This window comes from Mytilus edulis, chromosome 2 (genome assembly GCF_963676685.1).
Source record: "Mytilus edulis chromosome 2, xbMytEdul2.2, whole genome shotgun sequence".
In the NCBI taxonomy this organism is placed as follows: Eukaryota; Metazoa; Mollusca; class Bivalvia; order Mytilida; family Mytilidae; genus Mytilus; species Mytilus edulis.
Window position 1 is genome coordinate 53,138,285 of NC_092345.1, and position 72,089 is coordinate 53,210,373.

Below are 72,089 nucleotides of genomic sequence, written 5' to 3' on the forward strand. Positions count from 1 at the left end.
AGGATGTTTTTCGTTCATTTTTTTTTTATAAATAAGGCCGTTAGTTTTCTCGTTTGAATTGTTTAACATTGTATGTTCGGTGCCTTTTATAGCTGACTATGTTGTATGGGCTTTGCTGATTGTTGAAGGCCGTACGGTGACCTATAGTTGTTAATGTCTGTGTTATTTTGATCTCTTGTGGACATTTGTCTCATTGGCAATCATACCACATCTTTTTTATAATTCTATTTGAAGTGATGATGCAATGACGAAATTCAAATGCGGTTGCAAATACGTTTACCGACCTATTAGATTCTAATATACTGGTCACACTGCTATAGCCTATCCACCTTGGTAATATCGAAATAGACAAAAAAATATCATTACTTAAAAGAAACATTCATTCAAACAATCCAATCCAATACAGATCCAAATTACAATGAATATTCAAATGGTAGAACAAATAATCCAAACAAATTAAAATGTACAAATGCTGATGTCCTGAACTTTGAAGATACCAACTGAGTAGCCTCAGACTATAAATTGGACAACTTTAGATACAACGAAAATAAAAAATCTTGTCAAGCAGAAAATGTATTTATTATTAACATAGAAAAAAATATTGAGAAGGAAAACAGTTCTTTTTGGATATCAGAGACTTTTCCCGTTGGTAAACCGATATCTTTATTAACATAATCAGCTCGCCGCGTGGACGCTCTTTTACATCGCAATGACAGTGAGGGCATTCCGATGTATTGTTGCCACAGATATTTGACTTCCGTTTTTTACTAGTAACCGATCGTATAAATACGCGAACATTTCTTTGTGCAAAATAACAAACCGTATCGCTTGTTATAAATTCATTTCTTCAATGAGTACTAAAAAAATGTTTAGAACACAAATAAATAAGATGTAAATATCTTTGACGTTAGAAATGTGTATATATCTTTTCTATATTTATAAATTTAGATCGTTGAGTTTGAGGACTGGAATGCAGTTATTTTTAAGGGCAAATTTTAAAGATTTATAGATATAAGGAGATGATGCATGAGTTCGAATGAGACAACTTTCCATCAAAGTAATCATTTGTTTAAAGTAAACCATTATAGATCATAAAGTAGGGCCTTAAACACGGAGCCTTGGCTCACAGCGAACAACATGCTATATAGGTACAAAAACATTACTAGTGTTAAACCATTCAAACAGGAAAACCAACGGTCTAATTTGTATAAAAAAAGGAGATTCAAAAGTACAGGTCAGATTTTGTCGAATCAATCTGAACGAGGACAGTATGATTCATCTTTGTCACAAGTTAGTTTCATTGTTATCAATAAAGAAAGTCTTCCATGTGTGCGTTGCGAGCATATCGGATATATATTATTTCGGTGCATTCATTATGAAATTTGCTAAATGTTATATATGTGAACAATCATTTTGATACTTAGCTATTTATATACAATACTACTAAGAAGTAAAATCACAAAAATACTGAACTCTGAGCAAAATTCAAAACAGAAAGTCCCTTATCAAATGGTAAAATCAAATGATAAAACACACGAAACGAATGGATAACAACTGTCATATTTCTGACTCGGTACTGGCATTTTCAAATTTTAAAAATAGGGATTGAACCTGGTTTTATAGCGCTAAACCTCTCACGTGAATGACAGTCTCATCAAATTCTGTCATATTTACAACGATGCGTGATCAAAACAGACATAATAGGTAAAATTGTCAAAATATGGGTACAGCAGTCTAATATTAATACTAATAAGTACTAATATTGATACAACAAAAGTACCGCTATGATATTTTAAAAGTATCGCATTGATATTAGAAATAATAGCATTTGTATATTTATGTATATAAGAAAAACATAGCACTTCGAATTTTACACGGACATAAACGTTTGCTTCAAACTAACTTCTGACAGTATATTTAGACTCCATTGTTGTTCATATTTGAACAATAAGTTTTAAAGTTAGTATTTTACATTTTCCGCATGGAATGTCTGCATATTTACAATTGATATTAGACAATATCGCTATGTGATATAAGAAAAGTTTTTATCGATACGCTTCTTCCATAGACTGCTATAGTATCTTTCAGAAACAGTTAACAATTTCATTACTTGTTGATATTCACCACCTAAACGTGTTGAATGATACATGAAAAACTCGAATTGTTGACACTCTTTAAATTTACCTATGGACTTATTGCATGTCTTATTTGTACTCTCAATTACGTGGTTGACGAGTTTATTAACGCCAAGTCAAACGGAAATGAGTCCTTCCTAAATCGTGCATCGGAGTCCTTATTTCAATCAGTCGTTAGGCCACACCAATTTAATTTCTTGTTCTACGGATTGTTCGACTCCAAAATTTGGGGCGAGCGAGCGATTTGAAAATTTTAATAAAAAAATATTTAATTTGCAAATTTTTGAGGCGAAGCTTGAAAAGTTAAGGCGAGCGATTAATTTTTTTTTGTAAACATAAAATAGTAGGTTTTGACATTTATTAAAACTTGATTTATCACTTGTACTTTGACATTTCTTTAATTTATGAAGTAATTTTTCCCTGTTCACCAAGAAATAACTGAATAATTAAATGTGTGACTGACAATGAGACAATTCTCTATCTAAGTCATAATCAGTTTGGGAACAACCCCTTAATTTTATAAATATCCCTTTTATGAGGGGTCAATATAAGCAGGGACTTTCTATACTAAGTACAATGTAAGTAAGTATAGAAAGTCCTTGATATAACACTTTTTAGTACAAAAGGGCTCATATTTTCCCAAAGAACTAAGAATTCTAGTCAAATCGGCACTTGGTTAAATCGGCACCTGGTCAATTCGGCACCCGGTATAGTCAAATCGGCATCTAGTCAAATTGGCACCTGGTTAAATCGGCACTTGATATAGTCAATTCGGCACCCATGTTTGATTTGCTTAATATATATTTTTAACAGTATTTTAAGCAAAAACAGTAAAATAAGAAATGGGTTGTCCAAAAATTTTACAGTATTTACCCAAGAAGAGGTAGATAAGGAAGGGGTTGGCCAGAAATATTAAGCTAATCTAGTATATATCTATCTAGTATCAAATGGTCAAAACATGTCCAAGAATTTTGTAATATTCCAAGACTTTTGCCATGTTAACATATTTACTTTAACAGTTCAATATTATTCAAAATAAGTGGACCCTCTTTTAGAAAAGTGGTTTAAAATGTGATGTATTTCTCCTCTTTTTGAGTAAAAAATTCTAAGTTTTCAAAGGTTTTTTAGTAGCACTATACAAATTCTTGGTATTTCTATGTTCATTTCTACATCAGTAAAATGACCCCTTGTCTGAGGGAGGGTTGCTCCCAACCTGATAATAACAAACAGAGGTCAAAGTACGGCCTTTTACACAGGGAAACCAACGATCTAATTTATATATCCAAACCAGCAAACGGGAAAATACCAATGAACCGCATCAACAAACGACAACTGCTGAACGACAGGCCCCTGAATCAATCAGGACAGGTACATAAACATGCAGCGGCTATGGATAGTTTTGTTTCGCCAGCATACAATATAATTGCAGTTGAAGGCAAATCCTTCAGGAGTTCTTTGTACTTTATTCTAACAACGAACATTTTTTGATAGGGAATATGAGTAAGGGGGAAAGAAACCAACGTTTTGTTCTTTACAGGTATTTCCGCTGTTATATATTTATTTCGGAGCACTCCCACTTTGGATAAATTGGTTTCATGCTGAAACAAATATTCTCACAGATATTTACAGTGTGGTGGGGTGCTTATAGGTTTAAAATCGTTATATACAGGTTTACAAATGTTGATATCTTATATCATTTACAAAAAAAAAAAAACGGTAAGGGGGAATGGACATGATTACATTTCCGGATGCGGGAAGCGGGAATAAAAAAAAATTAAAAAATTCTGTTTTGAAAAAAATGTGTGCGGGCGGGTCCGTCGAACAAGGAATTAAATTAGTGTGGCCTATACTGCGAATCTAAAAATCCCGCACCTTTAATTAAGGCAACAGTAGTTTTCAAAGTTGAAATCTCATGTAAAACAAGAAAAATTTTGTCCTGCATTTTTTGTTAGTTGTAATCTCTGTCGTGCCTTTTTTCACTCTGTTCGGTCCTGCCTTTTTTTTTCTTAGTTTAGCCTGACTTTTTTACATAAATTGTCATCCTGCCTTTTTTTTTGCCAAGTTGCTCATCCTGCCTTTTTTTTTATTCAAAACTCCTGTCCTGCCTTTTTTCAAATTTCATCCTAAGGATTTTCTTATTCCAGGCATAGATTACTGAGCCGTATTTGACACAACTTTTTGGAATTTTGGATCCTCTATGCTCTTCAACTTCGTATTTGTTTGGCTTTAATAAATAGTTTGATATGAGCGTCACTGATGAGTATTATGTAGACGAAACGCACGTCTGACGTACTAAAGTATAATCCTAGTACAAAAAAAAAATGTACTTTGATAACTATTATTATTTAATTTAAATATTGGAAAACTCTCCCTTTTATAAAAAAAGGCCTCATATTATGCAGGCGGAGAAATATACAACACAATGCAGTGTACATTACCTATTGAAACCCACAATCTATGGTGAACGAACTTGTTTGAGAATGAACTAAAATATCAACAATAGGCATAAAACATAATGATTTATAATTTCAATATAAAGCATTATGTTTTATGCCTATTGTTGATATTTTGAAAAAAAAATGAGAAATTGTAAAAGAAATAAGTTTGAGTCGTTGTTTACATTTGAAACAAGAACCGGTTGAATAGGTCATATGAATAATTAATTATAATTTCGGCACTTTCTATTTAAATATTCATGAGGAAAATTGATATTAGGTCAGTGACTGTAATTAGACATAAAAATATACGGTCAACGCATTTTGACTGCTCAAATAGTACGAGTGCAGTATAAAAATTATCTTTCGCCAGTTTCTCGTTTCATTTGACTTTTAGTTTAACATGAAATCTACTGCGTGTCAAGTGTGAAATAAACAGAAGTGTTGTAACCAGTGACTGTTCATGATACGGACATTGATAGCGAGTAAACACCAAAGGAAAAATGTACAAATTACCGATAAATATTTATCAACGCGTTGCTTAAAATATGAACGTGATATAAATATTTCTCTCTACACTGGAATCTTTTGGAAAGAAAAAACTTTAAAGTCTATCAAAGCAAAAAAGGTGTGAGCACAAACCCAGTTTTGCCTAATCTCAATATAACAGACATAAGTTTTAACCTTCGTGAAAATGTGTAAAGATAATCTCATAACTATTTTTTTAAAATTTAAGTCAATTATTTAAGAAACTATTTTTTTTAAACTTAAGTCAATTATTTAAGATGTTTTTAGACTTTTGTTATTTCTGAAATTCATAAAGCGAGTTTTTGACAAATCGATTAGTATTTTCATCAGTACATTGAAAAACAATTCTGAATAATTTAGAAAAAAAAATGTTCTTTAAAATTAAGAGTAAATCTTGTCTCAAATAAACTCATAGATACCAGGATTAATTTTCAATTCCAAACTGCAACTCATTTCAACATCTTATTACAGATATTTAATTAAAGTCTGGACTATAATTGCAATTCGCCATTTGAGAATCTTCTACATTGTGGGTGAAACGTACACCAAAATATTTTGGTTGGTTTATGTATAATATAACGTAAAGTTGTTGGCCAATAATCCATTGATTGTACTCGAAAATATCAAAAATAAATATTTTGTCCATAGACCTTTAATTTTTGAAACGGCGAATTTATAAACACAACTACTTAATTTCATTTTTTTTTTTGGTGTGTATTGGGTAGTTGCCATTTGCAAGTTACACAAGTTGAGAGATAAAAAGTTTATGGATGTCTTTTTACACAATGTTTTAGGTTGAGATTATGTTATAGAAGAGGGACGAAAGATACCAGAGGGACATTCAAACTCCTGTATTGAAAATAAACCGACACCGCCATGGCTAAAAATAAAAAGACAAACAGACAAATAATAGTACAAACGAAAAAAACATAGAAAACTATAGACTATATATATCAAAACCTAGACAACTCCATTACCTTTTACGACTACAATGTTTAACATGATTGATACATGCAGTATTTTTCTAATATAGGATTTCGCTTATATTTTTTTTATAAATGAACTTTATCATATACTTTAAAGAAAAATGAAATAAAAAAAATGGGATCATCGTTCATTTAATCTGCCTCAGGAAGAAGCATACATTTTTGTTAATGTCTTTTTTTTTCTGGTGAACTAATAGGATAAATAGCGGTAATATCGAAATAAAAAAATAATCTAATTACAGAAATCGCTTAAATTTTACAATTATTTAGTTTGTGTACAGCTTATTTAAAAGCAATAATAAAAAATATAGGTCACCCATGAGTCAAAAAAAGATATTTTAAATTTAATGCCAAATATTGGCATTTTTGCTCCAAAGGGAGATAATTTGGAAGATTTTTCGATAATATATACATTTTAAAAGTCATCTGGGGCCAAACCGAATCGATTTTTAAGGTTGATTTTTGTACCATATCATAAAGTAATAACTAATAGTGTAATATATACAATTTTTTATGAAAAAATAAAGGTTTAATTTTTTGCTGATTTTTTTTGTACCCAGGAGCCACCTAAAGAGAATAGAAGTAATGGTCTGAGGGTAAATTAAATTGAATGTATATAATATAAGTACTAGCTAATTATATCGTGCCACAAATATCGCATAAGGCTTAAAATATTCCGCTATCGAAAAACACAAAAGTGCAAAAAGAAAAAAAAACACTATTGCAACATACATAGAAACGAACTATTTGATTACAACTGCAAAATTCTTGACTTGGTACTTAAGAAAAATGGTGGGGTCAACCTAGTTTTATGGCTATCCAAACATCCCGCTTCTATTGCAATGTCAAAACACCGCACAAATAACATGATTAAGTGACAGAAATGCAGCACAAACAAACGCAAGAACGCCCACAAATGAATAATATAGTAGTAGTCTTTACAACATGTAAAACGTAGAATAACAATGAACATCTTCCATTCACGAAAACATAGACTCCACAAACACTGACAGTATTTGAGCAACGAATATATTACCATGTGATTCATACAAATATTTTCACAAAATTTGTCCAAACAATTATTAAGGTTATGACGTTATTGACGGTATTTAAAGGCTATTTGAAATAAAACCTGTGACAACGTCATAATTATTTGGACTAAAACAATAGATGGAAATTAATACGACTATACTGGAAAATAGGACAAATTCAAAATGTACCGAACACACAGAATTCAAACCACAGACGATAAGACATAACACAGTATCCCACCGAAACCACAACAGACTTCATAAATAAACACATGAACGTTGGATGCACAAATAACGAGACAAGTCGTACAGAAAAACAAAATCACATTCGTCATTTTTTGTTAGTTGTAATCTCTGTCCTGCCTTTTTTCACTCTTTTCGGTCCTGCCTTTTTTTTTCTTAGTTTAGCCTGACTTTTTTACATAAATTGTCATCCTGCCTTTTTTTTTGCCAAGTTGCTCATCCTGCCTTTTTTTTTAACTCAAAACTCCTGTCCTGCCTTTTTTTCAAATTTTATCCTAAGGATTTTATTATTCCAGGCATAGATTACTGAGCCGTATTTGGCACAACTTTTTGGAATTTTGGATCCTCAATGCTCTTCAACTTCGTATTTGTTTGGCTTTATAAATAGTTTGATATGAGCGTCACTGATGAGTATTATGTAGACGAAACGCACGTCTGACATACTAAATTATAATCCTAGTACTTTGTTAAACTATTATTATTTAATTTAAATATTGGAAAACTCTCCCTTTTATAAAAAGGCTTCATATTATGCAGGCGGAGAAATATACAACACAATACAATGTACATTACCTATTGAAACCTACAATCTATGGTGAACGAACTTGTTTGAGAATGAACTAAAATATCAACAATAGGCATAAAACATAATGATCTATAATTTCAATATAAAGCATTATGTTTTATGCCTATTGTTGATATTTTGAAAAAAAATAATGAAAAATTGCAAAAGAAATAAGTTTGAGTCGTTGTTTATATTTGAAACAAGAACAGGTTGAATAGGTCATATGAATAATTAATTATAATTTCGACACTTTCTATTTAAATATTCATGAGGAAAAGTGATATTAGGTCAGTGACTGTATATGACATAAAAATATACGGTCAACGCATTTTGACTGCTCAAATAGTACGAGTGCAGTATAAACATTATCTTTCGCCAGTTTCTCGTTTCATTTGACTTTTAGTTTAACATGAAATCTACTGCGTGTCAAGTGTGAAATTAACAGAATTGTTGTAACCAGTGACTTTTCATGATATGGACATTGATAGCGAGTAAACACCAAAGGAAAAATGTACAAGTTACCGATAAATATTTATCAACGCGTTGCTTAAAATATGAACGTCATATAAATATTTCTCTCTACACTGGAATCTTTTGGAAAGAAAAAACTTTAAAGTCTATCAAAGCAAAAAAGGTGTGAGCACAAACCCAGTTTTGCCTAATCTCAATATAACAGACATAAGTTTTAACCTTCGTGAAAATGTGTAAAGATAATCTCATAACTATTTTTTTTTTTAAATTTAAGTCAATTATTTAAGAAACTATTTTTTTTAAACTTAAGTCAATTATTTAAGATGTTTTTAGAGTTTTGTTATTTCTGAAATGCATAAAGCGAGTTTTTGACAAATCGATTAGTATTTTCATCAGTACATTGAAAAACAATTCTGAATAATTTAGAAAAAAAAATGTTCTTTAACAGGCGCGTAGCTACGTTTACGTCAAAACGCCCGGGCGTACACTTGAATTTTGGTAAAAAGAATATTTTTATCTTAATACAATAAGAAGAACTGGTTAAAGTCAAATTATAAGCCTTGCATATCTTTCTTCAGTGGCTTGTATAATTGCAAATAAAAGTGACGAAATTTACTTTTCAATCAAAAGGTATCGTATTATTCATTTGTTCATTTTCTGTCAAAGTCTGAATCTACTGTGAATTCTATTTACTTTCCCTTTGTTTAAAGCTATTCATTACCTGTTGAGATTTGCATTTTTGTCGAGTCTGCAACTTTTTAGTGTAGAAAGCGAGACATAGCAATCCTAAATTCCGTCGGCAGCGTCAACATCTTGGTTCAGCATGTTGTGAAAAGTTTTTTTAGATATCAATGACTGTCAACTATTTATGAAATTTTCAGACAGTTGGATATATATTTAATTTTACCGTATTTACTGATGAAAGGAATTTCTTTTTGCAGTTAACAAGTAGATACAGTCTAGGGTTTTTTGCTACACATCAATTACATTGTCTAACCTTCATCGAATTTTATGAAACTTAATAGAAGCTTTTTTATGATTAATGTCTGAACCAAAATTTTAAAAGTGTTTTTGTTTTAATTTTTCAGTTTACGGACTTATCTTTTCGCAACTAACAAACGATCTGTTTAATACTTTAAATGATAATTTTTTAAACCTTCATAGATTGCCATGAAACTTTGGCAGAAGAAGATCATGAAAAAATATCTAAAGAAAATGTTTAATATTCTTAAATCCTGGAATAGACTGATAAATGGATTATTTTTTGCGGAAGCAATCATAAGCTTAGGCGAGATCTAGGGTTCAACGGAAACCTTTACGAATTTTCATAAGACACCCGAAAACTATCAAAATTAATTAGCTCATGTCCATTAACGAAATTTGCACATGAAAAGGGGTCTTGATTGAGTGATTGCTTTACCCCATGGCTCCTTTTAAACATATTTAGAGTAACTGGTTTGGACATTTTCTCTAAAACCAAATCAACACAATGAATGAATTAAACATAAAAGATAAACAAAATAGACATCGTTTAGGTTAGAAACAAATTTAATTCGCACTTGTTTCTGTCAATGTGGGGTTTACTATCCATACCAGTACAAAAAAAAAACACAAGGTAGCTAACGGAAATTTTCAATGTGTTCGCTTCAACCAATATTTTTTTTAATTTCCCTTGATTTTTTCACTAATAAAAGTACACCAGTCTGTCGGTAATTGATTTATCTTTACAATGAAACAACTTTCACGTACCTTGAGAATACCCCTCAAACAGAATAACACACTTCAGATGAGAATTATTGACCTTTTTCCAGACCATTGAATTTGTAAGGACTTAACTTCCGGTAAACGTAGGAAGTTAATATAACTGTGCAATCCCATTGGTTTAATTCATCTGGTTACCTGTTTATTTATACTAGTTACCAGTAACCAGAAAAATGTGACCAATGGGATTACACAGTTATATTAACTTCCTAAGTTAACCGGAAGTTAAGTCCTTACAAATTCAACGTGAAAGTTGTTTCATTGTAAAGATAAATCAATTACCGACAGACTGGTGTACTTTTATTTGTGAAAAAATCAAGGGAAATTAAAAAAATATTGGTTGAAGCGAACAAATTGAAAATTTCCGTTAGCTACCTTGTGTTTTTTTTGTACTGGTATGGATAGTAAACCCCACATTGACAGAAACAAGTGCCTGTGTTGAGATTATGTTATAGAAGAGGGACGAAAGATACCAGAGGGACATTCAAACTCCTGTATTGAAAATAAACCGACACCACCATGGCTAAAAATAAAAAGACAAACATATAAATAATAGTACAAACGAAAAAAACATAGAAAACTATAGACTATATATATCAAAACCTAGACAACTCCATTACCTTTTACGACTACAATGTTTAACATGATTGATACATGCAGTATTTTTCTAATATAGGATTTCGCTTATATTTTTTTTATAAATGAACTTTATCATATACTTTAAAGAAAAATGAAATAAAAAAATGGGATCATCGTTCATTTAAGCTCACAATCTGCCTCAGGAAGAAGCATACATTTTTGTTAATGTCTTTTTTTTTCTGGTGAATTAATAGGATAAATAGCGGTAATATCGAAATAAAAAAATAACCTAATTACAGAAATCGCTTAAATTTTACAATTATTTAGTTTATGTACAGCTTATTTGAAAACAATAATAAAAAATATAGGTCACCCATGAGTCAAAAAAAGATATTTTAAATTTAATGCCAAATATTGGCATTTTTGCTCCAAAGGGAGATAATTTGGAAGATTTTTCGATAATATATACATTTTAAAAGCCATCTGGGGCCAAACCGAATCGATTTTTAAGGTTGATTTTTGTACCATATCATAAAGTAATAACTAATAGTGTAATATATACAATTTTTTATGAAAAAATAAAGGTTTAATTTTTTGCTGAAATTTTTGTACCCAGGAGCCACCTAAAGAGAATAGAAGTAATGGTCTGAGGGTAAATTAAATTGAATGTATATAATATAAGTATAAGGCTTAAAATATTCCGCTATCGAAAAACACAAAAGTGCAAAAAGAAAAAAAAAACACTATTGCAACATACATAGAAACGAACTATTTGATTACAACTGCAAAATTCTTGACTTGGTACTTAAGAAAAATGGTGGGGTCAACCTAGTTTTATGGCTATCCAAACATCCCGCTTTTATTGCAATGTCAAAACACCGCACAAATAACATGATTAAGTGACAGAAATGCAGCACAAACAAACGCAAGAACGCCCACAAATGAATAATATAGTAGTAGTCTTTACAACATGTAAAACGTAGAATAACAATGAACATCTTCCATTCACGAAAACATAGACTCCACAAACACTGACAGTATTTGAGCAACGAATATATTACCATGTGATTCATACAAATATTTTCACAAAATTTGTCCAAACAATTATTAAGGTTATGACGTTATTGACGGTATTTAAAGGCTATTTGAAATAAAACCTGTGACAACGTCATAATTATTTGGACTAAAACAATAGATGGAAATTAATACGACTATACTGGAAAATAGGACAAATTCAAAATGTACCGAACACACAGAATTCAAACCACAGACGATAAGACATAACACAGTATCCCACCGAAACCACAACAGACTTCATAAATAAACACATGAACGTTGGATGCACAAATAACGAGACAAGTCGTATAGAAAAACAAAATCACATTCGTCAAAACAGTCATATTCGGTAAAATATCACGTTCGGCTCTTAGAGATATATGACGTGGTAAAAATGTCACGTGCAAGCTCAGACACAGACACATTGTGTGGATCAACCAATTCGTAATGGTATCCATAAAATGTACGTAGTGTCATTTTTGTTCACTCCTCATCATTACTCTGTTGGGTCAGTTTCTGTGTAACGAGTACACTCCTGTATATAAAGTCCGTATAGTGTAAACATGCACGAGAATAACGTATCAATTGAGATATGTAAACACCATACGGAGGATCAGAGGGTATGTTACTGTTGAGAAATGGGAAATTGATTATTAGGACGTTGAAATCATCCCGTTTATCATAGATTTAGTGTGAAGTCGTCCATGTGTATCAATACTGAGAAAGAGATCAAGTTATGAAGCAGTCTTCCTATTACAGTGTATTATATGTAGTATCCTTAATGTCAAGTGCACTTGGATAAATGAGATGGCTGAACTTTGGGTTATTCATTGATAGGACATCATCGATATAAATTATCTGAAAGTAAAGATTGAAGAATTTTGCAAGGTGCCTTTTCTTTTTGACTTTAACCCTTTAAAGATTAAGAAGGTTATGAATTACTTCTGCTTCATACGACAACAAAAACAAGTCGGTCAGAAGAGCTGTACTATTAAACCGATTTGAATACCAAATGTCTGTTGACACATTAATCCTCCAAACTCAACGAATATTTTGTCGATTCTAACATTACGTTCTTCAAACGCTTTGAGTACACACCCGTGGTAAAATATGAATATATTGTTTAGGCTGTTCCAATAGTATTCCCGCTTTTTTTTATCAATGAGCTACCAGACGCCATAGAACGATGACGTAAGAATATAAGCATTTTTCGGGAAAATACTCGCTTGTGAAACCGAAAATCATCACGAGGAAACATAAACAAACGATGCTTAAATGTGTTACAAGCCACTTTTTTTTATACATACAAGACATATAAGTAAAACCATATTTTGAATGCATCCAAAACTATCTAAATTCGTTATTGTAAACAGTTTAAGCATGTCACAAATTCAGTTTGATCCGTTCTATTGCCTCAATTCAATTGTGTGTTTATTTATGTGAACGGCAAATATTTGCCTTCACCTAGAGCGCTTCGATACAAATGAATTGCTGTTTTTGTCCCATTTGAATCGAAATAATTCATGGGGGCTTGAATATATCCCTTTATGCCGATATTTTACCCTCTCTATCGCTCAGGGTAATATATTCTAGCCCCCATGCATTATTTCTTAATTAAATAGTCCAGCAATTTGATAATATTATCTTCAGTGTATTTTCTGATAGAATCAGTGTGGTTCTTCTCAAAATGAGAATTATTATAACCCTAAACAAGAAATGTTTATCTACGAATAGATATAGAAAAAGCTCTGTTTAATGAGATGGTGGAGTTGATCTTTCAATAGAGCATTGGGAATAGTAGTGTAAAGCGTAGAACAAATCAAGGGTCTTAATGTTGCTGCAAAATTACAGAGATTGTGATTTAAGATTTAGCAGTCCATCTTTAAAATGTTTGAGAATCCACATGTACATCTGATGAACACCATTTGTAGAATATATCTCATTACAAGATTTTTGAAACCCATATGTTACTGTAGATAAAATAGACTAGTAGTCAGCACTGTTGAGCTGTCCTTCCGGCGATCATCCCATTTTTTTTGTGGGGTTCGTGTTGCTTAGTCTTTAGTCTTCTATGTTATATCTTATTTGTCTGTTTGTCTTTTTCTTTTTTAGCCATAGCGTTGTCAGCTTATTTTCTATGAGTTTGAATGTCCCCTGGTATTTTGTGCCCCTCTTTTAGATGTTTAGTCATGCAAACATCTTCATGATCCAGCTATGTATCTTTCTTAAAACTGAATTTTTTTAAAAATTTTTGTATCAATATTAGAAAAAAGATGTGGTATGATTGCCAATGAGAAAACTCTCCACAAGAGACCAAATGACACCGAAATTAACAATTATAGGTCACCATAGGGCCTTCAACAATGAGCAAAAGCCCATACCGCATAGTCAACTATTAAAGGCCCCGAAATGGCAATGTAAAACGATTCAAACGAGAAAACTAACGGCCTCGGTTATGTACACAAAATGAACGAAAACAAATATGTTGCACATAAACAAACGACAACCACTGCATTACAGACTCCTGACTTGGGATAGGCACATACATACAGAATGTGGCGGGGTTAAACAATTTAGCCTGATTCCAATCATCCCCCTAACATGTGACAGTGTTGTAACCGTACAACAACGTTAACAGAACAAACTATAAAAATCAGTTGGAAAAGTTTTAACTCATCAGATGGACACAAATACTACAAATATAAAAGTGACGTGGCCGGGTACTTGTACATCTCAACAACAAAATGACACTAAATACAGATCTTAGAGTACTTGCAGTTACTTACAGCTAGTTCAAAGTTCAGTGACGCTAGTTTTTCTTCGTTTCTTTGCATGTTATTACAAAAAAGAAAGGACAGATTTGTGAATTGTAGAATTTCATCCTTAGTAAATGGTGTTAAAGAATGTATAGGATTTTTAGTAGTGCTGTTTATTCCAAGCTCTTTTGTAGGACATTGCAAATAACGGTGTTCACACGCGAAGACAATACTATTTAAGGCTTTATTAGCTGGACCAACGACATATGTGTCATGCAAAGAGGAAAAAATCATCCACAACCTTTCGTTTTTATTGAATGGATTAGATACCCTTGTGCTGATAGTACATAGTAGTTTCTGAATGCGCTACGCCAAAGTAGTTTTCCTATTGACTTAAAAAAAAAAAGAAAATTTTTCCGATTCATTTGGAATTATAAGACTCGTTGGAAATTATTTTAACAAAACATGAAAATATTATTTTCGTTAATAATAGATTCAAAGGAAAGGTTTTTATTGTGATGTCCTAATACATTAAACTTTTTTGAAAACAAAGAGCAGCCAATCCATTACTTTAAGCAGAACGTATGTCCTCCTTAGGGAAAGTGGTTTATATTTGTCTTCGAGGCATGTATAAAAAATGGGTTATCTGACCGCAATAACACTTGGATTGGATTGATTTCTAAAAAAGTATAAAAATTCTATATTATATAAATGTGATTGTCGCATCGGCAGTAACATCTTATTCCCGATTGTTTGCAAATTATCTACAAGATATACAAAAGAAAAGGTAAGAATCAAATCTAAAGTTAATCATACCACATCTTCTTTTTTATATTGTATTGTAATAAAACGTTTAACATGTTTAATCTAATGTTAGCAACGAAATCTTTGTGTAATAAGTTTGATAAATTGATTCAAAGGAGTAGGGCCGATTTTGGCCTCAAATTTCAGGTTCATCTGACGAAAGATTTTGACCACTTTTTAAACACTTAAGTGTCTATTTTATTTGAATCAATTAGTTTATGTGAAAGATTTTAACTGATTTAGTCATAAAAAACGCACCGATTCAAGCTAAAATATGAAAAATCTACCAAATATGCCGAAAGATGTCTCTTTTCAGATGTTTTTTGTCAAAAATGAAAGTGGCCGCATCCGTGTTCATCCTCAACCTTTATATATGTTATGTATTATCATAAAATACAACTTACATTTCAATATTAAGGATGAACACGAATGCGGCCAATTTCGTTTTACACGAAAACCGTCTAAAATTTAACTAAAATGCTAGAATTGTGAAGATTTCAGTAATTTAGCATGACTTAATGCTGCTAGTACCCAATATATGTGCATTGTATAGTCAAAAACAGCCCATATTTATGTAGCAGAAGCATTTTACTGTTCAATAAATAACTAAAAGTTTACATTTTAACAATTTTGTAAAACAGCTATATTTTGGGGCCAAAAAGGGGTCTTACTGGACCTACTCCTTTGAGTTTCTTTTTTTTTAATATACATTTTTCGAGAATCAACGCTTATCACAGATGGTATCGTTTATGTTTCTTACGTCGTAACTACTACAGTCCCTTCCACTTTCATGAATGTGACCTACCGAATTAGGATATTGATCGGATTTGTTATAACATGAGCAACACGACGGGTGCCACATGTGGAGCAAGATCTGCTTACCCTCCCGGAATACCTGAGATCACCCTCAGTTTTTGGTGGGGTTCTCGTTGCTTATTCTTTAGTTTTCTATGTTGTGTCATGTGTACTATTGTTTGTCTTTTTCATTTTTAGCCATGGCATTGTCAGTTTATTTTCGATTTATGAGCTTGACTGTTCCTCTGGTATCTTTCGCCCCTCTTGTTTTTTCTGTTCACATATCGTTGTCAATATAAGTACCATTGATTCTTGTCAACAAGGTAATTCAATACTTAAAGAGTGTGTTCGTTTGGCTCTGGTTAAGACTGATGACTATCGTGATTATAGGTCTCGGGTTAGGTTCTGACTGAGTGCGCTGGAAATTTCAGTACATCTAAAGGGTGATATTCACCCTCCCTCACACTTCTCTGGCCAGACCGGGATTTTTTAACTAGAATGGGTACTATGGAGCCTCGATTGGTCAACGTAGTCCCCTATTTTGACCTTGAGATCAATCGTCTGTTATCTCTATCGTTTGTCTGTTTCCGCCGAGTGGCCCGGTGATTTTCTCCGAGAACTTCGGCTTCGTCCACCATAATATCAGACTTCCCTATGTCCTTGCACTGCCTTTGTGTTGGGTGGGGTTTAATTCTCCTTGTAAAATATTGTCGTAAATATACATTAGTGACACATCTACATTTATCACGATAAGGAGTGTACATGAATTCCACTGTACCCTCGCAGCTTTCGAGTTTTCTTTTTCGGATACCGGAAGAATTTACAAGTACTGTACATACATCAAGAGGGATAGTTTTAGTCGTAATGGGAGTTCCTATTGGAAATTGTCTTTTTTTACAGAAGTGAAACCTATAGGTTCACGACATTTTGCTGTAGAACCACCTTCGTAATAACAATCGAATCTCAGACTGGCCTTACAATGAGTAAACCTGAGTTATTTTAAAAATTATTTTTATTGATAAATTGAAATTCTTTTATATAAACGTTTAACATTTATTACGTTAGCACTGTTTGCATACTAAAATACTTGGTTTGTGCCTTAATTTATAAGAGTGCTCTTACAGCGCCTTTTATCTAGTCGTTATATATCAAACATGGCATACCGATTTCATTGTGTATACAGCCTGTTGGTACAGTTAATTTCATATTGCCAATAATATCAGCTAATGTAATGTATGTTATATTTGAAACAAACAAAAAACTGTATCGAAAAAATGGTCTGTTCAACAATTCCTGTGAAATTTGCAAATCAAATTTTGAGTAGCTTCAAAACTGTGAATCTAGAAAACAAAATAAACAGCTGCGCCATGAGCGCATGATACGCCCGACGTCTGGTGTGAAAGTTTAATACAATAGGCATAAATAATTTCTGAGAAAGTTTTAAGCAATAACCAATAAACCATATATTGTTTTTGAGATACAGCGGGACATGTGAAACCTTCTAATTTTTTTTTGTTACAAAAAACTAAATATCACTAAAATAAAATTTTGATTCAAAACCAAAAAGTATGCAGATCTTTAGATTAATATAACAAAGAAGTGTGTAAAGTTTTAAGCAATAATCATAAATTGTTTTTGAGATACCACACGACATGTAAAATAAACCTCCCCCTTTTTTACAAAATACTCAATAACTCAAAAATAAACTTTTGAATCATCACCAAAAAGTATACAGATCTTAAGATTGATATAACAAAGAAGTGTGTAAAGTTTAAGCAATAACCATAAATCATTTTTGAGATACGGCGTGACATGTAAAAAAAACCTCCCCCTTTTTTACAAAATACTCAACAACTCAAAAATGAAATTTTGAATCATCACCAAAAAGTATACAGATCTTAAAATTAATATAACTAAGAAGTGTGTAAAGTTTTAAGCAATAATCAAAAATCGTTTTTGAGATACGGTGCGACATGGGGAAAAAAACCACACCCCTGTTTTAGTTACAAAGTGCAGTAACTCAAAAAGTTTCAATTATACCAAAAAGTATACAGATCATTTGACCATCATAAGAAACAACTGTATTGAGTTTCATGAAATTTGGATAAGTCGTTCTCAAGTTACGGTGCGACATGTTTACGCCGGACAGACAGACGGACGGACAGACGGACGCAGGATATTTGTATACCATAATACGTCCCGTCAAATTTGACGGGCGTATAAAGAATCAATCATGTTTTTCTCTGTTGGTTGTATACTGACGGACTTAAGAAATGCAGCTCTTTTTTTTCTCATCCAATCATGACTTGTATTCATTTCATTGCTTATCATGCTTCTCGTAAATCAATACCTGAATTTCCTAAGACAATCAAACATATGGGGAATTTTTACGTCACACTAGCTTCCTGACGCGAAATTAGAATCGCAAACATAATTCTGTTGTTCATTTTGTCTTTGTTAAACATGTCCTTGAATCCATTGCCAAGTTTTAATCAGTAAAAAGTTTGTTTTTTTTATTTTTCACGACTGAGAAATAAAAATTAAAGTCCGTAGACATTTACAGACAGAATTAAGTGCACGTATTTTTTAGAACAATTTCGAGCTATAAAATTACTTTTCAATCCCTGAAACTGCAGAGTAGTTAGTCATAACTCGTAAGTGACCACTTATGTTCCCGGTCAACCTGTTGTTTAACGTTACGTCATTTCAATCAAATTAGGCAAATGCATTTGCAACACATTATAACGGCTACAACGCCAGTTTGTTTTCCAAGTCGTTGGATGTCATGGCAGGCAAATTTACATCATCAATGTTTCTCGTTAGCTGAGATCAGGCATGGGGTAATCGTAATCAGCTGTAATCGATTACATTTTGCAGTGTAATCATATGTAATCAGTAATCATGCCATTTCTGATTACAAGTAATCATAATGTAATCGATTACATTGCAAAAAACAGGTGTAATCATGATTACTTTTAGATTACTTTAAGATTACATTCATATGATTACTTGCTGATTACAAATCTTGTATATATATGAAAATAGTTTTTGATAGACAATATGAAAATAAGAAAATGTAAAGCTTGAATGAAACTGGTATTCACAATGATGGGACCTTGTTTAATGTGATAAATTGTATCATCTATATAACAAATTTGGATAACCAAGTGTTTTATTTTGTTAACAGTTTACTAAAGGAAATTGCCTCTCCAATATTTTGTTGTGAGATTAAGCTCCTATGATACAAGAATATGCCTTGAAAGCATTTTTTTCCTTGATTGAAAACTTCTGATATTAACTCCAATTTCATATAAATTTAACCAATATTTTTACATAACTACATTGAAATTCAAATGCAGAAAACATTTAGTTCCAATTTTACTTCAATGGTCGACATAAATATATGAGCTCACTTAATTCAAAATGGAAGTTAAAACCAGATTTCATTTATTGACAAATTGAATAAATTTTGTTTTCCTTAAATTCGTGTATAATATGTGCTTTCTAATTTTTATTCTTTATTAACTTTGAGCCTTACGGCTCATCAGTACAAATAGGTACATGTACAGTGTATACATATGGCATAATATCAAACAATATGCATAGTAAACAACAGGTGACGTCATAAGTTTCATTAGGACAAAATGTATTTTATTAAAATAAACTGCTTCTTAATTTAAAGAGAAATGTATATACTTTCCTAAGTTACAAAGCTGTTTTGGTGTTTTCACCTGACAATAATTATTAATTAGATCAAGTATTAAAAAATTTCAAACAAAATAATGACAATCAACCACTTTTAACTTTATTGATATTGTTATTAAGACAATAAAATTTTAATACCCAAGCTCACCTATTGTTTGTTAAAAAAAATGGAAATGGTGATTAACACCTGTAAAAACATTAATGGATGTGTCAATTATGTCCCAACAGACAATAAAACTATACTTAATTAATTTTTCCTTATTTGTTCAGGTTTTTTGTTAATTAGGCAGTTGGTTAAAATTTGTAGAAAAAAGATAAAGTTATATCTTTTACATGGAGAAAGGACATGCATTTGTCTGTAATAGCTATTTTATCAAATAATACATGTTACACTGTACTTGTCTATAAATTCTTTTAATTAAGATGAATAATTTAAGGCTTTTAAAAAAATCACCAAAATTAGCTTTTTTGTGAGGATAAAAATTTATGAAAAAAACTTTGATATTGCAATATACAATGTAATCATAAGTAATCTAAAGTAATCATGATTACTTTAAAGAAAAGTAATCTAATGTAATGGATTACATATGAAAAAGGGTGTAATTGTAATGTAATCGATTACATTTTATTAGCAAAGTAATTGTAATTTAATCGATTACATTTTAAAGTAATCGACCCCATCCCTGGCTGAGATGCCATATTATCCACAAATCCTGCAAAAACAGACTGAAATGGGTGGAAATGAGCAAAATCAGAAGGGAAAAAACTTGACTAAAACATTCCCAACAGTATTCGTTTACCTTTTTGACAATCGTTTTGACAGCTGGCTTTGCCTTTGACGATTGATACGACTAATCAGGAATAAAAAACCACGATATAAGTACATGCCACCTTGATTTAAACATTAAGCCCGACGTAATTTATTCAACTTTGGAATTTAAAACTTACCATATACCAATATGAAAAAAAAGACATATAGAGTTGAAACAAAAACAGTGAAAATAAAGAAATATTTTATATTTATAGGACTGAATCAACTGATCATGAAGCAAGGACATATACTATTTGTTGTTGGTCTATTAATGGTATTATGTGGAACATGTAAGTTACAATTATTAAAAAAAATGCATGTTCATTTATAAAAGATAAAAAAAGTTGCATGGTCATTTAAAAAAGATATTATATTCATATCATAGTGATATACATGTTATATCAAATATGTAATTAGAACATGTAAAATATAAATTAAAAAAAAAGAACAAGATTAAGAATCCTCAGTTTATCTTATATTTATACTATTAAACGAGAAGACCTCATTTTGTGTGTCGCTTCTCTTCTTTCCACAATACATTAATCAACACGCCTCTGTGTCCTATAGTTACAGTGCATAGTCGCATTTGTCATCCATTCATATGATTATTCAGATTGAGTTATTTTGGGAGAAAAACGAGAAAAAAGGCATCCGGATATTGTCCCGTCATTGAACGAAATTTTAAGTCAGATTATACTTCCGGTTTACGTTTTTCTGTATACTTTGAACATACATATCCTACGAATAAAGTGTATTTTCAGAATTCTATCTGCTATCATTTTCAAGTTTACTATATCCACGGTGGTCACAGAGTTTATAAAAAAGAGAGGGTCTGTATACTATATCCCAAACTATTATGTATTTAGCAAGGCTTTTCACCTCAAATTTGAATCCCTTATTACATGAATCTTTTCAATTAACTAAAACTTTGGATTCTAGTGGCTCCTATTCATGGTTCACTTTTGCAAAAGATATTCTTTCTGAATCTAACATTGATATAGATAGACTAAAAACCTGTGATAATTTAAAACAATTAAAAAATATTAAAAGCTATATGAAAAGCGACACACAAAATGAGGTGTTGATTAATGTATTGTAGAAAGAAGAGAAGCGACACACAAAATGAGGTCTTCTCGTTTAATAGTATAGATAAGAGTACTCGGGGACAGCACAATAATTATCGGATTGACAGAGACTCTCTCTATAATATAGCAGTGATCGCCTATGAGAAGAAACTTGAAATTGATAGTTAATAGCAAATGCACTTTATTTATAGGATACGTATGTTCATAGTATACAGAAACGCGAAAATAATGGAATTTAACAGAAAGAAATAAATAACAGACTTGTGGAAACAAGGGAGAGGGCTGAAACTGTTTCCAAGTGCCTATGAATTTTGATACCTTATCTGAAATTCTCCATACATGAACTCTTTTTGCCAAAATTTTCCCTACAACAGTATACATACTTTCAACCAAGCTCTAAATTCCCGCGATTTTGCGGGTGTGTTCTAGTACTCTTTAATTGAAGATACTTCTTGAATTTGTAATACAAAGCCGAAGACAGAGAAGACATGGCACAGTTAGTTGTTTATATGTCTGTTGTTTTGACAAAACTGAATGAGCAACACAAACAGACATTATAAGTGTATGTGGCAATAGTTCGGATCCAGCAGACACAACTGTGTAAACCTACATCTAGACATTTAGCGACACTGATTTGACAATTCATACAAACAATATTACGTATTTTGTAAATTGATGAAAAACATATTAATACACAAAAGAGATGACTCTTCAAATTCTAATGTTTCTATATCTGTAAATGAATTTCAATTTCTTCATTGTCATCGTATTTCACTGAACATTGTAACCGTTGTAGGTTCTGCATGCCGTTGTGGAGACCATGGAGGTCAATGTGGACGTACATTTTGTCCGATTGCATTTGGATTCTATAAAGATTACAGACAACATGCCGACTGTCATTACGCAGAGTTCTGTTGTCTTCCTAGTACGTATATATAGCTTGTATTATCTAGTCGTTAATGTGATTATTCTGTTACATACATCAAAATGGTTGAGAAGTTGTAACATGGTTGATAAGATACATGTTAAAGTTGATAAAAAAATATCGCAAAACCAATACTATGAATTTATTATTATTCGTTGTAAACCAATTTTAGTACATTTCGTGGGTTGAGATGAACCAAGAATTTACGTTCTGGTAACGAACTGCAAACTCTCTATAGGGTTGTGTGCAGATTTTGTCTAAAATGAAATATACACGAACGTGCAGGTTTTCGTCAATCCATAAAAATTGTGGAATAGTACTTGCATATGTTCGACGTAAGAATTATCTTTGCTCTTTGCTAATTTCCGTAGTGTCAATGAAATGATATTTTTAAAAGTATATTGTCATGTTGGTATCCTGGTACCTTTGATAATTATTTGGTACTTTTCAAATTTTATATTCATATCTTTTAAAAGCACAATAAATCCATTTTGTTTCCTTTTCTTAATCCTTTAATGTTATTTGCCAATAAACAATAATAACCTCTATCACCTCTATTGGTCCAGTTTACGTTAATTTAACATGTACTAAGATTGTCGAAAATCAAGGTTTCACGTACACGTATCGAAACTAAGCAACACAGTAGACATAACAATAATTCATACAGACAACACACAATAGATTCGATTGTTAACGCCTAACAATTGTTAGCAATGTGCATGGTACTTTCTTGGGGCTCAATTTAACAACAAAGAAAAAGCATTGGAAACCTTTTAAAATGTCTGAAAAATATTTATTAGTAGATTTAAAGACGTTTTCTGATTTTTTAGTAAGATTTTTAACAGAATCATACCTCTAGGATCAATTTATCACCTTTTGTATGTTCATTGTTCCTTTCCCTTATACTTTTGGTATTTTGTATGATTTTGATACATGAACTTAATTTATCCGATGGCATGCATGTTATAAAAGTAGGACGAAAGATACCAGGGGGACAATTAAACTTATCAGATGCTTGCTTATTTTTCTGTGTAGCCAAGATAAGCTTAACTTTCCGGTACGAAAACTCATAAAGATATTATCGTGCATCAAATTTATTGTTAACAATATAATAAAATTGATAAAGCACCATGTTCTATATTATATAATATATATTATGAATGTACTTGTTTCTTTTTTCCCAGGAAACTCGGGGTGTTAGTTATTGAAGTATACGAAACCAATGTATGCTTAAAGATATGACATTACAATAAATAATGTACATTTCGAAATATTGTTTATCATTCAACGCATGAGCTCATTGTTAACATGTTGGTTGGTTTTTTTTTTTCACTTAAAAAAAATCAGTCCATTCGACATATCGGTATTGAATAACCAAGATTTATACGATGGCGACAAAAACATATGGGACAAATACTCAAACAATGAAGTTCATACACATAGTAACAATACTTTGGTTTGTTTTTAAATACTTAGGCTTTTTTACCTCAGGAATAGATTACCTTGGCAGCATTTGGTAAAACTTTTATGAATTTTTGTTCCTCAATGCTCTTCAACTTTGATTTTTAACAACATTTCCATGCATTACACACAATTTATGAACTTTAAATTGTTATTTATCCCATTGTTGAAAAAACAGTTGTTTAGCTTTTGAAATTTATAAACCAGTTGTTATACGGTCTAAGATATAAAATGCCTTTCAATTCAGCTATGTCGACAAACTTCTTCGAAAAAATAACATTAAAAAAAATTAAGGCGAGTAAATGAAATCAATTCTTATATCAAACAAACATGCCTTTGCTATTTATAAAACTGTTTTAAATAGACATTAGGGACAAAACATCAATACTGGTCATTTGATAGCTATGATTTCTAGAAGAAACATAATCAGATGTATTTATTATCTAGAACAAAAAGTATCTTAAACGGCAAAAATATTAGAGCATCAAGCAACCACCCTTTCCTCCCCAAAACAAAAACACCATAAATTACAAACATAATTTAAATAAAACTACGGATAATGATTTTTTTAGTGCTTCTGTAACTAAAGCGTATCTTTGTATTTGCATTGATTGGAAAAAAGCATTTTTTTAAAAATAGAAATGAGCATTCTACAACATAATTTTATCTGTGAACTGTGATTCTTATATTTCCGTCGAATGCGTTTGATGTTTCTTTACTTTTTAATTGAACTTGATAAACAGAAAGAATACAGAACATACAATGCAAACATGCTAATCAGAACATACACGCAAAAATCAATACATTGCACACATCATTATCAGGACATACCATGCAAAAATCATAATCGGAACATACAACATGTACAATACAAACATCACAAACAAAAATTGCAGTGTTAATGATTCTAATTTGTTTTTGCCGATACATAACTTGGAGAAATCAATACAAAAAAATATTTTTTAGAATTGTTATATGTTTTTCATCTTTTTTTTATTATGTTCCTACAGTGATTTCTGTTTTCTTACACTTTCTTCATTTTTATGCATTAAAAGCAAATGAAAAGACAAAAAAGTTTAAAAAAAAAGATAAAAAAAAAAAAAAAAAAAAAAAAAAAAAAAACACAAGCAAACAGAACTAAAGGCTGGATAATACAGACTTCACTGGTGGTAATTACAGGTTCTCCAGGAGGCTAAACAGATCCTGAAAACATACAAAAATTAAAATCACAAAAATACTGAACTCCGAGGAAAATTCAAAACGGAAAGTCCCTAATCAAATGGCAAAATCAAATAATAAAAAACATCAAACGAATGGACAACAACTGTCATATTCCTGACTTGGTACAGGCATTTTCAAATGTCGAAAATGGTAGATTGAATCTGGTTTTATAGCGCCAAACCTCTAACTTGTATGACAGTCGCATCAAATTCCATTATATTTACAACGATGCGTGAACAAAGCAAACACAATAAATAAATATTCAAAATATTGGTACAGCAGTCATCACTGTGGCAAAACTTTTGGGAGTTTCTTGGTTCTTAATGCTCTTCAAATCTTAAATTACAATTAATTTTTGAAATATTAAGGCTTTTCTACCTCAGGAATAGATTACATTAGCTATATTTTGGCAAAACTTTTAGGAATTTTTGGTCCTCAATGCTCTTCAACTTCGTACTCTATTTGGCCTTTTAAACATATTTTGATTCGAGCGTCACTGGTGAATCTTTTGTGACGAAACGCGCGTCTGGCGCAAATATCAAATTTTAACCCTGGAATCTATCATGAGTTTATTCACAATTTTAAAACAAACAAATATTTAACAAAAAAGCACAAAAAGCATCTATCAAATTTTAAAAAAACCACATGCATTTCTTCGCGTGTTTGACGTCATAAAATGTAAACGTCACATATAGAAATATAATATGAAAAGTCTTTTTGGTTTAACATCAACAAGATTTTTCAGTTTATTAATTATTATTTATTAAGTATAGCCGTCGTCCAATGCTATTTCCGTGGCATGCAAGTTCCATGTCACCAGATGCACAACTTTTTTAGAATGGGTTGAACAACTACATATCTGTATTTGATTTAACTGTTGAGATGATACGCTGGAAAAATAATTTTGTGTGTTGCCTGATGTCGGCCGTATTGTCATTTAGGAATATGAGAATAATCAGATTTGTTTCTGGTTTTTGCTATCGACACATGGCCATCATCAACTATAACCTTGAAGTACCATCTTGGCGGAGAAGTTTCCCAAATACCATTGTCGTCTGAATACAACGATTAAATATCTATTTTGTGTATATCAATAACCAAAACGCAATTTGTTCGGCTGACTGGCTTTACTTTGCATACCTTCACCAGTCCAGTAGTCAGCACTTCGGTGTTGACATAAATATCAATAATGGAATTTTTCGAAAAACTAAGAATTTTCTTATCCCAGGCATTAACTTAGCCGTATTTGGCACAACTTTTTGGAATTTTGGATCGTCAATGTTCTTCAACTTTGTACTTTTTTGGCTATTTTGATATGAGCGTCACTGATGAGTCTTATGTCGACGAAACGCGCGTATGGCGGTTTTAATTACAAGCCTGGCACATTTGATAACTATGTACACCACTGGGTCGATACCACTAATGGTGGACGTTTCGTCCCCGAGGATATCGCTAGCCTAGTAGTCAGCGTTTCGGTGTTGACATGAGTATAAATTAATTAGTAATTTTTATAAATATACTGTTTGCAAAAGTATGAATTATTAAAAAAAAACTAAAAATTTTCTTATCCCAGGCATAGATAACCTTAGCCTTATTTGGCACTTTTTGTAATTTTGGGTCAACAATGCTCTTCAACTTTGTACTTGTTTGGCTTTACAACTATTTTGATCTGAGCATCACTGATGAGTCTGATGTAGACGAAACGCGCGTCTGGCGTAATAAATTATAAACCTGGTACCATCGATAACTATTTACGTTATTTACCTCAACAAAGCAAATGCGGAATATATCTAAAGAGTGTAAAATCGTATTTGGTCTGCTATGGATTGGAATACCTTTGTTATTGTTAAGACATATGGGGAAGTATTTAGTTTTGTAGCGCCGACCGTTTATTAAGTTTACCAATTTCAAAGCAATGAATAAAAACTGGTGTAAAATATATTCCGTTTATTATAACAGAAATAAATGTGAAATGTATTGTTCAATTATTTATAAAATAACTAATCTGTGAAGTTATATATATTTTGAAGTTCTTTTCTAAAAGCAGCTGATCGTTGGCAATCCAAATTTGAAACTCGCCTATAGTCGACAAAGTTTACAATGTGAATACACATTGATACTCAAAAATAGATATTCCCTATATAGCTACTTCCGGTTAACGGTTACAATGTAAACATGGACGCTGTGTAGCAAAAGACTACAATTGTTATAAATGAATGTGTAAAAGGTAATTCCATACAACTTTAACATATATAAATAAAGGCAACAGTAGTATACCGCTGTTCAAACTCATAAATCCACGGACAAAAAAACAAAATCGGGGTAACAAACTAAAACTGAGGGAAACGCATTAAATATAAGAGGAGAACAACGAAACAACACTACAATGTAACACACACAGAAACGGACCAAGCAACAGAAAAATTTCAAAAAAGATTTGTTATGCGGTTCCTATGAAAATTACTCCGCATAACATCTGAGTCGCGAATGACAACATAAAATGTGCTACGAACTCTCGGTAAAATCATTACAAAAATATTGCGGGAATTATATGAAATACAAAAATAAACTGCACAAACTATTTGCATTAAACAACGTAATAACTTCTATCACGAAAGTAAATTAAGTTAAATAGCTTTGGCACAACAAGTTTCAATTTTTATGAATGGTGAATGCAACAATGGGAGACTGTCAGAGTCAGAACAAGATGATATATTGTGACGCAACCTTGATCTTCTAAATTCACATCAGTCAATTCATTATCCAACGAAAATGGCCAGTTAAAGTGTCTCGATTATTTCATTTGTTGGTTCATATTTATGTCCTCCGAGTCTATTTTAATTCGTCGGAAGATGACAAGGATAAAACTGTGTAATGTTCTGTTTGTTGATGGTTCTGTTGTCTTAATATTTCTCCCTGATACCGCTCTAAATTATCATCCTTTAACATAAATAACTCAATATCAACAACAGCGTTCATTTTTACACCTGAAAAAGTAGAGCTCAGCAAAAAAGTGTGAAATTTATCGTAAGTCTAAAATATTCCTTAACAATTCAGCCAAATATTTTTATCGTAAGATTAATTTTATACTTATATAAAGGTCTTAAGATTGATTTTTAAAAGGTCTTCTGTTTTTCATCTACAAAAAGTAGGAAATTTTTAAAAATATCAGCCTGTTATTAATTAATCCAGTCAATGTAAGTGAAATTTGGCCCAAACTTAAACAAATAGCAACAGAAACAAATTTGAGAGGTGTAAATGTCCTTTATAAAATATCAAAAGTCCTAAGAAATTGAAGTCGTTCAAGACACATTTTTTTTTAAATTTTATTGAAAAATCACTGAAAACTGGATTTGTTGCATGTAATGAAATTATGAATAAAATATTCAAATGATATGATTTCAAATAGATGTAACTTCTTAAATCATGCCATTTAAGCGAATTAAAAGGCATTTGACCAAACCAAGCCATTTTTGGGGTAAAAATTGGTGATTTGTTAAAAACTGGATATGTTGTATATATTGGAATTATGAATAAAATCTTCAAATGATATGACTTCAAATATTAATAACCTCTTAAATCGCCATATCAGCGAATTATAAGGTCAATCCATTTTTGGGGTAAAATTTGGTGATTTTGAAAAAAGAATTGCTGTAAACTGGATTTGTTGTAAATTATGAAAATAATCTGCAAATGATATGCGTTCAAATAGTAATAACTTGTTATATCATTACATATAAGCAAATCAAAAGGCATAAGACCAAGTCAAGCCATTTTGGTAAACAAAATTGGTGATTTTGTAAAAAAACATTGCAAATTGGTATTTTTTTTAGGTGTTATGAAATTCAGAAGCAAATTTTATTATAACAGCATATCATTGTAATATTTAAACACGGCTAATCAAAGTCAAGAAACTGTTCAATGGTTTTTATTAAATTATGTTGTTCAAATAAAAAAATATTTCATATCATCTTGTATCAGATTTTAAGTTGGTAGAATGTTCTTAAGAGAATGGAATTTGACAGCATTGGTTATAGGCGGCAGAGTGTGTTCCTGTACGTAAATATTCCCAACTAGAACATTGGGAGGGAAATTTCCTATATCTGAGAAGATCCAAACTTTCTAACTCTAATCCTCTATACAGATGAAGAAATATTTCCTCACCCGCTTTTGCTATTTCGTCATGATTCGAGTCGTTCAAAAATGTCATGGCTTTCTCTTGCAGGTAATGTGAAGACATGATTTTTTCTCTCAGAACAGCACCCTTTAATACCGTGTCCAAAAATATGGGACATGGTGTCACAGCCAGTGAATGCATGAATTACAGGCAAAATGTTGCAGATAGTATTCCCTCATTCTTAGAGTGTTTAATTAGGCTTAGATTTGAAGTATATGTTATGATGCTCGGATTGTGACCTAAAACAAGAGTATCACTAGCAAATCGGTGTCTTCTATAACTATTACCTGACTATTAAGCGCATGTTGAACAGCTGTGTTGACGATGGTTACATCGACAGCATTAGGCGCATTTACTACCTTATAATTACAATCGTGTAATTTCAATCAATATCTGTTTGTTGTACGCATTGGATAAGAAAACCTCCTTTTTCGACCTACATGGCATATCAGCATGAAATTCCACCTTTGGAGTCAATATTTCTTTTGTACGGCGTATATGTGTTACATCTTTCAAGGTTGGTGTATCAGGATAACCATCAAAAACCTTGGTTGCATCTGAATAGTGACCAAGCAACAGACAAAATCCCAAGAGAATAACATATATAACATCAAAACCAAATACATGAATTTGGGATAGACAAGTACAGTGACACGTCTTATCGCAATGTGAATTTACACTCAAAAATAAGAGAAAACAAACGACGCAACGTTAAAATCTAACACATAAAGAAACGAACTATAACATGTTCTATGTTTATTTCAGTAGCTTCACTTTTTACCAAATTCCAAAATGAGTCAGAAAGTACAGATTTATGCGATTCTCTTAGGATCCCGTTACTATCGAAAAGGGAAGAGGGAACGCTGAAAAGATCAGATTGGAAAATGACAGATATATCGTGGAAAAGCGTATTTGCAACTGCCGTGCATCTTTGAAACAATATTTGTTGTCCCACTCTACAAGTTCATCATCTATTTTGACGCTTGTTTTATTGCTCAGTGAAATAAGCTGTTGTTTTTGTGGATGGTATAGTCCATAATGTTTTCCCAACTAAAGACTGTATAACTCCTTTCCCAACTTCCTCTACAATATCTGCATTTACAGACCTGTCTGCTGTAATACCACTTTAAATTTTCCGTAGGGAATCACCCCCTTTAAATGGGTCCCGATCCTTTATGAAGGAAAGAACAGTCATTATGTCACCCTTATCTCGTCATTCAGTTTATACTTATTTTTTTTTTTTAAGTAAAACACAATATATAAATCTCATTTTTTACTTCTTATGTTTTAAATAATACGCCTTATAAAGGTTGCCGTTTTTTTTTTTTTTTTATTGTTAGACTTGAAATACGTAGATTAATAAAATTGAGAATGGAAATGGGGAGTGTGTTAAAGAGACAACAACCCGACCATGCATTGAACAGACAACATGTCCAGATTGGTTTTCCATAGATTTTTTTTGTTACCTGACGTCTAAAAATGCGTTTCAGTATATCTATGGACTCACCTGTAATAAATGTTCTTTGTCATTCTGTGTTCATCAAAACATCGCAAAGAATAAACCAAAACAAAATGTTCGTCTGTTGCGATTATTCCCCTTTGCATGTATGACGGCCTTTGCTGACCATATGTTAGATATAGGAAGATGTGGTGTGAGTGCCAATGAGACAACTCTCCATACAAATAACAATTTAAAAAGTAAACCATTATAGGTTAAAGTACGGCCTTCAACACGGAGCCTTGGCTCACACCGAACAACAAGCTATAAAGGGCCCCAAAATTACTAGTGTAAAACCATTCAAACGGGAAAACCAACGGTCTAATCTATATAAACAAAACGAGAAACGAGAAACACGTATATATTACATAAACAAACGACAACTACTGTACATCAGATTCCTGACTTAGGACAGGTGCAAACATTTGCAGCGGGATTAAACGTTTTAATGGATCCAAACCTTAGACGTTTTATAACCATGATATGACCCCCCCCCCCCCCCCCCCCCCCCCATAAAAAAAATGTTAGACCATTCTGATTTCTTAGGACTTTTAGTATGTTAAATATTATGAAATTATTGACATTCTAAGTAGTCACAACGGCCGACCGTTGGTCCGCACGGGTTAAACAAATATCACTAGTGACATGTGTTAGAACACAGACGAAAAGGGCGATATGTGGCGCTGCTCGTGATCAGCTGTTTGAAATTTGAGGAGAGAAATTTTTAGTTTTTTTAGTATTTTAAGGAACATTTTTCTCGTAAGGTTGTGTTTTTAAATTATAAAAATTGATAATTATATGCAATAATTGTCTCGGTAGAAAGACTTTTAATTTTTAAAAGTATTTTTATATTCAGTGTACCGACGGTGATCAGCTGATCAGTTAGTTTCTTTAGTGTTATTCATTTCAAAGAAATATTGTGGTTTAAAAAAAAGATGTAAACTACGAAGAACATTAGTAAGTTCTAACCTTTAATTAATATTTCATAAATCTATATTTAATGTTTAAATAGTAGTAATGTCTAGGATATTGTTTTTATAAATCACCATAACAAAATCGCAATGAGTACTTCCGGTATAAACAAGAACAGCTTTCAAATGTTAAAATGATGAGAAGAAGTGAAAGAAATATTAAAAAGAAACAGGAAGTTTTCAGCCCGAAGGAAATTAGAAGTAAGGTAGTAAATTATACATTCCCCCAAGTTTATACAACAGATACTAGTGTTGATGATGCGGAGTCGATCATTGATTTAAAACTGTATGAAATTTGTATTGGTTGGGGAAAAGGCAAAATTGAAAAGGAGACTGATTGGATTGAGTGCGATTCATGTAGAAACTGGTGGCATTACTGTTGCGCAAATATATCACATAGAGACACACGTAAATTTATTAGATATAATATTAAATTCAGTTTTTCTTTCTGTCTTATTCGATAAATAGAAATTAGTAAAAGGGATAAAAGAATAGTAAATACATGTAAAGAAGAAGTTGAAGTTAATTATACAGATTACAAAGCAAATAATACAGAAATACAGTACAAAGTTAAATTACCAGTAAATGAAACAACCCCAATGAAAAAAGAAATATTTTAAGTTGTGTTTTCAATGATCCAGAACTATTGTTAGTACCTGATAACATAGAAAATAAAGAATTAAGATTAAACTGGCACACAGACTTCCATTAGGAGAAATAGCTTTACCCACAAACAGTAAAAAATGATTTTTAAAATAAGGCAGTAGTAGAGGATTTTAGTAAAAACAGTTGTTGGCCCAATCCCAAAAGTCATTCGGTTTAACAAGAAAAATGATCGTGAAAGAAAATCTTACGACGGTCAAGTATTGAGAGATGATCGTGAAAGGTCTGGTAACGGATCGTGAAAGACATTTAATGTAAATTCTAGTTCAGAATCTTTGAAAAAATCGCTTAATTTTCAAAACGCGGAACAAATCCGAACCAAAAAATATGTCTGTCAAAATGGTTTAACTTACTGAACATAACTGTGAAATAAGATAAAGAAAATATGCAGTACTTTATGAAAAAACACAAAAGGCGTAATGCATGTCTATGAAATTAATTACAAATAACACGCTTTTTGTACCTATAATGGTCATATTTCAGTATATCATGATATATTTGAAATTTAATCTTTGGTGTTTCTGATAGTACAGTAAAATTAAAGTATGATCTTCCCTTAAAAGTGTTATTTTGTTTATGAAAACCTTGAATTTGTTGAATTTCCATCAAACTTGATCGTGAAAGATCAGGCAACGTATTATTGTGATCGTGAAAGAAAATGCGTGACCAGACTTTATACGAGTAATCAGAAATCAGTATTTCTTTTACCATTTGATAAACCTGCAACAGGTTGAAACCTGTAACTATTTTGATAAGGATGAACATTAAAGCTAATTTTTTTTGTTCTACTCTACACTTTACCTCGAAAGTTAAAAAAAACAACAACTTAAACCGTGTCTAAATAAGTGTGAAAGATTCAGCTCTGTGAATCGGTCTAATGCAATTCAGGCAGACAGACACTATTTAGCCAATAATATGGATATTAAACGCTTAAATCAAAATGATATCCATCAAACAAAAAATTACAGCAAAAACAGCATCGTTCATGTGTAATTTGAAATTGAACGATAACCAACATTTTGTGCAACAGTACTTTCTTAAGTTCTTTATATACAACGCAGATGTGGATTGATTTAACTATATCCTACAGACTATAGAATACCAGAGCGCAAATGCCATAATGTCTCGTCTGCTTTACTTATGAAAGTATTGTTACAGGCGGGCGAGTAGGGGTCGAGTGTACTTTTAATTCCGTATGATTGCTTATTGATAGTGTTCCGTTACTTTGTCTTGTTTTGAGTGTAGTTTGTTGACTCCAGCATAATCATAAATAAATGAAGAATCCAGCGTAAAAGAGTGACTTTTATTCTTGTCCAGTAGGCATGTATATCTCAATAAATAACGCATGCACATATCAGCCATAACATAGTATAACCATAAATTGTAATAGTAAGATGCTGGCCTTCCGAACCCCAGATATAACTTATAAATACAGATTTACAAGACTTTATCCTATCAATACAATAATGAGAGAATGAAATATACGTATTTCATTAAACTACGATATAAGAAAGTTGTCAACGTGGTGGGACATCGTATCTTTACATCTTTAATAATTTGTGTAATTTGCCAAAAACTTGTTCCTCATCTTGTCTTAATATGAAGCCACTTCCTGTTGAAGACCTGCTTAAGCGGGAATATTTATAAAAGCGATATTTGGTTCCTAGACATCCTTATGTGAGCTTTTAGTTAAATATTCCAAAAGATGTAAAAAGATAAATAAAGGCTTGAAATGCTATCGCATAGCTTAAGGTGAAATAGCTGTATATCGAAATGCATCCTGTACCTAAATAGCTTGCTTGACTTTAAGGGTTTGTTTGGTTTATTGTACTGCTCTGCTTGATAGCCAGATACGATATGCCAAAGTGCTAGTGCGACGCCGTATTTATACTTGACGGTGAAATACATCCGCGACTCACAGAACTGAAAATCTACTATAACTTTGAAATACTAAGGAAAACTCTGGCTCATGTACCGAAATGTCGTTATAAATACATAAAATCGCGAAAGTTTGCCTTTAATTCCAATAAATAAGTGACATAATAAATATAAACCTTAAAATTCCATACTCGTAGCCTTATCACCTACGTTACTATATGACGTCATTGAAATCACAAAATAGTTCCTTAACGGCGCTTCACAAAAACGTACTTAACGTAATTATATCTTATTATTAAATATCCTACACAATAAAAGGAAGGCCAGCAAGTAATTTAATCATATCTTAATAATACTTTTATGTATTATTATAACTTTATAAAGAAGTACCGTTACCCGGAAGTGACCATTCGTTGGAATGGCAACTTCCAATATACGTAAACAAGCACTCGCCACGATGGAATTTAAGGGAAAACTACCCAAAAGATGTGTCAAATAACACTGAGAATGAATGAATAGGTAACGACAAACATGTTTTATAAACCAATTATCCCCTGAAAGTGTGAATTTAATGTAGACCCGTGAAAATTGTGATCGAAGTGCCTGTTCACTGACAGTTGAATTTTACCGCTATGTCAACTTGATAAGTTGATAGACGTTATGTTAAATGTTATGTTATCTGATAAAATTGGTACTTATTATAAAAATATGCAATTTGATCTCCCCAAATTGAGTTTGCCAAAGTTGTCTTAGTGTATGAAAATCATTCAAGACCGTTATTTTTCAGGTTTTCAGATATTGATCCCAATAAAATTTAGAAATACAAAATGTGTTGTTTCTTTAAGATTAATTATTATCAATACCCATTTATAACACTTTCCCCACCCAATAAAAAAAGAATTCTCCCGAATTCTCTTTTGTATTGTACACATGATAATATATATGCAATGAACTAAAAGCTTTAAAACACAAAAGAACAATAACAATAAAATTTGACAGTTCTAAGTCTCTCTTGATCTTTATTCTTCTTGGTGATGGTCGTTGTCATCTTAGATAGTATAAAAAAAGTGTATACAGTTAATGCGATTTATCCTTCTTAACATCTTCTGACAATCTCAGAGGTACATTACATAATAATTTTACTAAGTCATTTTGTGGTTTTGATCGGGTTGCGGCTTCCAGCATATTTATTAATTCCAAAGCTTCAATTCCTTCCAGTTTACCAAGACAGATATCCTTCAACAAGTGGTAATTGGCCAAACGAGCCTTTATAATCAAGTCTTCTCCAGGTTGATTAGGTAACGCAGTACCTGGCAAGGCAAGCATGGCATACTTGTCAAGTACGTCTGTCTCTTCCTTGACCGTGTCGACTCCATGCTCCCTTGCCAAGGTCATGGCAGCGAACCTCCAGGCTGTCAGCTTCTGATCCGCTGTCAATTTCCTCCATTCCTTGGGCGGCCAGAACATTGGTGTAGGTTTACTCGACACCTGCATCCTTTCTCCGGCCCATTGTCTCCTCCCTGGTGGAAATAGGGGCATCCCTCCTGCCTTTAATAGCTTCTCCGCCCTCTCCCTAAGTGATATATTGGTAGTTTCTTCTTCGTCAGTGTCAATATCAAACACTTCCTTATGGCTCACCATTATGATTCGTTTATCTGACCTCTCTGATGTTGCCTTGTCTTCCTCCTCCTCGTCCTCACTCAGCATTGGTAAATATGTATCATTCTCTTTGTTGTCTAGTTTCTTAAGAGGGCTGTCTTGAATTGGTACTGGCTTGCTTGGTTTTTTCTTTTCTGCTGTTGGTAGGACATCTCCAACTTTTTCTGATGGTTCCTGTGTTGTTGAGATGGTTTTAGCTGTTTCTGGTTGTTCCTTTTCTTCTAAAATAACTTCTAGGTTGTCTACTTCTCCAATAGAGTCCATGATCTCGTACTCTGGCTCTTCTCCAATATCGGATTTACTACTTTCTTCCCTGGTTGTTTCCTCTGCCTTCTTCCTGAACTTAGTTTCAAACGTCACCTTTCCCCTAAAGAGCTTCCTGACATGTCTCTCACCAATTCCCAACGCCTTGGTTACCTGATTCAAGGTGTGCTTTGACTCAGACAACTTAAGTTCTGCTCCAAAAGTTTGTGGTGGCTCATGGTCTGTCTTTGCAATGCTCATTCTCCTAACCAAATTGTCCTTTGCCCTGGAGTCCTCCATGACCCAATGTACCATTTCTACCTTGAACCATATTTCTGCTGACGACTCCTTCATTCTAAGAAACCTATGTTCCCCTTAGATGATAGGTCAATCCTGGCTACTGCTAGTTCAGGAAGGTCCACTAGAGGTCTGGATGGACTGTATTTCCGTTTCCTAGAGCTGGTGGGCTGCTCACTTGTAACAGAATGACCCAGTGCTTTCTTCCATCCTTCTTCCCATGACTTCTTATGTTTGTCTGATCCCTCCTTCTTGGTGGCTTCCACCCATCCCAACAGTGCTGCCCTGGTCCTGATGGCAATGGTGCTCGTCCATTCTGAAGGCTTTATAATTCTAACATAATCATCTGGCCGCTTGGCTAACCAAAATCCATTAGGCTCTGTAAAGAAATCACCCTCCAGGAGGTCTATGGTTAGATCATTGTGTTTTCTCTTACTGTGCTTGGTGAGCTCCGACATCCTGCCAAACGTCCTCTCACTATCTACACACCATGGACAAACAACTCTGCACACCGAATGCTCGGAGATGGCATGGCTCTTCAGGTCCTTTTTCTTTTCATAGGTTTCCGGGCATAACCAGCATTTTGTTGATACCACTGAACTCATTCTGAAATACAAGGAATACTACCATTAATTCCCTGTATTGTTTATACAATAAGTTAAAATCCTCCCCCCGTCCCGTTCTATAAATGTGTTCATGGAAGGCCAGCATCCGTAGGCAAGTAAACTCAACTCAAAACCATGCAAATAACACCAACGAAACAACTCCAAAAATATCTATAACTGTTCATATCCAAAATAAACTCGACTACTAGGCTCCTCCTTAGTCAGCCAGGATCCCTATCCTATATCTCAATGATTTGACTAGTGGTTGATCAGACCACCCCCAAATCGCTCTCCGACAGATCTGTCATAAAAATATATACTGCAGTATATCCAAAAATAAAAGTATGAACAGGTACAGAATGCTGAGGACCTTTAATATTCCTCCAACATTTAGCCAACTGGCTTATCCAATTGCTGGTCGTTATTTGCTTCCTCTAAATCCATCATTCTTCGAAATCTGCTTGCCCACGATGGTACATTCCTCCCTTGATACAGTGCTAAACGATCCACATGATAGACAGTCGACGGCTGCCTCAAGCTTCTCTTTACTCGGTAAGTAACATCATCTATTCTCTTTTCAATTATAAATGGTCCTTTCCATTTAGGTGTGAGTTTTGAGCATACTCCCTTTTTCCTTATTGGGTCGTAAATCCAGACAGCTTCCCCCCTTTTAAAGATTCTTTTCTTGGCGTTAAGATCATATCTCTTTTTCTGATATATAGAGACCTTTTTGAGTGCTTTCCTTGCAAATGCATGATTTTCTTTTAATTTATTTTGTAGGTGTGCCACATAGTCATCTGGCGACCGGTTTTCTTGAATTTCAGTATCTGGCTGTGGGATCACAGCCTGCAGCGGTAAAGTTACCTCCCTTCCAAAGAGCATAGAATTTGGTGTCTTGGAAGTAGATGCATGTACGGAAGATCTGTATGCCATCATCACCTGTTGTAGATACTGGTCCCATTGATCTTGTTTTTGTTTACAGTACATCGATAACATAGAAGCAAGTGTTCTATTAAAACGTTCCACACCACCGTTGGATTGTGGTCTGAAACTGGTAGTTCTGGTTTTATGAATGCCTAGTAGATTGCACATTCTCTGGAAAATATCGGCTTGAAAGTTTCTCCCTTGATCTGAGTGTAGTTGTAGAGGGGCTCCAAATTACGAAATGGTCTATAAATGCAGTACAAATTGTTGAACTTTCCTGATTTGGTAGGGCTATAGCCTCTGTCCATTTGGTAAAAAGATCTGAAATGACTAAGATGTACTTATTGTTTCGTTTTGTTAATGGCAATGGTCCTAAAATGTCTAATGCTACTCTTTCCATTGGTTCTCCTGAGACATAGGTACCCAAAGGTGCTTTAGTTGATTCTTTCTTGGGTTTTCTTGCAAAGCAACTGTCGCATGAACGGCAATATGCTTGAACATATTCCTTCATGTTAGGCCAATAGAATCCGTTCTTGAGCTTTTCCAGTGTCTTGTCCACACCTAAATGAGCAGCTGATGGTACGTCATGAAAATAGTGTAATAGCTGTTGTGTTCGACTCTTAGGAACAACCATTTGTTTTCGGGCTGTTTGACCAATGTTTGTCTCAAACCTTCTGTATAAAACTCCTCCATGCATTTCTAATCTGTCCCATTGTCCCCAAAGAGTTTTCAATGCTGATGTTCCACTTGAAATACTTTCCCATGGTGGTTTATGAGATCCGCTTTCAAATGCTGCAAATACTTTCCCAATATTGTCATCTTCTAATTGCTGTTGTCTTATTTCCGATGGTTCCCAACCCCCTAAAAGTGCCTCATTGACTTTCATTTCATTCTGTTGTTCCTTGAGTTCACTCCTTGTTACAGCTCGGATATTTCCTGGAATTAGCCCTGTAATTTCAGTGATATCTGCTGTTTCATCTGCTTCCGTGAGGGGTGTAGCAAAGTGTTTTACTGTTTCTTCTTGTTTTTCTAAATTTGAATGGCATTCTACAGGTTTTTCACTTTTCTCCGTATCATTATCGTTTTCAGCTTGATTTAAATCCTCTTGATGTTTACATGACTTACATGGATTCCTTGACATTGCGTCAGCATTTGTATGTTTCCTTCCTGCCCTATGAGTAACTTTGAAATTATATGTTCCTAATGTCTGAAGCCATCTTGCTACCTGACCTGTAGGATCCTTCAGACTTTGAAGCCAACTGACGGCTGCATTGTCAGTTCTGAGTAAAACTGGTCTTCCATAGACGTATGGATGAAAATTCTTTAAGGCAATGATTACAGCTAGTAACTCCTTTCTAGTCGTACAGTATGAAATTTCGTGCTTATTGAGTGCCTTGCTCATGTATGCAATAACATGCTCACGACCATCGTGTTCCTGTGAGAGGACGGCTCCCACTGCGTAATTACTGGCGTCTGTGTCCAAAATGAAGGTTTTGTCTGTAACTGGGTAAACCAATATTGGTGGTGTAGTTAGTGCTTCTTTTAGTGAGTTGAAAGCAAGCTGGCAGTTTTCTGTCCAAATAAATTTGGTCCCCTTGTCACATGCCTTATGTAAAGGTCTGGATAGATCAGCAAAACCCTTAACAAATTTCCGATAGTAGGAGCAAAGTCCTAAAAAGCTCTTTATTTCCTTTGCATTCCGTGGAACTGGCCATTTTTGAACTGCTTCTATTTTCTCAGGATCTGTTTGAACTCCATGCTCTGAGACTACATGCCCAAGAAATTTTACGCTTTTCTGAAACAAAATGCATTTTGATGGTTTCAATTTTAAGTTGGCTTCCCTCATTCTTTGAAATACGTGCTCTAGCCTTAGTAGTTCTTCTTCAAACGTTGCCCCTGGAACGATTATGTCATCCATGTACAAGAGACATTCCTCCCACTGTAGTCCTCTAAGTACGTCCTCCATTAATCTTTCGAAAACTGCTGGGCTAGTGGCTAAGCCAAATGGGGTAACTGTAAACTGAAAGAGTCCTTGACTGGTCGAAAATGCTGTCTTTTCTCTGTCATCCGGATAGAGCTCCACCTGATAAAAACCTTGATTTAAGTCCAGACATCCGAACCATTTGGCTCCTGCTAACGAATCTAAGCAATCGTCCACACGAGGCAAGGGATAGGCGTCCTTGTTAATGATCACTTCATTTAAAGCTCTATAGTCCACACAAACTCTTGTACTTCCGTCCTTCTTGGCTATAAGTACTGTCCTAAAACTCCAAGGGCTGTTTGATGGTTCAATGACTCCTCGGTCCAACATTTTGACTATTTCCTTTTTTTCTATTTCCCTTTTCCCCAATGGTAGCCTCCTAGGTGCTTGTCTTATCGGATGTGCAGTTCCTGTATTTATCCTGTGTTGTACTCTATTAGTCCTCCCTAAATCATCCGCTGATTTTGCAAAAACGTCTGAGTATGCCTGAAGAAGTTCCTTCAGGTATTGCTTTTCTTTTTCCTGTAAATGTACAATACTTCTGTTAAATAGGTCCTCAATATGTGATGGTAGCTTGTCTGAACTGGTCCCTTCTGTTCCAAAGTAATTGCATACTCCTACCGCTGGCATTTCGTAGTACGACTCACATACACCTATCTGTTCCTTAGCATGTACAGTAATTGGTTCTTCCCGAAAGTTAATTAATTGTACTCTAATGTCTTCCTGGTGTGGATCTAAAATTCCCCTAGTGATGTTATGTTCTGTTTCCTTTTTCTGAGTTTTATCAACGTATCCCAGTGGTCCTAAGTGTTCTGCATTTTCTATTATTACTGGAATGAGCATTTTAGATTTTCCCGGCAAAGTGACTGTCTCCTTTACAATGACTCTACATATTGCATTTGCTTCTCCTCCTATCCAGCAACGTATATCTGTATCCTTTGTAGATAATATCTGTCTCTTATAATCAATTTTGTCTATATGATCCAATAGAAAATCCTGCCCCAAGATCGCATCTTGTTTGATATCACAGACAAGAAATTCTGTGTTAAAATCTGCTGTCCCTAAAGTGAGTTTTTGTTTAAGTGTCCCGTATGAGCATAAAGGATTGCCATTTACATCAAAAAGTTTATATGTGCTTGGTTCTAGTATTGCGTTTTTCAGTACATCAGCTAACTGTCTGTAAATTTTATAATTTAATATAGAAGAGGTTGATCCATTGTCTATTAGTATTGTCAAAGGTAAGTTTTGTAGGTATCCTTTAGTATAAAATCCGTTATCCCAAATACCACATGTATTTCCCATTTGTCCTATCCTAATATTGTGACTTAATTCCTGTGACCGTAAATTTCCCACTGGTTCCCGGTCTATCGAGCCAATGGGGAACTGAAGTTTCCCTGGTTGAGACTTTGTGAGTTTCTGTTATCCTGGTCCTTGGAGCCTTGCTGTCCTCCAGTATTGTCATGTCTTGCATTTTCTTGCTTGTATCGAAGATAAAATGGACAATATCTACATAAGTGACTTGTGCTCTCACAAATGAAGCATTTAGCTTGCCTGTTATTAGTATTTCCCCATTGAGGCCTTCTGTTGTTATTATTTTGCCAAGAGTTGCTATAATTCTGTTTTGTACCTTCAAGCTGGGAAATCCTCCTTGTTAGTCCATCAATGCTATCGTGAAATTGGTTTTCCGAAGGTTCCTGTGAAAAATTAGATGCTTCTCCTAAATGTGTATCTGTTGTCATTCTGACACTGCCTTTCTTCTTTTCTGAGCCATCTCCTATTATAGCTTCATATCTTTCTATTACCTCTACAGCTCCTGCAACAGTTCTACATCCCTGGTTAGTGCATTGGTATTTTACTTCAGGTGTAACGCTTTTGTACAGCTGGTTAAGTGCCAATACTTCCTGAGCCCTTGCATCAAGATCAATATAAGCTCTCTGAGCCATCTGGCGCAGATCGTCCGCCAACGCCGCTATTGCTTCTCCTGGGTTCCTTTTTCTCATTTCAAGACGAGAAAGCCATCTGTTTTGTTGTCTTGTACTCCCAAATCGTAATCCTAATCTCTGAGTCAAAATACCGTAATCCCGTTTTTCAGTCTGTTCTAAAATAATGTAAAATGTCCTTGCTGGTCCCCTTAATGCTGCCGCTAGCGCTAATACTTTGTCTGCGTCTCGCCATCTCCCAAGTTCGGCACACACCTCAAAGTGTGAAATATATTCCTCCCAATCCTCTCCTCCATCATATGGTTCTGGTCTAATAGAGACTGTGTGTGGGTTGTTGTATCGGAATTCGTCAGTATTTATCCCCCTTTGTCCTCTTTGTCCAGACATGCCATATTCTCTATTTACGTCTCCCTCCCCATGTGCGTATACATTTGCTCTGTGTTCTTCTAAAGTTTCATTTGCGTCCGCAAATTCGGTATTTCTCTCATGCCTTACTTCTTTTTCTCTCTCTTCCGATCAAAATCTGATTTCCAGATCTGGCGACTCGGCAATGTTGAGACTTAGACTGATTTTAACCTATATATATATAACGTACAATAATTATTGTAATAAAATTAAATTTCCACCACTTTAAGATCCATCTTTATCGTAGACGTTGACATATTAAATTGGTATACTAGTAGATAGTTGAATTTAAAAATAAATGTGAGGTTCGCATCCTGGATGCCACTTTGGACTGTGACATCCCACATCTGACACCAGTTTGTTACAGGCGGGCGAGTAGGGGTCGAGTGTACTTTTAATTCCGTATGATTGCTTATTGATAGTGTTCCGTTACTTTATCTTGTTTTGAGTGTAGTTTGTTGACTCCAGCATAATCCTATATAAATGAAGAATCCAGCGTAAAAGAGTGACTTTTATTCTTGTCCAGTAGGCATGTATATCTCAATAAATAACGCATGCAAATATCAGCCATAACATAGTATAACCATAAATTGTAATAGTAAGATGCTGGCCTTCCGAACCCCAGATATAACTTATAAATACAGATTTACAAGACTTTATCCTATCAATACAATAATGAGAGAATGAAATATACGTATTTCATTAAACTACGATATAAGAAAGTTGTCAACGTGGTGGGACATCGTATCTTTACATCTTTAATAATTTGTGTAATTTGCCAAAAACTGCTATGAGAAATTGTAAACATTGAATTGTTCCTCATCTTGTCTTAATATGAAGCCACTTCCTGTTGAAGACCTGCTTAAGCGGGAATATTTATAAAAGCGATATTTGGTTCCTAGACGTCCTTATGTGAGCTTTTAGTTAAATATTCCAAAAGATGTAAAAAGATAAATAAAGGCTTGAAATGCTATCGCATAGCTTAAGGTGAAATAGCTGTATATCGAAATGCATCCTGTACCTAAATAGCTTGCTTGACTTTAAGGGTTTGTTTGGTTTATTGTACTGCTCTGCTTGATAGCCAGATACGATATGCCAAAGTGCTAGTGCGACGCCGTATTTATACTTGACGGTGAAATACATCCGCGACTCACAGAACTGAAAATCTACTATAACTTTGAAATACTAAGGAAAACTCTGGCTCATGTACCGAAATGTCGTTATAAATACATAAAATCGCGAAAGTTTGCCTTTAATTCCAATAAATAAGTGACATAATAAATATAAACCTTAAAATTCCATACTCGTAGCCTTATCACCTACGTTACTATATGACGTCATTGAAATCACAAAATAGTTCCTTAACGGCGCTTCACAAAAACGTACTTAACGTAATTATATCTTATTATTAAATATCCTACACAATAAAAGGAAGGCCAACAAGTAATTTAATCATATCTTAATAATACTTTTATGTATTATTATAACTTTATAAAGAAGTACCGTTACCCGGAAGTGACCATTCGTTGGAATGGCAACTTCCAATATACGTAAACAAGCACTCGCCACGATGGAATTTAAGGGAAAACTACCCAAAAGATGTGTCAAATAACACTGAGACTGAATGAATAGGTAACGACAAACATGTTTTATAAACCAATTATCCCCTGAAAGTGTGAATTTAATGTAGACCCGTGAAAATCGTGATCGAAGTGCCTGTTCACTGACAGTTGAATTTTACCGCTATGTCAACTTGATAAGTTGATAGACGTTATGTTAAATGTTATGTTATCTGATAAAATTGGTACTTATTATAAAAATATACAATTTGATCTCCCCAAATTGAGTTTGCCAAAGTTGTCTTAGTGTATGAAAATCATTCAAGACCGTTATTTTTCAGGTTTTCAGATATTGATCCCAATAAAATTTAGAAATACAAAATGTGTTGTTTCTTTAAGATTAATTATTATCAATACCCATTTATAACAGTATATTTGTTGAACGTCTACAATATCAAGGGTTTTACTAGAAGTGTCAAATGCGCTTAAATAAAGACAACAGTAGTATATCGCTAAACTCATAAATCCAAGGACAAAAAACAAAATCGGGGTTACAAATTAAAACTGAGGGAAACGCATTAAATATAAGCGGAGAACAACGACACAACACTACAATGTAACACACACAGAAACAGACTAAGCATCAGACAAAATCCAACGAGAATAACAAATATAACATCAAAACCAAATACATGAATTTGGGATAGACAAGTACCGTGACACGTCTTATCGCAATGTGAATTTACACTCAAAGATAAGAGAAAACAAACGACACAACGTTACAATGTAACACACACAGAAACGAACTATAATATAACAATGGCCATATTCCTGACTTGGTACAGGACATTTTTAAAGGAAGAAATGGTGGGTTGAACCTGGTTTTGTGGCATGCAAAACCTCCCTCTTTTATAGCCATGTGCAATATAACATTAAAATGACAACACAACATTACAGGACTACAATATAAATAAATTGGAGAACACAATTGACAAAGAAACACACGAACAACAGCCAACAAAAGGCAACAAGTTCAAAATTTTAATACGCCAAAAGTGCATTTTGTTCAAACAAGATCTACTAGTGACGCCCAGATACGAAAGTTTGAAAGCCGAAACAAGCACATAGTCGAACAGCATCGAGGACCAAAGATCAAAAAAGTTGTGCCAAAACGGCCAGAGTTTTCTGTTAGTTACCAGAACATCCCTATTATTTAGAATAATTTATACTTTTGCAAACAAGATTGTCAATGGTTCATAAAAAGAGGTCAAGATTAGATGAACCATGCAATACAGGTCTCTACAAATATCCCGTACACCAAATAAATGTGTTCCGATCCTTAGTGCCTTAGAAACTGACAAATGTAAAAGTTATGCTTGGCCAATTAATTCGGAACATAAGGTCAAAAGTATATGAACATACCAACAGCCAGACATAGACATCTTACTATCATTCAATATATCAAATACAATGACGTCATCATAGTCATGTATGAAACATGCAGACAGACATGTACACCATACCCGAAATACATTGGCGCTATAGCATACAGGTATATATCCAAAAGGCCAAACAACATAAAACGAACATTGCCGAATGATGCATGATAATGAGTTCGATGTTAGTTGAACCCTTGCAGAAATCGAAAATGTACACTTTACGATCATAACAACAGACAGCTATCCTAAAGCTTAAGGGCATACGATACAGTTACAGGGGAGATAATGACGTTGCTAACGTAAAATGTTATTTTCGCGACGTCAAACTATGACATATCGGGAAGAGATGCATTTTTCCACTATTTTTTATCATTCAAACTGATTTAATTTGAAAACGAGTGCATGGACCCCTATTTTTTAAAACGACATTTTGTTTCATTTTGCAGGGAGATTATGTGGACCAAATTTTATAAAACTGTAAATAGAGGATTTTTTTTTAATTTTGATAAATATACAGCAAAAAAGTACGATTTTTTCTTAATTCATGACCATTTGATAAATATGAGTTATTTCTGAATAAAAAATGCATATTTTTTTAGGGTACTTATAAAATACAAAAATTAAAAATTATCTAACAAAAAACAATTTGTATTTATCTTTTAAAACAAAAAAGTTATGGCTTTCTTTTGAAAAAGAAAATACGGCCACAAATCCGAATTTTGAGCAAATATACAAAATTTCGACCTCATTTAACTCAAAAAGTAGCACATGAAGGTATATTTTTTATTACATATTTGATTTAAGCAGGCAAAAACTAGCCTATATGGAAATTTTCATAAAACTGTAAATACAGGATCAAAACTGTATCGTATGCCCTTAATTAACGAATCCTCGATACGGACTTGACCACAAAAATTAATCTTCACAATATTCGTGTGTTGCTTCTGTAACGTTATCTGCATCTTCAATCTCTTCCATTGGCTCACCTTCACTGGATTGTTTTTTCACCTATTGTCTTTTCTTATCGCCGTAATTGTTGTCTTTTTCTGAAAATATTAATACTATGAAATGCTTAAACCGATTGAGGATGTTGACCTATCTAGCTTTTCTCAATACCAATAACAAATATTATCATATAATTGAAGAATAATTTGAACGTCTTCGTATCATCAGATCTTTCACGATCCTTTTCCCGAGGGTATCACAAGCCCAGTAGTCAGCACTTTTCGTGCTGACATGAATTGTCATTGATATGGTTATATTTATAAATTAGCTGTTTACAATTTTTTGAATTTTTTGAAATACTAAGGCTTTTCTACCTCAGGCATAGATCACCTTAGCTGTATTTGGCAAAAACTTTTAGAAATTTCGGATCTCAATGCTCTTCAACTTCGTATTTTATTTGGCCTTTTAAACTTTTTTGGATTCAAGCGTCACTGATGGGTCTTTTGTAGACGAAACGCGCGTCTGGCGTATATACTAAATTTAGTCCTGGTATCTATGATGAGTTTATTTTCACGATCTTCAAATATGAGGTACGTTATCTTTCACGATCCGAAAAATCTATTTTGTGTAAATAGTTCTTTATTTACCAAGTTTCAGATTATATTTATACAAAATAACTATGAGAACCATTTAATTAATTCAAATAGAATGCTTTTATTCAAATAAAAGTAGTTTATCTAGTCGAATTTGTGAAAAAAATCGCGTTTGATTACATTTTTTTATGTCATTGAAATGTCGAGAAGCAATCTGCCTTTTGTTGTTTTGTAATAGCTATGTACTTTTAAAACTGGATATTCTTACATACTGACCATATTGTTGAACCATTTTGACGGACAGTTTTATTTTGTCAAAAATTTGTAATAATTAAATTAGAATATTAACCTTTCATATGTCAACTCGATTAAATGTAAAAATAAAAATTATTTATATATAAATTCAGATAGGCATCTTTAATTGTTTTTATAACTTTTTCAAATCAACTTGGATTTTCATCAAACTACATGTATGCAGCTATCTTTTGAAAAAGTTATAAAAAAAATTAAAGATGCCTATCTGAATTTATATAATAATTTTTTTTTACCTATTGTAAAATTAAATTCTTTCATTTTACAGCAATAAATCAAACTACCTAATAAGCTTGAATTTTGTAAGATCAATATTTAATTTAGTTAGATGGGCTGATTTACCCCAGTCAAAACTAAAATTGTTTATCATATTCTGTTTCTGTTTGAATGTTTCTTGTGTGTATTTTTGGGCTAATTAAAATAAAATGTTTACTACTGAAGCATTTGAAAAAAGTGTATGTCCCATGCATTAAGATAATGAAAAATCATCAGGTCCCACTACTTTGCACATTGAAAAAAGTACATGTCCCCTTACCATTTGCACCGGTCCCCCCTGCTTGATAAATAATGCACCGTCCCTTAATAAGTTAAATAAAATTTTGGAGGATTGCAACACAATTTCATATAGCAGTCCTAAGTATGAAATTGTTCAAATTATTAAGGCATATTGTTATTCTAAATTATTTCCCAAAATTGATCGCCCTGAAGATCATAAAAAACATTTTATTAAAATTAAGTATGTCAATAAAGGCTTTGATTTTGTAAATATTGCCGGTATATTTAACGACCATTCTGTTAAACAACAAATTCCTGGATATTTTGACAGTACTGAGCTACCTCTTATTTGTTATATTTACAAGAAATCTACCCAGAAATTTGTGTTTAATTATAGTCAATTGTGTAAAGATGTTAATATCAGTGAAAATACACCTACTTCGTGTAATTGCAGTAATTCCGAATATATTTATGGACCCATTTCCCATGTTATAACAGGAGATCTTAACATCGTTCAAGACCGAGAGTTAAAATCATTCCTCAGTAAAGGACCTAAATATCGTCCCCCGTCAATTATTAATTGGAATGAGTGTCGTAATATCATCCACGACTCACTCCATACTTACTGTATGAAATGGATAAAACGGGAAAAAGCTGACAAAAAATCTTTTGACTCTTTTTTTAATTCAGTAATGAAGATAGTTGATATACGTATTCAACATTTTAAAGAACATTTTACTCTAAACAATAACCACAATAAACCTATTTCTCGTATCAAACAAACTAAAAGAACTAGTCAAGGAATTTGTTTTTGTCCCGGCTGACAAAGCTGCTAATAATATTATTATTGTTTGACGTAAATTTTACATTGAGGTTCTGAAAAATGAAATCACCAATTCACCAACATTCCAACTGACTCCATTTTCAGAAAACGAAATCTGTAACAAACATCAACTTTTAGCCACCGGTTTACAAGCAGAGCCAAATACAATGAAAGTCCCAACTATGTATTGGCTTCCGAAGCTACACAAAACCCCTTACAAATATAGATGTATTTCGTCTTCAAGCCATTGTTCAACTACTAAATTGTCTATTCTTCCTACCAGCACACTTGATACAATTAAAAACCTGATAATAAATTATTCAAATAAGGCCTTCGAAAATAGTGGAATAAATTTTTTTTGGAGTGTCAAGAACTCGTTTGAAGTACTTGATAAATTGCATGCTAATATTGGTGATTTTGAATCTGAAGTTTTGATTTTTCTACCCTGTATACCACATTGCCTCACATTCTCATTAAGAAAAATTTCACACACCTAATTAAATGGGTATTCAAAAAATCAGAATGTGAATATATATGTTCAAACTCTTTTAGGTCATTTTTTAGTAGCAATAAACAAAAAAACTATGTTAATTGGACATGCTTTGATACTATATATGCCCTTGAATTTTTACTAGATAACATTTTTGTTCGGTTTGGGGATTCCGTATATCGTCAGATTATCGGAATTCCAATGGGGACTAACTGTGCACCACTTATTGCGGACCTGTTTTTGTATTGTTATGAGTTACAATTTATGACAAAAATAAGCAAAGACCCATCGAAACAACATCTGATAAACAAATTTAATAATACTTTTAGATATTTGGATGATGTTTTGGCTCTCAATAATGACGACTTCAGTATGTATATTAATGAAATTTATCCTGTTGAACTTACTTTAAATAAAGCTAATACTAACAATGACCACTGCCCCTTTTCTCGATCTTGATATCTATATCACTAATGGAAAGCTGAATACTAAAATTTATGATAAAAGGGATGATTTTTCAATTCCTATCGTTAATTATCCGTTTTTAGATGGTGACGTTCCCTTGTCACCATCTTACGGTGTTTATATATCTCAACTTGTACGATTCGCTCGTGTATGTAACAATGTTTTAGATTTTAACGAGAGAAATTTATGTATTACTGAAAAATTATTACACCAGGGTTTTCGATATCACAAACTAGTCAAAACATTTACTAAATTTTATCATCGGTATAAAGACATCATTCGTAAATATAGCTCCACATGCAGACGTCTAATACGTTCAGGTATTTCACATCCAATTTTTTATGGAAATATTCTTTATAAAGCACAAAGGTGTCAGTATTCACCTCAGAAACTTACAAAACCTTTGAATAGACTGATTAAAAAGGAATATAATTACGATACTGTTGTCAAGTCATTAAAGATTGCATATTTGGGCGTTAATAATGAGTCACTGATAAGGTCTTTGCATCGGAACTAAACACATTTATTCTAAAAACAGTTGTTGGCATGACACGGGTTATGTTCTTCTCATATATCATATGATGGTATGATACTAAACCCCTAACGGGAAGGATTGTGCCTGATGTTCATATGATGAAATCATAATCTTTCAGTCAGTTTAATTGAAGTCTGGAGCTGGCATGTCAGTTAACTGCTAGTAGTCTGTTGTTATTTATGTATTATTGTCATTTTGTTTATTTTCTTTGGTTACATCTTCTGACATCAGACTCGGACTTCTCTTGAACTGAATTTTAATGTGCGTATTGTTATGCGTTTACTTTTCTACATTGGTTAGAGGTATAGGGGGAGGGTTGAGATCTCACAAACATGTTTAACCCCGCCGCATTTTTGCGCCTGTCCCAAGTCAGGAGCCTCTGGCCTTTGTTAGTCTTGTATTATTTTAATTTTAGTTTCTTGTGTACAATTTGGAAATTAGTATGGCGTTCATTATCACTGTACTAGTATATATTTGTTTAGGGGCCAGTTGAAGGACGCCTCCGGGTGCGGGAATTTCTCGCTACATTGAAGACCTGTTGGTGACCCTCTGCTGTTGTTTTTTATTTGGTCGGGTTGTTGTCTCTTTGACACATTCCCCATTTCCATTCTCAATTTTATAACATAACCAAAATGATCAATTGACCCCATGAGGAGTTATTGCCCTTTAAAGTAAACTTTTCACACCTTTTCGTAAATTTTAAAAAATTCTAATTTTGTCAAATTTCTTTTGTATGACGTCGCAATGGGTGGTTGAATATTGAATAACATGTCGAAATTGCGTATTGTTTGTTCAAATTCTTGCGAATATATTTGTTCCTGTGTACAAAATAATTAGAATGATTTTTCGAAATACAAATGTACAGAACATTTTCTTATCCCATTCATAGTTTACCTTAGGCGTATTTGGCACAACTTTTTGGGATGTTTGTGTCCTGAATGCTCTAATACGCTGTACTTGTTTCTTAATATTTATTTTGATCTGAGTGTCACTGATGAGGCTTATGTAGACGAAACGCGCGTCTGGCGTATCAAATTATTAGCCTGCTACCTTTGATAACTATTTATGGACAAATTAAATATTGAGAGTACATATTTGGTTAGTCATAATCATCTTCTAAGGAAGAGCTGTCATAATGATAATTTTCGATTGTACTGTAGGAATACATGTCTTGCGAACTTTGAGCGCAGACGCTCATCAAAGATTATATCACAAACAAAATGTATGTGTAATTGTGAAGGCTTTTAAATAAAGAATAGAATATAATTGTATGAGTTCATTGTGTGTTGACATACTTTTCCATTGATATGGTCATAATTATAAATTGTTTGTTCAGAATGTTTGAAATACTATTCAGTCTTCTTACCTCAGGAATAGAATACGGTTATCTTATCTGTATTTTGCAAAGAGTTTGGAAATTTTTGGTCCATAATGCTCTTGAATTTCGTGATTTATTCGGCTTTTATTTTTTAACTTTTTTTCATTTGAGTCTTTTGTAGACAAAACGCGCGTTTACCGCAAATACAATATTTCAATCCTGGTATCTATGATCATTTTTTTGATATAATATATTATTATATTCAGAAACCTTGACACATCCATTCTCAATATTCCGATTAAGCTACGATGACAACTTGCGTCATAGCAGTTTATGATTTACATAACAAATAATGAAATTTATTGGTTAGTCATATGAAACCTCAAATTAAAATAAAAATATGCATATGATTTTTATAACTAAATGGGTAGTTTTCATTATAAAACTTATGTACATATACTTTTATCTGAAGAAAATTCTTTAATTTGTCTACATTGAGAAGAGGTTTACTTTATTTTAATTGCTTGCTTCCAGGAATACACGTGCTCAATATCGATGCCTCTTTGTTGGTTATTTACCATAAGATTACAAATGGTAAACTTCGGCTTCAAAACACGGCATTAAATGAGCTGCCATATTTGTTAAATCATAACAGACAGAGAGAAAAAAAAAATGACTATTGTAACGGTATACTTGAGTACAGAAGACCAAGTTTATGTTATATTCATGCATTGATTCAAGAATTGGATAAATAGACAATAATAGTGCATTGACTTCACATATCAACGATATAATGATGAGGCTTAGAAATGGGGAAATGCGAGGCTCTGCCGAGCTTTTCCCCCGTTTCGGACTGAATCCTTATATCCTTGATATTTCAAGTCAATGCACTATTATTGTCTTTATACTGCAATTTAAAAAACACCATTTTCAATTGTTGTTTAATGTGTTAATGTTATTCGAGGGTATCACCAGTCCAGTAGTCAACACTTCGGTGTTGACATGAATATCAATAATGTGGTAATTTTTATAAATTTCCTGTGTACAAAACTTTGAATTTTTCGAAAAACTAATTATTTTCTTATCCCAGGCATAGATTACCTTAGCCGTATTTGGCACAACTTTTTGGAATTTTGGATCCTCAATGCTCTTCAACTTCGTACTTGTTTGGCTTTATAAATATTTAGATATGAGCGTCACTGATGAGTATTATATAGACGAAACTTACGTCTGACGTACTAAATTATAATCCTGGTACTTTGATAACTATTATTATTTGATTTAAATATTGGAAAACTTCCCGTTTTATAAAAAGGCCTCATTATGCAGGCAGAGAAATATACAACACAATGAAATGTACATTACCTATTGAACCCCACAATCTATGGTGAACGAACTTGTTTGAGAATGAACTAAAATATCAACAATAGGCATAAAACATTATGATTTATAGTTTGCAAAACAAAAAAAATAACAAGTAAAATATGTTTTTTTTCTTCTAAAAATTGGAAAATTGCAAAAGAAATAAGTTTGAGTCGTTGTTTACATTTGAAACAAGAACAGGTTGAATAGGTCATATGAATAATTAATTATAATTTCGGCAATTTCTATTTAAATATTCATAAGGAAAAGTTATATCAGGTCAGTGATTGTATATTACATAAAAATATACGGTCAACGCATTTTGACTGCAAAATAGAACGAGTGCAGTATAAACATTATTTTTCACCAGTCACTCGTTTCATTTGACTTTTTGTTTAACATGAAATCTACCGCGTTTCAAGTGTGAAATTAACAGAATTGTTGTAACCAGTCACTGTTCATGATACAGACATTGATAGCGAGTCAACACCTCGTCAACACCAAAGGAAAAATGTACAAATTACCGATAAATATTTATAGACGCGTTGCTTAAAATATGAACGTGATATAAATATTTCTCTCTACACTGGAATCTTCGTGAAAATGCATAAAGATAATCTCAAAACATTTTTTTTTAAATTTAAGAAACTATTTTTTTAAAATTTAAGTCAATTATTTAAGATGTTTTTAGAGTTTTGTTATTTCTGAAATGCATTAAGCGAGTTTTTTGACAAATCGATTAGTGTTTTCAGAAGTACATTGAAAAACTATTCTGAATAATTTAGAGAGGGTTAGCGCTATAGAACCAGGTTTAATCCACCATTTTCTACATTTGAAAATGCCTGTACCAAGTCAGGAATATGACAGTTCTTGTCCATTCGTTTTTGATGCGTTTTGATATTTGATTTTGCCATGTGATTATGGACTTTCCCAATTGATCTTCCTCTAAGTTCAGTATTTTTGTGATTTTACTTTTTAGAAAAAAATGTTCTTTAAGAGTAAACCTTGTCTCAAATAAACTCATAGATACCAGGATTATTTTCAATTTCAACTGCAACTCATTTCAACATCTTATTACAAATATTTAATTAAAGTCTGGACTATAATTGCAATTCGCCATTTGCGAATCTTCTACATTGTGGGTGAAACGTACACCAAGATATTTTGGTTGGTTATGTACAATATAACGTTAAGTTGTTGGCCAATAATCCATTGATTGTACACGAAAATATCAAAAATAAAACATTTTGCCCATAGACCTTTAATTTTTGAAACGGCGAATTTATAAACACAACTACTTAATTTCATTTTTTTGTGTGTATTGGGTAGTTGCCATTTGCAAGTTACACAAGTTGAGAGATAAAAGATTTATGGATGTCTTTTTACACAATGTTTTAGGTTGATATTATGTTATAGAAGAGGGACGAAAGATACCAGAGGGACATTCAAACTCCTGGATCGAAAATAAACTGACAACTCCATGGCTAAAAATAAAAAGACAAACATACATGACATATAATAGTATAAACGAAAAATCATAGAAAACTACAGACTATATAAATCAAAACCTAGACAACTCCATTACCTTTCTTGACTACAATGTATAGCATGATTTATACATGTGTTTATTATGAACCACGAATTCGTGCACGTGCAGTATGTCATTATCAATCTGGTACAAAAAGATCACACTATAACTGGTATCATCTTTAATTAAACAGAAGTCTGATATAAAAACTTAATGTTCACACTTTATATGTATCGAAACTGACAAAGGCAAACACAACATCAAAACTAAACTCTGAGCAACAGAAACCTTGTCAGATCGGGATGATTTCTGGTAGGCTAAGCAGATGTAGCCCAACAGGCGACAACTGTCGTGTTGCTCATAATAGTAAAAATTCACGAATTTACAATTTTTAGTCCTCAATACTCTTCATTTTCATACTTTTTTTTACCTTTTAATCTTTTTATTCGATTGACATTGGTTTATTTTGTCCAGACAACATGCATTATCCTGATTTAGAGTAATTTCTCGCTATTTGATTGGCTGATATTGTCCTAATAAATTTCAGTACAATTTTTTTATCACGTCAATTGGAATTATCTCCCTTTTTTATTACGACAATTGGAATGATCTCCCTTATACCATTGACCTAATAAAAATAATAAAATTTTAGTTGCTCAAAAGTCCTAATATTTTAAATTTTTCACAGTTTCAGATGAAATATCTATAATATATTTGGTTGATATTGTCCTGAAGCTGAATTTGAATATAATAATATGTAATATAACAAAATCAGGATAAATTCGTTACACAGTGTTCAATTGTCCTAATACGGAATTTATCGGATCAATTAACTTCATATCGGGTTTGGCTTCGCCTCACCCAATATGAAATTTATTGACCCGATAAATTCTCGTATTAGGACGATTGTACACAAATATAGCATGTCTCGCGTACTTGAATTAAATTTATTCCACTTAATAAATCGACAAATGATTATTGGCTATAGTTCTTATTTGCTTGACATGAAATGTGCATTTCAATTAATAAATGTGAAGATTTCAATCAATTAATTGTGGGTTTTTGAGTTGTTTGTATATATTTTTTATTCATTTTTTTTTTCATAACCCATTTTTACGCCCCATTTATGGACATTATGTTTTCAGGTCTGTGCGTCCGTCCGCTCGTTCGTCCGTTTGTTATTCCGTTCGTCTGTCCCACTTCATGTTAAAGTTTTTGGTCGAGGTAGTTTTTGATGAAGTTGAAGTCCAATCTACTTGAAACTTTGTACGCATGATACCTATGATATGCTATTTTTAATTTTAATGCTGAAATTAGAGATTTTTTCACATTTTCACGGTCCATTGAACATAGAAAATGATAGTGCGGATGGGGCATCCGTGTACTTTGGGCACATTCTTTTTTTTTGTGTAATTTCGATTTCTGACATAATTGTTGATATCGATAAAACATTTTTGAATACTCATTTTAACTTTAGCTTATACATCATTTCTGAATTAAGAGAATAGAAGTAATGGTCTGAGAGTAAATTAAATTGAATATATATAATGTAAGTACTAGCCAATTCTATCGTGCCACAAATATCGCATAAGGCTTAGAAATATTCCGCTATGGAAAAACACAAAAGTGCAAAAAGAAAAAAAAAACACTATTTGATTACAACTGCCAAATTCTTGACTTGGTACAGGACATTTTAAGAAAAATCGTGAGTTCAACCTAGTTTTACGGCTAGCAAAACCTCCCGCTTTTATTGCAATGTCAAAACACCGCACAAATAACATGACTAAGTGACAGAAATACAGCACAAACAAACGCAAGAACGACCACAAATGAATAATATAGTAGTAGTCGTTACAACATGTAAAACGTAGAATAACAATGAACATCTTCCATTCACGAAAACACATGACTCCACAAACACTGACAGTATTTGAGCAACGAATATATTACCTTGTGATTCATACAAATATTTTCACAATGTTTGTACAAACAAATAATTACATTAGATGTATGTTTCATTATAATACGTTATTCTGATTGGCCAACTGCACATCTCGTGCTATTCCTGAAACAATTACAGACGATAAGACATATTATAGTATCCCACCGAAACCACAACAGACTTCATAAATAAACACATGAACGTTGGATGCACAAATAACGAGACAAGTCGTATAGAAAAACAAAAATCACATTCGTCAAAACAGTCATATTCGGTAAAATATCACGTTCGGCTCTTAGAGATATATGACGTGGTAAAAATGTCACGTGTAAGCTCAGACACAGACACATTGTGTGGATCAACCAATTCGTAATGGTGTCCATAAAATGTACGTAGTGTCATTTTTGTTCACTCCTCATTATTACTCTGTTGGGTCAGTTTCTGTGTAACGAGTGCACTCCTGTATATAAAGTCCGTATAGTGTAAACATGCACGAGAATGACGTATCAATTGAGATATGTAAACACCATACGGAGGATCAGAGGGTATGTTACTGTTGAGAAATGGGAAATTGATTATTAGGACGTTGAAATCATCCCGTTTATCATAGATTTAGTGTGAAGTCGTCTATGTGCATCAATACTGAGAAAGAGATCAAGTTATGAAGCAGTCTTCCTATTACAGTGTATTATATGTAGTATCCTTAATGTCAAGTGCACTTGGATAAATGAGATGACCGAACTTTGGGTTATTCATTGATAGGACATCATCGATATAAATCATCTGAAAGTAAGATTGAAGAATTTTGCAAGGTGCCTTTTCTTTTGACTTTAACCCTTTAAAGATTAAGAAGGCTCTGAATTACTTCTGCTTCATACGACAACAAAAACAAGTCGGTCAGAAGAGCTGTACTATTAAACCGATTTGAATACCAAATGTCTGTTGACACATTAATCCTCCAAACTCAACGAATATTTTGTCGATTCTAACACGTTCTTCAAAAGCTTTGAGTACACATCCGTGGTAAAATATGAATATATTGTTTAGGTTGTTCCAATCGTATTCCCGCTCTTTTTTTTTATCAATGAGCTACCAGACGTCATAGAACGATGACGTAAGAATATAAGCATTTTTCGGGATAATACTCGCTTGTGAAACCGAAAATCATCACGAGGAAACATAAACAAACGATGCTTAAATGTGTTACAAGCCACTTTTTTTTATACATACAAGACATATAAGTAAAATGATATTTTGAATGCATCCAAAACTATCTAAATTCGTTATTGTAAACAGTTTAAGCATGTTACAAATTCAGTTTGATCCGTTCTTTTGCCTCAATTCAATTGTGCGTTTATTTATGGGAACGGCAAATATTTGCCTTCACCTAGATCGCTTCGATACAAATGAATTGCTGTTTTTGTCCTATTTGAATCGAAATAATTCATGGGGGCTTGAATATATCCCTTTATGCCGATATTTTACCCCTCTCTATCGCTCAGGGTAATATATTCTAGCCCCCATGCATTATTTCTTAATTAAATAGTCCAGCAATTTGATAATATTATAGCCAGACTATTTGCTGGGTATTAAAATGAAGATTCAAGTCGGTATAAAGTTTAACAATTTAATAAACGATCCAACAAGAATATAAACGACGTTACAATATTGAGTCCGGTGTTTACGGTTTAAGAACCTATCCAAAACTGAATATAAATTATTTTTAAGAAGTATATAAAACAGAATAATTTAGAAATACATGTAACAACGGATTAGGCAATTATTGTCCATTGTTCAGATAATCTGCTAAAACTGTCTTTGACACGTAGATACGAAGTCCATACAACCAGAGAGCCAAATACAACGAAATACCGAAGATATCCGAACTAACGATGATCCAGATCTGTACCAAGTAGAACGGATAGTTGACACAAAACGTATAAATAAAAAAATGCATTACAGAATAAAATGGTTAGGGTTTAGTCACAAAGACAATACATGGGAACCGGAAGAAAATATTCCCCAAGAATTAAGACATGATTATAAAGTTCGCAAGGATCAGACTAAACGTATAAAAGCACGTAAAACAAAGAGATAAAAATGTCCCCCCCCCACCTTATTCTTCTGTAGAATTATACATTACAATTTCACATCATTTTTCAAGTTAAATAGCAAAAGTTAACTTACATACTGTACAATGTACAAGCCCGGTTTTTTTTTTTACATCGCAATTTTATAGATAGTAACATAATCAAGTACTTCATATACAAAAAAAAATAAAGTCTTTTTTTTTCCCTCAAACAGTTTTATACATGTAACAACATTTAAATTTATATTGGGTTGTCATAGTATGTTTGTCGTAAATTTGGACCTAGTGTTTTTTTACACAAGTTAATGGTCGTATTATCAGACAAACATCAGTGACAATTCATACATCAAGTAACTGCAATTTTTACAAAATTGGTGTTATTTTCATGTTCTAACAATGGTATAACGGGTACAGTCGTACCGAACTTTTGGCATTTCTTTCGACCCCTTTCGATCATGACTTGGACTCGTCACCCAATTCGTGTTCAAAGGAGTTTCAATATAGGAGTGACTATCCTATGCTGAAACGATCAAACCTTGGAAAATATTTTAATTGCTTTTTGCATTCAAAGAAATCATTGTTAAACTTTTATTTTATTTCAAAACATGCAATTTTTTAAACAGCACCACAACACAATGTCATTTGCATATATCAGAGTATAGAAAGGAACTTCTTTATTCAGACAAAAGAGTGTCTTAAAATTTTCATCAGAACCTGTTTAGATTTAAAACACACAGCACGTTTACAATCAGAAAGATTTTTACACTTGAGTTTTATACTTATTTCGTTCTTGTGTTCTATTTTCTAATATTCTCAATTTGAAGTTCAACAGTTTGACCCCCCCCCCCCCCCCCCCATTTTATTTCTTACCAGCATTTTGTATCCGTAACCAAGTTGTCATAATATTTTTAGATGAGTTTGTTGAGATTTTATTTACTTGCAAATATATTTTTTTTAGCTTTACAATCAGTATAGCGATGTTTCATACAATGCCTTTTCAAGTACAGAAATGATCTACATTTTGCGTTTTTGTTTAAAATAGTTATCAGGTATAAGCGACATTTTGATAAATGGTTACATTCACATAGATGTATTGACTGTATAAGTACAAAGATGTGTACATAAATATTCGTATAGTGCTACAGAAATAGTTCGGACAAATGTTCCTGAAGCTTACAGTATATAGTAGCAGAGCTCAGATTGAAGAGACTCTCCGTGATATTCTTGGTATTCTTTCCGTGTATATAAATAGAGTTGGTGATGAAAACAGATTTATTTGACAGAACAATGACTTTATGCAATGACAATGCTTATATATATATATATTTACTGATTTATTTTATATTCCCGTATAGATTCAAGTATCGAATTTCTGTGAGAGAGACACAGTGTTCATATGTTATTTGCATGGTGGCAAATATTACAGACTGTTCGTTTTATACATATTGATTCGTGATTTATTCGTGTTGGTATTTAGACACACTTAGATTTAATTACAGGTCCTTTAAAGATATTTTGAGAGAGAAAATTTTAGACGACAAATGTTCGTAATAGCGCGCTTGTAAATAATGTAAATAAAATTTGCTCTTTTTAATTTTTCCACTATGCATCTTGAAATAGTATTCGTTCATAATTTACACATGCTGATACGGGAGTATCAGATAGGGACCGACGGGGTAATATGACCCGACAATTGTTCGTTCAAAGTTCACATATAGGATTTTGTATATTTTTATAATATTAGCTTTTTATTATTATTCCGAGTCCTTATTGCGTTTTAATAATTTATTAGTTTATTGTATTTTACGCTATTCAAAAGTTACTTGTATTTTACACTTAACTATAATCCTTTCATTTAGATTAATTATCAAAGATTTATATCCGTCTTTAAGATAAAAGGTTTTGTAATAAAGACATAGATAATTTGACACTAAGTGATAAATGCCGAAAGCCATTCTTGACAAACTTATACGAAGCATGTTTTTAATCCGTAATCCCCGTTTTCGGCAAAACGCGAATTGATATTATTTAATAAAAAGATATTTGATTGGTTCATTTTCCGTATGTCAATCAGTCTTTTGAATTGCATTTTATATTTGTTTTTATGTTGTTATTCAGTTATGTTTCAGCCGGACAGCAAATCCCTGATTTGTCCGTTAAAAACCCGGATTTATTATTCGAGAATCAAGTGGAGATAATTTAAGAGAACGTCGTCAACAGATGTCGCTGCGTAGAAAAATAATTCCCCGCGGAAGACGACCCGGCAGGAAATCGTGAATTTGTTAAATTATAAGAAACTAAACGTATCACGAGCGGTATGCATGATATGATAATTTTAACAAGTATTTAAAAGATATGAGAAGTCAAATAATTTCATCGTTGAATCAGAAATTCAAGTCATTTATTTTCAGCCTTCGGAACCGCCATTTTTCAACATCGACTGTCATTGACAAATATTCAACTCTGGACGAATTGACACAAACCCGTTTTACTTAGGAAAAATAAATATGATAAGTTTATATTGATAAACTTGAGCATGGAGAACAGAACTGGGGTAGTCACATGACGTTACCCTTCCTTGTTTACACACGAGCACAATTCCAGTACACATCACAAATTGGTAAGGCCCTGCGGGGACTCCCTTCTCTTTTTGATGAAACTGCTCTGCTCTTGACTAAAACAGCTCTGAAATATGACAGACTTGCCACTAATGAAAAGACAGTCAACATGTCATTTGAAATGAACAAAATCTGTTATTTTTTGTGTAATTTATTTCCCTTTTTCATGCCCCAGTACACAAAAATACTAAAAATGAACAAAATTTGTTTTACTTTCATATAAATCACACAAATGTTATGAATTCAGCGCATTAAACATGTAATAAAATGTACACAAACCTCCCAATAACATCCCTTTAGCAGTGCATTATTTATTGGGAAGTCCAGGTGTAAATTATTGTGACACTTGTCAGGTTTTGTCCTGAATCAGTGAAAGAATGACATGTCCAGTGTAAACATTCTGAGATCAGATATATCAAAGATAAATAACAGAGGAAAACAGTTTGAAGAGAGTCAGATCCTTATTTTGTAGCTTTCAGATGTAATTTCAAATGAATGAAGATGATATCACTTCATAATATAATATTGCTTGTGCTTGTTCCCTATTCATCTTCCAGGTTCTAGCAGTCATTCAATAATTGTTCCATAGATAATTGTTCAATCTGCATCCAGTTTACCTATTAGTAAATTAATCTCTATTAATGAATACTTAGTCTAGTTCATTCTTTTTTTTACAATTGTTAAGCTGCATGCACCTGCATTTGATGATTGAGGATTTATGTATCAGGTCAACATGGTATTTTTTTTTAATTCTTCATTATTACACATATTTCAGTCTATATATATGTTACCAGAAATGGTTATATATCATATGTCTCGTATGGTATATATTATTTGAGAACATTATGTCAATATATATTATACTATATATTATATGAATTAAATAAAAAGGTTATATTCATTATATAATTATTTTTCACACTCCATGGCTCAAGCTGTTGAATGTTGTGATTGTTTTTTTTTCAATTTGAGTACATGCATTACTATCCCACTGAATTACATATAATTCGCGAGAAAGCTATTTTCAGTTTTACTTTATTCTAGAAAAATATAAAATTTACTTTATCTTAAATGTTAAACAGACATGACTCAAGAGGACTGTATGGGTATCCATATTCTATGCTTAGATTTATATATATCTCCTAAGCCAAATGATTTTAAAAAAAACAGAAAGTTTAAACTACTACATTTCAGAATTTATATTTTACAATATAACCCCTTTTCTAAAATGAGACAGCACACAACAAAACACATGACAGTGTCACTATCAGGCCAAATCTAAATATATAGTTAGAATGAAAAACCACTGCAGAGAACAAAGTTCAATATAAAATGCAATATTTTTATGACATCTTTTTTTCCAGGAATAGATTTTTACTTTTTTAATCAGTCTCTCAATACAAAATGAAATAAAGCCCTGATTTTGTTTTTATTATTTATTATTTTTTCTAAATTTTTATTACTTTGTAATATTTCTACTTACAAACACATAGAAATTATATTTTTGGTAAAGCCTTCTTATAGAGTACTTTGATTAATTCAATTTTAATCAAAATTGTCAAGGGTATATATGATATCCCAGGCGCGTAGCTCCGTATACGCTATCACGCAGTTGCGTGCACATCGATTCGGCAAGCAAAAAAAAAAAAAAATGCCAAAATAAAAATTTGTAAATTAATTATGGTTAAAGGAAACACATATGTTGTCACTTTTTTAATTGATGAACTTTCATTAAATAACGGCATTTCAAATTAAACGTTTTATTTGAGATTATGTAACAATCGGACAGTAACTTGTATTTTTTACCAGATTTGAATTTATCACACTCAGTCTAAGACGTGTAGTTTCGGAGCACATTTTACAGAGTACGGCTTATCTGTTTGCGATGCGATGTACCAATCGAGATTTATCGAAACCCTTTGATATTATTGAAAATATGCCGAGGCGATGTATTTGACAGACTTCCAGCGCCAATAACCCTAAAAACACGCCAAAAGAGCATTGGAAAGTCTCTTTATATTTTGCGTTCACACACGTAGACCATATGCTAATGGAATTTGAGAGTAGAGGGTGTCTGGTATTATCAGAAAATAGCTTCTTTGTGTCGTATCTGCTTCCTCGTGTTGTAGGACATATAACCAACGAATAATTCTCAACATTGTCTGAGACATACAAAATGACCTGGCATGTATTTGGCGGACAATTTCAAACGGGAGGTCGCTCGATGGAGAACAAGTACGCTGGTTTATAACATCTCGCGAGTGCTACCATGCAGATCTATCAGTTTATTAAGTCTGTTGAAAACAAATGTACGATCAACAATTAACAACATCAGGTTATCATCGCTAGCATTACTGCATATTGATGGGGATTTCAGTTTGAATGTTGACAAAGTAATAGAAAAGTTCGTTTCTGCCCAGACCCGAAGAGCAGATTTTGGTCAATGTTGAGTAACTTCTGTAATTCAAAAATGTGTTGTTTATGTATTAAATTAACCATGATTTACTCTATTCAGAAGATTCAAGTATTAATAGTTTTACGTTCATAAATTGTTTATAAGTCCTATATACATGTAGCTCCTCTTTAAACCGTCCTATGACCGAAAACCGAAAAAAAATTAATTCTGCATTAAAGGGTCCCAAAATTTTTTCGCATCGCTCCGCTCGGCGGTAGTTGCTTGCACATCGTTTTCTTCTGGCTACGCCCCTGTATAATCCTATCGCCAGTAACTAGAAATTGTTACATTTAATAATTACTTGCATAGATAAACATATTTAGAATGGAAATAAACATTTAATAAGTTCACAGATATAACTGACATTGGGTCTTAACTTAACAGAAATTCTCTAAAAACATTATTCTAGAATAGAATATATAACAGCAAAATTGTACATTTTATACCCATAATCTTTATAAAATATATTTTTATGTAGATCTACTAAGAAACAATATGTTTCTGCATCACTGAATGCTGAATCAAAATGAAGAGTTTATGTGTATTCAAGAATAATAATTTATGATTCTTCTAAAAAGTATGCCATGAAATAATTATTTCCATCAAAGTATATATATATATGACAAAATAGAGGTATACACCTGCAATCAGGGAATATTCTGCAACATTCCCGCCTTTAATGATGGAATTTTAACAACAAAGCTTTGGGAAAGTATTTCTTTCTAACAATTTACTGGTCCAAAAATGAATGCTAGAATGAAATTTGAAAAAAATAGGCAGGACAGGAGTTTTGAGTAAAAAAAAAGGCAGGATGAGACATTTGCAAAAAAAAAAAAGTCAGGACGACAATTTAGGTAAAAAAAAAAGTCAGGATAAACTAAAAAAAAAAGGCAGGACCGAACAAAGTGAAAAATAAAAAGGCAGGACAGAGATTACACCTAAAAAAAAAATGCATGACAAAATTTTTCATCCTAGCCCCCCCCCCCTCCCCCCCATAAAAATCAAATGGTAGCTCCCTTATCAGATATTTTTATGCAATATGTAATTAATAGTGATTTACCAAAGCAGACATACATTCTATTATACTTTCTCTCACTGGGTCTTGATACCTGACAGGTGCCCTCATTCCAATGATTAATTGTAATATCCAAGGTATTTTTCATATTTACACATTTTCCTTCGCACACTGATAAATTATTGGATATTTTACCCCAGAATGAACTCTTTCACTTACTAAAATTGAGCGAAATGGTTATTTTCTCTCGTTTCTGATCAGCCGTCCCTTCAACGACTTTTCATTCGAGTTATCTCCCTTTGGCCGGTCGCTAGTTTTGGGCCTGTTGAATTGACACAATGCCGTTTTACCTGGCGAGTTTTTGTATCAATAGGCATTTCATGTTCATAATATCAGGAGGTATCATCCCTATAAAGGAAAATACGTTACCATTCCGTGTGTCATTTCAATTTACATTTATTTACCGAGAAGTGTCACGGCCGCGGCACGTTTTTTCATCTTTCCCAATCAAATAATCAAGGAAATTCTATTTTTTCATTCTTAAATGAATAACGTAGTTAAAGTTTGAAACCTGCCGTATTTAATGATGTATTTGGTTAAGCATGCTAAATACACAAAATAGCTTTACGCCGTCGATTTCGTGGCGTCATTGCCGTTGCTAAAAAAGGCCATTTTTTGAACTGAAAATCACGTGACCAGAATAATAAAATCGACGCCATTATGAGATTTGCTGTCCGGCTGTTTTAATATTTGAAATATATGGATGTGAAATAAATATGTAAACTTTCCAGCGACTTAGACTTTATCTCAACTACCGCTAGTTTCCCCCAGAAACTAATTAATATGACAGAGGTGACCAACAACCTGGTCATATGATTATCTTCAGTGTATTTTCTGATAGAATCAGTGTGGTTCTTCTCAAAATGAGAATTATTATAACCCTAAACAAGAAATGTTTATCTACGAATAGATATAAAAAAAAACTCTGTTTAATGAGATGGTGGAGTTGATCTTTCAATAGAGCATTGGGAATAGTAGTGTAAAGCGTAGAACAAATCAAGGGTCTTAATGTTGCTGCAAAATTACAGAGATTGTGATTTTAGATTTAGCAGTCCATCTTTAAAATGTTTGAGAATCCACATGTACATCTGATGAACACCATTTGTAGAATATATCTCATTACAAGATTTCTGAAACCCATATGTTACTGTAGATAAAATAGACTAGTAGTTAGCACTGTTGAGCTGTCCTTCCGGCGATCATCCCATGTTTTTTGTGGGGTTCGTGTTGCTTAGTCTTTAGTCTTCTATGTTATATCTTATTTGTCTGTTTGTCTTTTTCTTTTTTAGCCATAGCGTTGTCAGCTTATTTTCTAACTATGAGTTTGAATGTCCCCTGGTATTTTTTGCCCCTCTTTTAGATGTTTAGTCATGCAAACATCTTGATGATCCAGCTATGTATCTTTCTTAAAACTGAGTTTTTTTTAAAAGTTTTGTATCAATATTAAAAAGAAGATGTGGTATGATTGCCAATGAGAAAACTCTCCACAAGAGACCAAATGACCCCGAAATTAACAATTATAGGTCACCATAGGGCCTTCAACAATGAGCAAAAGCCCATACCACATAGTCAACTATTAAAGGCCCCGAAATGGCAATGTAAAACGATTCAAACGAGAAAACTAACGGCCTCAGTTATGTACACAAAATGAACGAAAACAAATATGATGCACATAAACAAACGACAACCACTGCATTACAGACTCCTGACTTGGGATAGGCACATACATACAGAATGTGGCGGGGATAAACAATTTAGCCTGATTCCAATCATCCCCCTAACATGTGACAGTGTTGTAACCGTACAACAACAGAACAACTATAAAAATCAGTTGGAAAAGTCTTAACTCATCAGATGGACACAAATACTACAAATATAAAAGTGACGTGGCCGGGTACTTGTACATCTCAACAACAAAATGACACTAAATACAGATCTTAGAGTACTTGCAGTTACTTACAGCTAGTTCAAAGTTCAGTGACGCTAGTTTTTCTTCCGTTTCTTTGCATGTTATTACAAAAAAGAAAGGACAGATTTGTGAATTGTAGAATTTCATCCTTAGTAAATGATGTTAAAGAATGTATAGGATTTCCAGTAGTGCTGTTTATTCCAAGCTCTTTTGTAGGACATTGCAAATAACGGTGTTCATACGCGAAGACAATACTATTTAAGGCTTTATTAGCTGGACCAACGACATATGTGTCATGCAAAGAGGAAAAATCATCCACAACCTTTCGTTTTTATTGAATGGATTAGATACCCTTGTGCTGATAGTACATAGTAGTTTTTGAATGCGCTACGCCAAAGTAGTTTTCCTATTGACTAAAAAAAAAAGACAATTTTTCCGATTCATATGGAATTATTAGACTCGTTGGAAATTATTTTAACAAAACATGAAAATATTATTTTCGTTAATAATAGATTCAAAGGAAAGGTTTTTATTGTGATGTCCTAATACATTAAACTTCTTTGAAAACAAAGAGCAGCCAATCCATTACTTTAAGCATAACGTATGTCCTCCTTAGGGACATACGTTCTATTTTTGTCTTCGAGGCATGTATAAAAATGATTTATCTGACCGCAATAACACTTGGATTGGATTGATTGCTAAAAAAGTATAAAAATTCTATATTATATAAATGTGATTGTTTGCAAATTATCTACAAGATATACAAAAGAAAAGGTAAGAATCAAATCTAAATTTAATCATACCACATCTTCTTTTTTATATTGTATTGTAATAAAAGGTTTAACATGTTTAATCTAATGTTAGCAACGAAATCTTTGTGTAATAAGTTTGATAAATTGATACAAATTTGAGTTTCTTTTTTTTTATATACATTTTTCGAGAATCAACGCTTATCACAGATGGTATCGTTTATGTTTCTTACGTCGTAACTACTACAATCCCTTCCACTTTCATGAATGTGACCTACCGAATTAGGATATAGATCGGATTTGTTATAACATGAGCAACACGACGGGTGCCACATGTGGAGCAAGATCTGCTTACCCTCCCGGAATACCTGAGATCACCCTCAGTTTTTGGTGGGGTTCTCGTTGCTTATTCTTTAGTTTTCTATGTTGTGTCATGTGTACTATTGTTTGTCTTTTTCATTTTTAGCCATGGCATTGTCAGTTTATTTTCGATTTATGAGTTTGACTGTTCCTCTGGTATCTTTCGCCCCTCTTGTTTTTTCTGTTCACATATCGTTGTCAATATAAGTATCATTCTTAATTCAATACTTAAAGAGTGTGTTCGTTTGGCTCTGGTTAAGACTGATGACTATCGTGATTATAGGTCTCGGGTTAGGTTCTGACTGAGTGCGCTGGAAATTTCAGTACGTCTAAAGGGTGATTTGTTATTGATAAATTGAAATTCTTTTATATAAACGTTTAACATTTATTATGTTAGCAATGTTTGCACACTAAAATACTTGGTTTGTGCCTTAATTTATAAGAGTGCTCTTACAGCGCCTTTTATCTAGTCGTTATATATCAAACATGGCATACCGATTTCATTGTGTATACAGCCTGTTGGTACAGTTAATTTCATATTGCCAATAATATCAGCTAATGTAATGTATGTTATATTTGAAACAAACAAAAAACTGTATCGAAAAAAAATGGTCTGTTCAACAATTCCTGTGAAATTTGCAAATCAAATTTTGAGTAGCTTCAAAACTGTGAATCTAGAAAACAAAATAAACAGCTGCGCCATGAGCGCATGATACGCCCGACGTCTGGTGTGAAAGTTTAATACAATAAGCATAAATAGTTTCTGAGAAAGTTTTAAGCAATAACCAATAAACCATATATTGTTTTTGAGATACAGCGGGACATGTGAAACCTCCCTAATTTTTTTTTGTTACAAAAAACTAAATATCACTAAAATAAAATTTTGATTCAAAACCAAAAAGTATGCAGATCTTTAGATTAATATAACAAAGAAGTGTGTAAAGTTTTAAGCAATAATCATAAATTGTTTTTGAGATACGACACGATATGTAAAAAAAAACCTCCCCCTTTTTTACAAAATACTCAATAACTCAAAAATAAACTTTTGAATCATCACCAAAAAGTATACAGATCTCAAGATTGATATAACAAAGAAGTGTGTAAAGTTTTAAGCAATAACCATAAATCATTTTTGAGATACGGCGCGACATGTAAAGAAAAACCTCCACCTTTTTTACAAAATACTCAACAACTCAAAAATGAAATTTTTAATCATCACCAAAAAGTATACAGATCTTAAGATTAATATAACTAAGAAGTGTGTAAAGTTTTCAGCAATAATCAAAAATCGTTTTTGAGATACAGTGCGACATGGGAAAAAAACCACACCCCTGTTTTAGTTACAAAGTGCAGTAACTCAAAAAGTTTCAATTATACCAAAAAGTATACAGATCATTTGACCATCATAAGAAACAACTGTATTAAGTTTCATGAAATTTGGATAAGTCGTTCTCAAGTTACGGTGCGACATGTTTACGCCGGACAGACAGACGGACGGACAGACGGACGCAGGATATTTGTATACCATAATACGTCCCGTCAAAATTTTGACCGTCGTATAAAAATCAATCATGTTTTTCTCTGTTGGTTGTATACTGACGAACTTAAGAAATGCAACACTTTTTTTTCCTCATCCAATCATGACTTGTATTCATTTCATTGCTTACCATGCTTCTCGTAATCCTCGTAAATCAATACCTGAATTTCCTAAGACAATCAAACATATGGGGAATTTTTACGTCACACTAATTTCCTGACGCGAAATTAGAATCGCAAACATAATTTTGTTGTTCATTTTGTCTTTGTTAAACATGTCCTTGAATCCATTGCCAAGTTTTAATCAGTAAAAAGTTTTTTTTTTTTCTATTTTTCACGACTGAGAAATAAAAATTAAAGTCCTTAGACATTTACAGACAGAATTAAGTGCACGTATTTTTTAGAACAATTTCGAGCTATAAAATTACTTTTCAATCCCTGAAACTGCAGAGTAGTTAGTCATAACTCGTAAATGACCACTTATGTACACGGTCAACCTGTTGTTTAACGTTACGTCATTTCAATCAAATTAGGCAAATGCATTTGCAACACATTATAACGGCTACAACGCCAGTTTGTTTTCCAAGTCGTTGGATGTCATGGCAGGCAAATTTACATCATCAATGTTTCTCGTTAGCTTAGATGCCACATTATCCACAAATCCTGCAAAAACAGACTGAAATGGGTGGAGATGAGCAAAATCAGAAGGGAGAAAACTTGACTAAAAACATTCCCAACAGTATTCGTTTACCTTTTTGACAATCGTTTTGACAGCTGGCTTTGCCTTTGACGATTGATACGACTAATCGGGAATAAAAAACACGATTTAAGTACATGCCACCTGATTTAAACATTAACACGGTGGGTATGGTTGTCCTGCGAGAGAACGTTTTGTGCTGGTGATTTGGTCCTGTCAGGTGCTGGTGGGTCCTGATTCTGTGCTGGTGGGTTTGTTTACATTGTACCAGAACAGCAATAAAACGACTGTGTTGTTGCTTAATTTTTCTCTGATGCGTCATAAGTACCATGCAAAGTATATTACAACAATATTATATTGCGAAAGTCGTGCAAGTTCGTTAAACGGAATTGTCCTGACGCTGTGCTGGTGATAAGAAAAACGGTCCTGGTTCTGTGCTCCTATGTCCTGGTTCTGTGCCATTATATTTTAGTTAAAAGTGGCATATATTCAAGATCATTGATGCTGTACTGTTATTGACTAAATAGCTGTTGTCTGCTTTCTTGAAATTGACATTGTTGTGAATCTGTTTACTGTTATAATGAGAGAAAAAAGTACCCCTATTTTTTTATTTTTTTTTTAAATTAACTGTAATCTTATGTATTGGCCTGTTAATGGAACCCTTCTTGCCCCCTTTTAAGATAAGAAAATATGTTTACGATTTTCGGGATTACGATCATTTTGCAAGATCACCAAAATACGTTGTAATTTATACAAATTGAATACTTATATAAAGTAGATGATGTGGTATGTTTGTTGTAAATGGACAAATTTCCATAAGAAACCAAAGGAAGTGTGTGTTAACAACCATACGTCATCGTACGACCTTCAACAATAACCCATAAAAATGTAAAAGGTTTTGCATAAAAATGGAGAGCAAAAATATAGAACAAAGGACTTTCTGAGCGTTTGAATCATATGTCTTTAGCAGCTGAAAACACATTTGTTTGTGAACAATTTAGTGCTGACTATAAGAATGACAATAGTATTGCGGGTTTGTTTGTTTGGTTGTTTTTTTGGGGGGGGGGGGGGGATAAGTTAGAGCGAGGTTACAGTGAAAGTTTTAAGCTTGGAATAGTTTCCCGTAAGATTTAAAAGTTGTATTTTAAAAGAAAAATGTATCTTATAGCTATTAAGAATCACTTGCTGTATCTATAAGATTTTTTCAACATAATTTTTTTGTCTGAACGGTTATCAGGTAATTTTTTTTCGAAAGTTCGATAGAACATTAAAAAAAAATTTCACTATTTTATGAAAGGGCAGACTAGAATATGTCAATTTCAAAAATTTATAAATATCTCGTAGCTTAATACTACCAATTGAGTATAAAACAAGTATATAAGTTTAAAAAAGAAATTCTTAGATTAAACACCTACATTTAACTTTAAAAGGTCATAACAATTTAAAACAATACAAATCTACGTACACAAAAAACTGGCTTAATTTCAAGTGGTTATCAACCCGAATCGCTATACGATCATATATAAGCTCACCTGTGTCGAGGGGTCGTGTGAAGTTCATGTATTGTCTTGGCGTCCGCAATTACAAAAAGATCTTTTCTGAAATTACTTGACCAAATGTTACCAAATGATTTTTCAAGAGTGAATCTAGGAAAAACAATATTCATCAACAAACTGACCACTGTCTGTTAAAATGTATTTGAGGTTTTAGTTACAGCCGATTCCATTGAGTATGTAGGCAAAGGTAATATCTTTGGTTAGCTTGCTTGTTAACTAAACCGTGAAGTCATTGTTAGGTAAGGTATACTACCCTCCTATCGAAGTAGCCTGGTCCTACAGACAGAAAGATGTGTCATTTGTCGGACTAGTCTACTCTTAAAGTAGGGTAGTTTACATAACCTAACAATGACTTTTCTGTTCAGCAAGCACGATAACCAAAGATATTCCCTTTGTCTACACACTCATTGAAATCGGCTTTAATATTGCAAAAGTTCAAGCAATTAGGGCAAAACTTACCGAGTAAAAAAAAAATCAAAAGGCCAATGTCTATCTACCTTGCACATTTCAGAAAATTCAGATCAGATAACGAAACTGGGTCCAGCAACATTTATAAGCAATTTAAGATTTTGACCCTCAGAGTTTCCATTCACCACACATATTCTCGTTACAACGAATCATTTTAAATACAAAAATACCAGTTGC

The 72,089-nt window shown here is 32.9% G+C and overlaps 1 long non-coding RNA gene across 1 annotated transcript; it reads left to right on the forward strand.

Annotated features, from left to right (window-relative positions):
• Positions 1 to 15,262: 15,262 nt before the first annotated feature.
• Positions 15,263 to 23,942, forward strand: LOC139510243 (uncharacterized). The gene is made up of 4 exons (XR_011661856.1): positions 15,263 to 15,333; positions 20,877 to 20,951; positions 22,543 to 22,671; positions 23,856 to 23,942. It is a non-coding gene; the product is annotated as an uncharacterized lncRNA (long non-coding RNA).
• Positions 23,943 to 72,089: the final 48,147 nt, after the last annotated feature.